General features: G+C 38.1%; 1 long non-coding RNA gene and 1 other non-coding gene across 2 annotated transcripts; both read right to left on the minus strand.

The window, feature by feature from the left end:
* Positions 1 to 13,863: 13,863 nt before the first annotated feature.
* On the minus strand, positions 13,864 to 50,225 carry Gm32623. Its single transcript, XR_379052.3, has 5 exons — positions 50,072 to 50,225; positions 48,799 to 48,914; positions 24,015 to 24,292; positions 14,160 to 14,325; positions 13,864 to 14,061 (listed from the first exon to the last, which is right to left on the minus strand). It is a non-coding gene; the product is annotated as a predicted gene, 32623 (long non-coding RNA).
* On the minus strand, positions 28,214 to 28,337 carry Gm24274. The gene has a single exon (XR_003947725.1). It is a non-coding gene; the product is annotated as a U6atac minor spliceosomal RNA (small nuclear RNA).
* Positions 50,226 to 72,089: the final 21,864 nt, after the last annotated feature.

The raw sequence follows: 72,089 nt of genomic DNA on the forward strand, positions 1-72,089 counted from the left end.
ACACAGAAAATTCAACTATCAATTACCCTTCTTCAACTCCGTGTTCTTTGGGCTTGATTTCTCCCCCCAAAAGTTTGTTTTTTCATAAGAACATCCCTTATTAAACTTACCACATATGCTGCTCTTTATTCCAGCAACCTGCCTTGCACAGATAACCCCTCACAGTTTTTATCTCCTATTAAATACTCACAAATAGCCACTACATATTGGCTATTGTTATTGCACTAAAATGCCACCGAAATGGCCTCAGTAGAAAAGACATGACCAGCTGCTATTGGTTTTCCATTTTCGTGTAGGCTTGATCTTTCTGTGGCCTCTGATACCTTCTCAGCAGCCTATTTACTTGCCTCCCACACTGTTCAATGGCCTTTTCTTTTTCAGGCTTTTTTCTTTTTTCCTATAAAAATTATTAAACATTGAAGTTTTTAGAACTCAACTTAATTTCACATTCTCTCTATCTAGGATGATGACCAATACTTGTTTTGTTAGTCAATAGTATTCACGAATACTAGAATACTAATATTTTGTATATTTTAAGTAATCAAGCCCTTCCAATATCTCACTAGCATATACCCTCTATCATCATCTCCACTCTCAAAATGAGGTCACGGAAGCAAAGAATGGGTCAAAAATTCAGAACAATGTAATTGATAAGTGTCAAGACCGAGATGCATGTACAGTCTGCCTCATGCCAAAATTCACATTCTAAATAACTGATTATAATGCTGATGTTTAAGCTTAGCATTCATCCAGTCTGAGTTTCTAGTTATATCTAAATTTTGATGGTTCTTGTGTTTCAGTCTTCGAAACAGACATTACCGTTAAGCACTCTGGAGTATCACGTGCACACCTCAATGACATATATTCAGGCTTAGTTCATTGTCTTCATCCACGGCTGCTTGACATTTATTTTTTGTCTCTACTGCTTCAAATAAGTCAACAACGTGACATTTACTTCTACCTAGAAGTTCAAGTGAACATACTTGAAGAGTTATTTTTGACTTTTCCTTTACTTTTAGTATCTCACAAATCAGCATGTACACTCAATTCTAAGTGTTTATCAAGTATGTCCTCCCATTCTTGATATCACATACCCAATCCAGGCAGTTTCATGTCTCAGATGTAATTATATTTTAATTTCAAAAAAATTTAAACACTAGGGCACAAGTCCCTTCCGCTCGACTCGAGCCCCGGGCTACCTTGCCAGCAGAGTCTTGCCCAACACCCGCAAGGGCCCACATGGGACTCCCCACGGGATCCTAAGACCTCTGGTGAGTGGAACACAGTGCCTGCCCCAATCCAATCTCGCGGAACCTGAGACTGCAGTACATAGGGAAGCAGGCTACCTGGGCCTGATCTGGGGCACAAGTCCCTTCCGCTCGACTCGAGCCCCGGGCTACCTTGCCAGCAGAGTCTTGCCCAACACCCGCAAGGGCCCACACGGGACTCCCCACGGGATCCTAAGACCTCTGGTGAGTGGAACACAACTTCTGCCAGGAGTCTGGTTCGAACACCAGATATCTGGGTACCTGCCGTGCAAGAAGAGAGCTTGCCTGCAGAGAATACTCTGCCCACTGAAACTAAGGAGAGTGCTACCCTCCAGGTCTGCTTATAGAGGCTAACAGAGTCACCTGAAGAACAAGCTCTTAACAGTGACAACTAAAACAGCTAGCTTCAGAGATTACCAGATGACGAAAGGCAAACATAAGAATCCTACTAACAGAAATCAAGACCACTCACCATCATCAGAACGCAGCACTCCCACCCCACCTAGTCCTGGGCACCCCAACACAACCGAAAATCTAGACCCAGATTTAAAAACATTTCTCATGATGATGATAGAGGACATCAAGAAGGACTTTCATAAGTCACTTAAAGAATTACAGGAGAGCACTGCTAAAGAGTTACAGGCCCTTAAAGAGAAGCAGGAAAACACAGCCAAACAGGTAGAAATCATTAAAGAAAAACAGGAAAACACATCCAAACAGGTGATGGAAATGAACAAAACCATACTAGAACTAAAAGGGGAAGTAGACACAATAAAGAAAACCCAAAGCGAGGCAACGCTGGAGATAGAAACCCTAGGAAAGAGATCTGGAACCATAGATGCGAGCATCAGCAACAGAATACAAGAAATGGAAGAGAGAATCTCAGGTGCAGAAGATTCCATAGAGAACATCGACACAACAGTCAAAGAAAATACAAAATGCAAAAGGATCCTAACTCAAAACATCCAGGTAATGCAGGATACAATGAGAAGACCAAACCTACGGATAATAGGAATTGATGAGAATGAAGATTTTCAACTTAAAGGGCCAGCTAATATCTTCAACAAAATAATAGAAGAAAACTTCCCAAACATAAAAAAAGAGATGCCCATGATCATACAAGAAGCCTACAGAACTCCAAATAGACTGGACCAGAAAAGAAATTCCTCCCGACACATAATAATCAGAACAACAAATGCACTAAATAAAGATAGAATATTAAAAGCAGTAAGGGAGAAAGGTCAAGTAACATATAAAGGAAGGCCTATCAGAATTACACCAGACTTTTCACCAGAGACTATGAAAGCCAGAAGAGCCTGGACAGATGTTATACAGACACTAAGGGAACACAAATGCCAGCCCAGGCTACTATACCCGGCCAAACTCTCAATTACCATAGATGGAGAAACCAAAGTATTCCACGACAAAACCAAATTCACACAATATTTTTCCACGAATCCAGCCCTTCAAAGGATAATAACAGAAAAGAAGGAATACAAGGACGGAAATCACGCCCTAGAACAACCAAGAAAGTAATCATTCAACAAACCAAAAAGAAGACAGCCACAAGAACAGAATGCCAACTCTAACAACAAAAATAAAAGGAAGCAACAATTACTTTTCTTTAATATCTCTTAATATCAATGGGCTCAATTCCCCAATAAAAAGACATAGACTAACAGACTGGCTACACAAACAGGACCCAACATTCTGCTGCTTACAGGAAACCCATCTCAGGGAAAAAGACAGACACTACCTCAGAGTGAAAGGCTGGAAAACAATTTTCCAAGCAAATGGACTGAAGAAACAAGCTGGAGTAGCCATTTTAATATCGGATAAAATCGACTTCCAACCCAAAGTTATCAAAAAAGACAAGGAGGGACACTTCATACTCATCAAAGGTAAAATCCTCCAAGAGGAACTCTCAATGCTGAATATCTACGCACCAAATGCAAGGGCAGCCACATTCATTAGAGACACTTTAGTAAAGCTCAAAGCATACATTGCACCTCACACAATAATAGTGGGAGACTTCAACACACCACTTTCTTCAAAGGACAGATCGTGGAAACAGAAACTAAACAGGGACACAGTGAAACTAGCAGAAGTTATGAAACAAATGGACCTGACAGATATCTACAGAACATTTTATCCTAAAACAAAAGGATATACCTTCTTCTCAGCACCTCACGGGACCTTCTCCAAAATTGACCATATAATTGGTCACAAAAAAGGCCTCAATAGATACAAAAATATTGAAATTGTCCCATGTATCCTATCAGACCACCATGGCCTAAGACTGATCTTCAATAACAACATAAATAATGGAAAGCCAACATTCACGTGGAAACTGAATAACACTCTTCTCAATGATACCTTGGTCAAGGAAGGAATAAAGAAAGAAATTAAAGACTTTTTAGAGTTTAATGAAAATGAAGCCACAATGTTCCCAAACCTATGGGACACAATGAAAGCATTTCTAAGAGGGAAACTCATAGCTCTGAGTGCCTCCAAGAAGAAACGGGAGACAGCACATACTAGCAGCTTGACAACACATCTAAAAGCCCTAGAAAAAAAGGAAGCAAATTCACCCAAGAGGAGTAGACGGCAGGAAATAATCAAACTCAGGGATGAAATCAACCAAGTGGAAACAAGAAGAACTATTCAAAGAATTAACCAAACGAGGAGTTGGTTCTTTGAGAAAATCAACAAGATAGATAAACCCTTAGCTAGACTCACTAAAGGGCACAGGGACAAAATCCTAATTAACAAAATCAGAAATGAAAAGGGAGACATAACAACAGATCCTGAAGAAATCCAAAACACCATCAGATCCTTCTACAAAAGGCTATACTCAACAAAACTGGAAAACCTGGACGAAATGGACAAATTTCTGGACAGATACCAGATACCAAAGTTGAATCAGGATCATGTTGACTTTCTAAACAGTCCCATATCACCTAAAGAAATAGAAGCAGTTATTAATAGTCTCCCAACCAAAAAAAGGCCAGGACCAGATGGGTTTAGTGCAGAGTTCTATCAGACCTTCAAAGAAGATCTAATTCCAGTTCTGCACAAACTATTTCACAAAATAGAAGTAGAAGGTACTCTACCCAACTCATTTTATGAAGCCACTATTACTCTGATACCTAAACCACAGAAAGACCCAACAAAGATAGAGAACTTCAGACCAATTTCTCTTATGAATATCGATGCAAAAATCCTCAATAAAATTCTCGCTAACCGAATCCAAGAACACATTAAAGCAATCATCCATCCTGACCAAGTAGGTTTTATTCCAGGGATGCAGGGATGGTTTAATATACGAAAATCCATCAATGTAATCCATTATATAAACAAACTCAAAGACAAAAACCACATGATCATCTCCTTAGATGCAGAAAAAGCATTTGACAAGATCCAACACCCATTCATGATAAAAGTTTTGGAAAGATCAGGAATTCAAGGCCCATACCTAAACATAATAAAAGCAATCTACAGCAAACCAGTAGCCAACATCAAAGTAAATGGAGAGAAGCTGGAAGCAATCCCACTAAAATCAGGGACTAGACAAGGCTGCCCACTTTCTCCCTACCTTTTCAACATAGTACTTGAAGTATTAGCCAGAGCAATTTGACAACAAAAGGAGATCAAGGGGATACAAATAGGAAAAGAGGAAGTCAAAATATCACTTTTTGCAGATGATATGATAGTATATATAAGTGACCCTAAAAATTCTACCAGAGAACTCCTAAACCTGATAAACAGCTTCGGTGAAGTAGCTGGATATAAAATAAACTCAAACAAGTCAATGGCCTTTCTCTATACAAAGAATAAACAGGCTGAGAAAGAAATTAGGGAAACAACACCCTTCTCAATAGTCACAAATAATATAAAATATCTTGGCGTGACTCTAACTAAGGAAGTGAAAGATCTGTATAATAAAAACTTCAAATCTCTGAAGAAAGAAATTAAGGAAGATCTCAGAAGATGGAAAGATCTCCCATGCTCATGGATTGGCAGGATCAACATTGTAAAAATGGCTATCTTGCCAAAAGCAATCTACAGATTCAATGCAATCCCCATCAAAATTCCAACTCAATTCTTCAACGAATTGGAAGGAGCAATTTGCAAATTTGTCTGGAATAACAAAAAACCTAGGATAGCAAAAAGTCTTCTCAAGGATAAAAGAACTTCTGGCGGAATCACCATGCCAGACCTAAAGCTTTACTACAGAGCAATTGTGATAAAAACTGCATGGTACTGGTATAGAGACAGACAAGTAGACCAATGGAATAGAATTGAAGACCCAGAAATGAACCCACACACCTATGGTCACTTGATCTTCAACAAGGGAGCTAAAACCATCCAGTGGAAGAAAGACAGCATTTTCAACAATTGGTGCTGGCACAACTGGTTGTTATCATGTAGAAGAATGCGAATAGATCCATACTTATCTCCTTGTACTAAGGTCAAATCTAAGTGGATCAAGGAACTTCACATAAAACCAGAGACACTGAAACTTATAGAGGAGAAAGTGGGGAAAAGCCTTGAAGATATGGGCACAGGGGAAAAATTCCTGAACAGAACAGCAATGGCTTGTGCTGTAAGATCGAGAATTGACAAATGGGACCTAATGAAACTCCAAAGTTTCTGCAAGGCAAAAGACACCGTCAATAAGACAAAAAGACCACCAACAGATTGGGAAAGGATGTTTACCTATCCTAAATCAGATAGGGGACTAATATCCAACATATATAAAGAACTCAAGAAGGTGGACTTCAGAAAATCAAATAACCCCATTTAAAAATGGGGCTCAGAACTGAACAAAGAATTCTCACCTGAGGAATACCGAATGGCAGAGTAGCACCTGAAAAAATGTTCAACATCCTTAATCATCAGGGAAATGCAAATCAAAACAACCCTGAGATTCTACCTCACACCAGTCAGAATGGCTAAGATCAAAAATTCAGGTGACAGCAGATGCTGGCGTGGATGTGGAGAAAGAGGAACACTCCTCCATTGTTGGTGGGATTGCAGGCTTGTACAACCATTCTGGAAATCAGTCTGGCGGTTCCTCAGAAAACTGGATATAGTACTACTGGAGGATCCAGCAATACCTTTCCTGGGCATATATCCAGAAGATGCCCCAACTGGTAAGAAGGATACATGCTCCACTATGTTCATAGCAGCCTTATTTATAATAGCCAGAAGCTGGAAAGAACCCAGATGCCCCTCAACAGAGGAATGGATACAGAAAATGTGGTACATCTACACAATGGAGTACAACTCAGCTATTAAAAAGAATGAATTTATGAAATTCCTAGCCAAATGGATGGACCTGGAGGGCATCATCCTGAGTGATGTAACACATTCACAAAGGAACTCACACAATATGTACTCACTGATAAGTGGATATTAGCCCAAAACCTAGGATACCCAAGATATAAGATACAATTTCCTAAACACATGAAACTCAAGAAGAATGAAGACTGAAGTGTGGACACAATGCTCCTCCTTAGAAGTGGGAACAAAACACCCTTGGAAGGAGTTACAGAGACAAAGTTTAGAGCTGAGATGAAAGGATGTACCATGTAGAGACTGCCATATCCAGGGATCCACCCCATAATCAGCATCCAAACGCTGACACCATTGCATACACTAGCAAGATTTTATTGAAAGGACCCAGATGTAGCTGTCTCTTGTGAGACTATGCCGGGGCCTAGCAAACACAGAAGTGGATGCTCACAGTCAGCTAATGGATGGATCATAGGGCTCCCAATGGAGGAGCTAGAGAAAGTAGCCAAGGAGCTAAAGGGATCTGCAACCACATAGGTGGAACAACATTATGAACTAACCAGTACCCCGGAGCTCTTGACTCTAGCTGCATATATATCAAAAGATGGCCTAGTCGGCCATCACTGGAAAGAGAGGCCCATTGGACTTGCAAACTTTATATGCCCCAGTACAGGGGAACACCAGGGCCAAAAAGGGGGAGTGGGTGGGCAGGGGAGTGGGGGTGGGTGGATATTGGGGACTTTTGGTATAGCATTGGAAATGTAAATGAGCTAAATACCTAATAAAAAACGGAAAAAAAAATGTTGTTTTTAAAAAAAAAAAAATTTAAACACTAAAGTAGACTCCCAAGATCTAATAGTTTTTAATTTTCATTTCTTAAGAGGATTTATTTTCAAGGAAGCTAGAATGATATTTTTACGATTTAAATACAGTCATGTTATTGTTTGTTGACGTTTGTTAATGAATCCCATGTTTACACCACGTATTGTGGCTTAGAGACTTAATCTTAGCACTCAAGAGGTAGAGGCAGGTAGATCTTTGTGAATATGAAGCAAACCAGATCTCTTTAATGAGTTCTAGATTAGGCAAGGCTACATAATGAGACCTGAGTTTAAAAAGTCAGAATATAATTTTTATTTATTTATATATTTATTTCTCCAGATTTTATTCCCTTCCCAGTCCATCCTTCTACTGTTCCACATCCCATACTTCTTCTTCACCTCCGATCCTCTCCGCAAGGATTTCCTCACTCCCCCTCCCTCTCCCCAACAGACCACTAAATTCCCTGGGGCCTCCATTCTCTTGAGGGTTAGCTGAATCTTCTCTGACTAAATGCAGACCCAACTGTCCTCTGCTGTATATATATATATATATATATATATATATATACACACATATATATTAGGAGTCTCATATCAGCTGTGTATGCTGCCTGGTTGGTGGTCCAGTGTTTGAGAGATCTCACGGTTCCAGATTAATTGAGACTGCTGGTCGTCCTACAGAGTGGCTCTCCTCCTTTTTCCAGCTTTTTCCTAATTTAACCACAGGGGCCAGCAGCAGTTCATTGATTGGGTGCAAATAGCTGCATCTGACTCTTTCAACTGCTTGTTGGTTCTTTCGGGGACAGTCATGCTAGGTCCCTTTTTGTGAGTGCTCCATAGTCTCAGTAATAGTGTCAGACCTTGGGCCTCCCTTGAGCTGGATCCCACCTTGGGTCTGTCACTGGACTTTGTTTTCCTCTCCATTTCCATCCCTGCAGTTCTTTTAGACAGAAACAATTATGGGTCAGAGTTTTGACTGTGGGATGGCAACCCATCCCTCACTTGAAAGCCCTGACTTTCTGCTGGAGGTGGACTCTACCAGTTTCCTCTCTCCACTGTAGGGCATCTCATCTAAGGTCCCTCCTTTTGATTTCTAAGAGTCTCTCACCTCCCAGGTCTCTGGTACATTCTGGAGGGTCCCCTCCAACTTCCTACCTCTCGAAGTTGCCTGTTTCCTTTTTTTCTGCTGGCCCTTTTGACTTCAGTCCTTTCCCCCATTCCACACCACCCCCCCCACATCCACTTTCCCTCCTTGGTCCCTGGACTGAAGTGTCCACACTTGGGTCCTCGAGCTTGTTGACCTTTTTTGAGTCCTGTGAACTTTATCTTGGGTATTCTGTACATTTTTTCCCCCTACTATCAACTTTTTAGTGTGTACATACCATGTATGTCCTTTTGGGTCTGAGTTACCTCACTCAGGATGTTATTTTCTAGTTAAAGATTTATTTCTTTAATATATATGGGTGCTTTGATGGCATTTCCATCTGCATGTATACCAGAAAAGGACATTGGATCCTGTTATATTGTGATCTGACATGTAGGTTCTGAGGGTTGAACTTAGGACCCCTCTTAAGCACTGAACCATCTCTCCAGCACCTGTGGAAGCTTGTTGAATCTTCAGGAGTCAGGTCTAGCTGGAGGTAGTAGGTTACTAGGTCCCTTCCTCCCTCTCTGCTTCCTCAAGCTCCTCATGTCCCCACTGGCATTATCGTCTACTTTACCATATTCCCAAATCAAAACAAGCCAGAGTAAATCTGTCCTTCCTCAAGCAGTTCCCATCAGGGAATTTCTCCCAGCAATAGGAGAGAAACTGAGACACTGGCTAAGTATAAAGTTTTTAATATCCTCCTCAGCCGGAAATGAATAAGTTTTCTTGTGTAATTTTATTGTCCCTTTTCAGGGCATTTTTTTTTCTTATTTCCTAGACCTCATGTTGGGCCTTACTCAGTGTATTCATATGTCATATTTCCTAATGGCTAACCTAGTAATTTGTCTACTTAAAAGCACAATCAGAGCATATGATAACCGAACCCATGGGTTTTTTAATTAGTTACCTTTAGTTTTAGTAGCAGGACTGAAGACGAGTACAGAGGATTCCCATATAGTCCCTGCCCTTGGTCTTTCATAACTGCTGATCTGCACTACCCTTCACCACGGTTGTAATCTGCCATAACTGTTGACTACACTGACACACCATTATCATCAAGACTTCACTCTTGATTTTTAGTACCGTACAGTTGGCATGCGATACCATTTCACTTCCTGAAACCCCTGTGGTCCTCCTACTCATTCCCAGGCTGGTTTCTAGTTTGATGTATTTTGTTTGTTAATTACTATGTTTCTTGTGCTTGGTGAAGTCTGTGGCCTGAACTAATCATTATCTGACTGAGTGATCACTGACTTCTATCTAAGGTAACTGTGTAAGTGATTTATAAAGAGGCTGCATAAAGTGCCTTAGGTATTGGGATTTAAAGACTGACAAAAGTACACAGCATAACACTTTTATATCCTCATCAGATGTGATACATATTTGAACATATAATGCTAGAGAGATGAGGGCAGGGTGTGGTGCTTTATACTCATACACATATACATATTTTATATCATCTTGAAAATGCACTGCATACAAACACCGGGAGACATATATTATGAAGCCACATTCTTCATTTATTTCCATTATTCTGTAAAGATGGTGTGGCACATCAGAATGAACAAATGTGCTCTTTCCAATGTCATTTTTTACTTTCCAATTTGATTCCGGGTTATTCTTTCTGCTCACATTTTCTTCCAGGCATAAAAGCCACACCTGGGCTTTATTATAGAGCTTGGCTTAATCTGTTTCTCAGTACATAAAATCTTTCAAAAAGTATTTAAGTAGAGAAGAAAAAATTGTTAACTTCTATCTCAGTGAGAAGTAGGTAGCTCAAACAAATATCATCTTATACAATCTAATATAGTTATGTTGATATGTGTTTACTTGAGGTGTTAATAGTTTTTTAAATAAATGTATCATTCAGCCCAGTGAAAATATTGAGTGAAAATTTCTGACCTTCTGACCAGTTTTGCTATTAAGATGTAATGCTATAGTAGAATAAGAAGACAAGACAATCCAATGTACATTCTCAACTTACATTACTAACATAAATTTAAAAAGGATGGCTGTTTCATATTCATGGATTTTAACCCATGAAAGCACTCAGATCTATACAATAATTGGAATAGTTGCAGCAGAGTTACCATGGTGTAAGAGAAAGACTAGACATAGGCCTGAGACAGCTGTCCTCAATAAGACTTTGTTTTTAAGATTGTCTCCTCTACTGTGACCAGTAATTCGGGTTTATGGGTGTCCTCATGATTCCCAGGTCTCCTGAGGGTGGATAACGGTGGTTTCTACTCAGTGACAGTGGTGTGCATTGTTTCAAACACTTACTTTCCTTGATAATTTAGCTCCTAGTAGAAGCCCTGGGAGCTGAGTCCTTAATAAACTCCCCTGGTGGATACCAGCTATCACTGTCACCACTGACTGCTGGAGGACTTAAATGGATCCTTTGAGATTCCTCTGACAAAGTTCTCTTGGAAGTTGCTGCCTCACCTCTTCTGCATACCCAGTGAGCTATTTCCTGTTCTAATTTTGCTTTTGTAATGTTATATTTTATAATGTCATATTGAATCATGAGTTGAGAATTCTCTTAATAAATCATCAAAATGGAGCAGTTTTGAGCTCTCTGGAGTATGTGATTAACAATAAAACTTTTATTAACTGTGAAATCACTGAAGTAGCAGTGTATTCTTAACCCTTAAGAATACACACACACACACACACACACACACACACACACACACACACACACACAGAGAGAGAGAGAGAGAGAGAGAGAGAGAGAGAGAGAGATACACATTTGAAGACAAAATTAACAGAATATTTAGAGAACCATTCTCCATACTAAATTTTAAATCTCTTATATGTTATGTTATTGTCTCATGGTAGATAAAGCTGGGATTCAAGCTTAGACTTATGAAGACATCAAATGGAACAAATTATACTCTGTCTTACCAGAACTCTTATGCTAATGGAGGATTAGTGGACCCAAGATTACTAGATAAGAGTATGTGGACAGACTTTAGACTGAGAAACTTGGATGTCTGAATTATCATTAATTGTTCACGTTACAGTTGACTTGCTTTCCCCATCCCTGAGGCTGTCTAGTGCACCTTTGTATGAAACCTTTCCTGGGTCAGTTGATTGCTTTCTAATCTGATGTCAGTTCTCATGGAACTGCCCTTCATTTCATCTCTGTTCCTATAGGATTTCACCTGAATTTGATCCTGCTTTGATCTACTGCAATGGAAAGGTTTCAACCTGGCACAAAATGAGACAAGCTGCATGCACTCTACGGCAATGCAAATATCAGATTCCTCTCCCCTGTATCTGAAACATTTTCAGAGAGCATGTGTGACTGAAGGATGCATGGGTATTTGACAAAAAGAAGAGTAATAAAAGTTTCAAATAACTCAAATTTGGGGACAATGTTCAATCCAGTCAGGATTTGGCATACAGTATATTCCCTTGGGTACCTAAGAGTGATAAGAATATACCAAATGAAAGTTGAGTCAACAACAGCCTATGTTAATGAAATCAATATGGTAGCGATGCTGGAGTACTGTAAGGAGAAAGCCTAACAATTCAGGAAACTAGGAATATGGGAATACAGTTCGATTATACAATACCATATTATTCCCAAAGTCCTGGAAGATACACTTGAAATGCATATAGTCAGAATTTTAAAAACTGATTTTATGAATAATTAAAGACAATGTAGCACATATTATAGCCAATTTATAGCTTCCAGACTTTCACCTCCATCACTAATGTACCAAAAAATGTTTCATTGCAGTATATTTTTAAAATAGTCATTGTCAATAGGAATACTGTTAAAAACTAAAGATTTAAACATGGTGATCAGTTACCAATATTTATGTCTGTTTATCAAACAAAAAATATGGATGCATAATAGACATTTAGTATATTTATCATGAGCTAAACCAGCTTATGACTATTTGCATACTATATGTCACAGGCTATATATATACCCCATTTTTTGATAGGTGTTATCATTTTTACTGGTACAATTCATTATCAACCCCACTTCCTGGTGCTCAGCATTGGTTTGTCACATGTACTCCACATTACCTGTCAGTGATCACAGTCAGAAATCTTCTGTCCGTACACAGCTTTAATAATACTGCAATTCTTTATCTAGCTGTGGAGCTGTTATTCTACTGTGTTCTCTCTCTGTCTCTGTCTCTCTCTCTCTCTGTCTCTCCCTCTCTCTCTCCCTCTCTCTCTCTTTGTCTCTTTTTTGTATATCTGTCTCTTTCTCTTTGCTTGTCTGTATCTCTCTCTAACTCTCTGTGTCTCTATCTTACTGTTTCTCTGTCTCTGTTTCAGTCTCTCTCTTCTCTCTCTGTCTCCTTCTATGTATGTGTGTGTGGAGAGACGACAGAGTCAGAGAGAAAGAGAAACAGAGGAAAACACAGAGAGATGAAACACATTTCTTGGGCCTGTCTCTTGCTTAACAAGAGCCACATTTTCTTTCTTTCAAGCTCCCAACTCTGAATGTACCATGAAACTTTTTTCTAAACTTACTCACCCATTACCTGTTGAAGTAGAAATTTCTAGTTTCTCTGGAGTCTCAGTTGTGTCATTTGATGTTTTTTTCTGGAAGCTGTCTTATGTTGTGCTGAAGCAGATATGTGAGAGACAGACACTTGAGAGGATATGTGATATTTGGAAAGAGTTAGTTAAGAGACATCGTTAGTTAGCACTGCTGGCCTTTGCTGATCTTCATTTGTCATGAGTTTGTAGAAAGAAAAGAGTCAAATAACTTCTCATGGTATTCCAGCTGCTTCTTGGTGCTTCTGTAGATTTGTGCCAATTCAGCAAACCATTGCAGTTTCTTCTGGATCCAGCCACTGCTAATGATTAGTATTTGGCATTTGCTGATTGGACTGGACTACCATTACTGATTCATATTTGAAACTGCACCAAAGAACTGCTTCTAAAGAGGTTCACATCCTCCTTGTCCTATTAACCTTCTTATTCCCATACCTTTGGTTGGGCTAGAAGGGAGATTGAAGCATTTGGAAACCCTTATTAAAATAGGTTTTGAAAAACATAAGCCTACAGTGTGTGGTCATTGAATCAGTGGGAGTTTTATATAACTGTGAGTATCAGTAAGTCCCCTAACTCTTGAGTTAAAGCCAACCTGAGGCTCAAAAGTCTCAGCTTCTGTTAGGACTCCCTTTCTCTGTGATTTCAACTTTGTGGATTCCGACATGACAGGAAGATCCAAACTGCCCTATAGTTTCATAAGAAATATGCTATTTGATATATTTTTCAATACTTTTATTGGGTGACCTCTAAGTTTACAATTATACATGGATCTCTAGGCAAGAAAGGACCCTGTAACAGGTTGAGGCTGGAATACAAGCCTATTGCTCTTTTGGACTTGTGACTCAGGAGGACAAGAGATGATAATGGATACCAGGTACAGAGATGGGAAATGGTACTTGATGCTTATACTGAGTATACAGTCTCTTCTCTTCTTTAGCTGCTATGTCCTCCAGAAGCTCATACTGATTACAACCAAGAGCACCTCTTCAGTCTTGATTTCCTTTGGAAAGAAAGAGTGAGGTACACCACAAGAGTAAGAAGAAAATGTATGGAAGAGAATTAAGTGTGCATTACACAGATCCCTTCCATTTGGCTTACCTTGGCCTAGTGGTAGCTCTCAATGGAAGGTCTCTGTTCTCTGTGGTGCCAGCTGCCCCTCTCCTCTGCCTTAGTGCTTAGCAATGTGATAGTTCTTCCACTGTCAGCCTCTGCTTACTTCTTTAGCTCTGTGCTTCCTTGTCCTTGCTCATTTTATGGTGAGTCTCTGTAAATACACACACAGCTAAAATCATCTTGATCTTAGTGTGCCATCTGTTCCATGTTATGACAGACTGAAGGAAAAATTAAAGAAAGTAAGTAGTTCCCACTCATCTGGAAGTAAGGAGGAAGAGTATGACAGCATATCTACTGGGGGACAGAAGCAAAAGGCACAAGACTTGTGAATAGTAAACAATTTCAGAAAAAGTGACTTCCATATGTTGATGTGGAAGAATGTAAAGTATTGTAGATAGTAAGCAGGCTCGGACCTTAATGAAGATGCAGAGAAACATCTATCAAAGTAGCGAAGGATGTGTGATGGATTAGGTTAAGGAATATGTGATACTACAAATATCATCATCATCATCCCTTACCATCATCATCACTATCACTACTGTATTAGAATTTATATCATTATGATAAAATATCATGACCAAAAGCAACTCAGAGAAAACTGAGCTTGTTTGGCTTGTACTTCCAGAACACAGGCCATCATCTCGGGAAGTCAAAGAAAGAACTCGAGGAACCTGGAAGCAGAAACTGAAATAGAAACCATAGAGGAATGTTTAATGCTGGCTTCCTCATCATGACTTGTTCAAATGACTTTTTCATACAACCCAAGACTACTTGATCAGGGTTAGCACAACTCCAAGTAAATGAGACCCTCCCACTTTCATCATCAAGAAAATGTGTCACAACTTTCTGTACAGACTGATTTTTTTGAAGACGTTTTTCTCAGCTGAGGTTCTTTCCTCTCAGATGATTCTAGCTATATCAATTTGACCAAAAACTAGCCAATACAATGACATTAATCCTCACTATTATCAAACTCTAGCAGCACCAATCACCACCTTCATCTTCATCACCATCTCATCACCATAATCAATTCTCATCACCATAATCATTAGCAGTAGCAGTGAGTACCTTCAGTAACATAGAAATGACAATAATAGTACTATTATTAAGAATGCTGTAAGAGACAGGAGTATGCTATATTTGCAGATAGGAGCCTAGCATTATCATCATCATAAAGGCTTCACCCAGCAACTGATGTAAACTGATGCAGAGACTCACAGCCAGACATTAGAAGGAGCTTGGGGAATCCTGTGGAAGAAGAGGAGGTATAGGAGCCACAGGGGTTAATGATACAACACTAATCTTGGCTCACAGAGGCTCAGACTGAACTGCCAACCAGGGAGTACACATGGAACTGATATAGGCCCTTTGCACATATATAAACATTTTTTACAGCTGGGTCTTCATATGGAACTCCTGACAGTAGTAGCAGTGGCTTTCTCTGGCTCTGTTTCCTGCCTTTGGGACCTCTTCCATCTACTAGGCTTCCTTGTCTAGCCTCAATAGGAGAAGATGTGGCTAGTCTTACTGCAACTTGCTATTCCAAGGCTGTTTGATACCCATGGGAGGCCTCCCCTCTCCTGAGAAGAAAGGGAGAAGAGTGGATGAGGAGGGGTGGAAGGGAAAGACTGGGAGGAGAGGTAGGAGGGGAAACTGCTGTTAATTAATTCATTCATTAATTTAAAAAGGAAGTAATCCTCCATTTTGGACAAAGCCAAAGTTGCAAGACTTGTTTGGGAAAATGGGTGTTTGACTATATAGAAAAACAATAAATTGAAATTGACAGAAAATGGAGATAATATAATATAGAATCCTCAGATGACAGTAAAGGTTTTGAGAAGTAGAAAAACATGTCCTCACTCAACTACAAATATTTATTTGCTTTCTTTTATATGTCAGGCACTCAGATAGATACAGAGGCTGTGTCAGTGAGCAAAAACAACAAAGTCTCATTTTTAAACTACCTTTATTCATGGCTGTATGAACAGCTTGTGAATAGGATTATTGTTCTTATAATTTTATCTCTTCTTGGCTGTTCAGCAAATTAAACTAAGCAATACTTTAAAATGTCAGTGTTCTCGGCTACATTATCCCACTTTTCAATCTGTATTTAATCATCAAAGAAGTATGTTTCATTAATATGAGCACATAAACTTAAAAAGCAGGACCAAAAAAGGGAAAAATATTGCTACTTATCAAGGGGACAGATGATATTGGAACTGAAATGATTAAAGCTGACGGCAGTAAGGGACAGGACTTTTAGTTCACCAAAGCTCTTATTTCTCCACAAGTCTGGTCTTACTGGGCAAGTAGAAATCAAGATTATAATGGTTTAAATTAAAGGGCACTCTCCTTTGTAAGTGATCAGTCCAGTGTGATTTCTTACTCCTCCAAAACTCCAGTCCCCTGTTCCCTTAAATATTAACCCACTTTATATATGAATCTCAGGGTAAAACAATAGTGTATTTAAAATTTTTTCTTATTTAAAAATAAAAAAAACTATTTTTATTTGTATTTCTAGTGTTTTTAAACTGTGAACAAAGACGGGGTCCTTTACTAATTATTATAAGTTTCTCTAAGTTACTTTACTAACTATAGTACCCTATACTATTCTATTACTATACTAAGTATAGTACAATAAGTTACTCCATATAACTATACTAGGTAAGTATGGTATGTTAAGGTACCTTAGTTTTATTTTTGATTTTTATATTCAGTTCTTAAAAACACATTTAAAACAGTACGAAGAGTTAAACAGGACCTGATCGGGTTTCCATTTATGTCCATTTACTAACTAACCAGAAGAATGAAATACTAGGCCAATCAAAATGTTGTGTGCTAAAAATGTAAGGGGAAGACACATTGATGGGATGTCAGATGCTAGGCAACATAGATGGAGTGCATCCCCTATGGACTTGTAGATATGGGTTAAGTCCTGCGTATTAGCAGAGATAGATTATGATGTGCTGAGTCCTACTTCTCTGTTGTAACATTTGTCTCTCCCAAAGAGGTGAATCAACTTGTATTTTTCCATCACCCTTAGAGATAGTAGATATTTAATTTGAATATAATTTTTCTTTCATTTTGCTTTACTTTAACAAACTGGATGGCAAATCTTCTTGAGATGTTAAGGTTTATTTAAATGCATGAAATTTTACATTCATATTTATGGAAATTATAAAATCTGTATCCCTACAGAAGATAGAAATGTAGGCTGACTTAAATTATGTTTTCATTTTGATGGTTGTTTGGGGCCAAGATTGTAGGTACACATTTTGATATGCTGATTTAAAATTTACTCTAGCATATATTAAAAATTTTGGATAATAAATCCCTTTCATCTTGGGCTTTTTCCCCCAGCCAAAAGAATAAAAATATTAACCCTGCTTTTATAACTAGTGTAAAAAATTTTTAATCTTTTTTATCCATTCTATTAGCTTCTGCCCAGAGTTATCTGAGGGCATCCAAATTAAGGGATTGCCAGGGTCAGACTATCCTGTGGTAATATCTTCTGTGGGATTGTAGGGAATTACATTAGTTGTTGGTTGAAATTGGAGAGTGCAGTCCACTGTGGGTGGTGACAGTGTTCCTAGGTTGTATGAGAAGGCTGGCTGAGCAGAGACCAGAGAGAGAAATCCAGTGAGCAGGTTTCCTCTATGGCTCTTGTTTCTGCGCTTGCTTGAGTTCCAGCCCTGACTTCTGTGAAGACAGACTATAACTTGGAAGTATAAACCAAATGAACATAGAAACAGAGAGCAAACTGAATGTGCTTCCATTGTCTGAGTTAAAATAAAGTTGAGGAAAAAAACCATAGAATTATTTACTTTGCATACAAAACATTATTGGTGGCTTTACTCCACAGCATTAAATGAATGTTAACATGGCTCTATCTCATGGTGAGAATCCTACTCTAATCAAACTCTCCAAGAGGCCTTTCTTACCCTAACTTAGAAGTATGCAAGCTTCTCTTGAAATGCAAATGCCTAATTATCTGTAAGGATTATTTATTGCAACGAGTTCTAAATAATTATTGGCTTTTAAATACATATCTAAAATATCATACATTATTTGTAAAATCATCAGAATTAACATAGATTATCTGGCATACTTTCAATGTGAGCTTTGTTGGCTCCTTGATTAACTTTGAAGACAAATGTAGACATTTAAAAAACATTTTTAATATTTGTTTTATATAATATTTATAATTTGTAATATTTTTTAAGAAAATAATTATTTTATTGTTTAATTTTATGAAAGCAACACTTGTAAGAACAGGCCATGCTAATTTACATGTGTCTTATCGCACTTAATATCATTGATAGTTAATTTTTTTATTAATCTGTCTTTCATTGAAACTTCAGATTTCCATTGTTCTTTTCTGAAGGCCGATATTTCGTACTTTTGCTTATCCTCCTCTTTCTCTACTTCCCTTCCTTCAGCCGCTCTTCTTATCCCCCTTCCCTTTTTCCTCCTCCAACTGCTCTTCTGCTGTGCTGGGAACCAATCCTGGAGCTTGCATATGCTAAACAAGTGCTCTTTCTCTTAGCTGTATCCCCAGCTCTCACTGCCAGTATCCTAAAGATCTCCCAAAGGATACTGTGCCTACAACAGAAAAATAAATACATGCAATTCCAAGATACTACATCTAGCTTTCAATGATACATGCATATGTATAATATATGTATATATGGCCTAACAACTGTAAAAATATGTCATTAATCAAAGTATTGACTTATTAATGATTTAAACATATCAGACTCTTAGGTATTCTGATGAAAATTGCTGAAAACATTTGAGAAGAATTTCAATTAGCACAGCCAGTTTCAGTCCCAGCTCCTTCTGCACCCATGACAGCCATGCTGGATGACTACTCTGCATGGAAAAGTCTGTAAGCAGAAGATGGATTTACATGAATTGGGGGACTAAAGTAAACTCGCTTAGACAGCAAAGCTGCACTTCATGGAGAGATAAAAAGCTAAATCCTATCCATTCATTTCTAAGAAGAATTTTGTTAAATGTCGGCCAAAGAGGCATTAAACAACAGAACATGAAATTGGAACACAAAGGTCAGCATGTACCTCAGGATAAAGTGACATGGACACATTGGGATGACATAGCTGCTATCATTAGGACCAGCTGATGGGGGACCTGCTAAACTAAGTGCATACATTTAGATTTGCTTTTAACATTGTATTCAATTTCAGGGTACTTGCACCACTTCATTGCCAGTAGACCCCATCCATAGCATCAGGCTGGCTGTTTCTGGCTATGAAGTCTTGGAAAACAATTATGATTGTATTTGAGATATGATGAATTTTGAGAATTTCTACCAGAGATAATAGAAAGCAAAAGAAAACCAGTTCTGGACTCCATTTTTCCCAGGAAGAATTGACCTTTGCTGAAGGAAAGGAGACATTGTAGTGGGAATCATCATAGCTGTGGAGAAAGCAACAGCAGCAACACATTCTGCACAAAACTCTGTGAACAAGAAGTCAGGGGTGGCCTTTAGAGCCTTCAGAGTGGATAATTAAGCCAGAAATCACAGCACACATACACGAAAATGCACAACTGCGTATCGTCTATACATACATGTCTGTGAATGCATACACAAATGGAGAGACTCTGTATGGGAAGAGCAAGGAAGTATGCAGCTATATTAAAGAGATGAACTTTATTTTTATCCTAAGTTAAACTTTGGAAATTGTATCCTAAAAAAATTGTACTTTATAAGATGGAATGGGTTTATACTAAGCCTTAACTCACTTCCTGAAACTTTCCACTCCATAAATAATGTCAGTAGTAGAAGCATTTAGCTAGCAAAAAAAAAATGAGATGAAAGATTTTGACAGGAAATATTATATGACTCATTGGACATTCAGAGAAAATTAGTAAGACACTAATTCATCATGGTGCCATTTCAGATAATGCAAAGAACAGTACATTTTTAACCATGATGACAATGCTGACAGAGCCTAAATTAAAAGTCTGAAGACATAATAAATATGACAGATTATAGTTAATATATATGTATATATATATACTTTAGAGTTTTAGAGAATGGCTACCTAGCTACAGTACAAGCACATAAAAAGGTTTTAGTATCATAATTTGCTTACTAATGGAATACAAGCTCATCCAAATAATTGATAGCCACTGTGTCAAACTGTATTAGCTAATTGATTACCTAGGAGATCTTTGACTTGTGCTACATACCAGAGTTAAAACAAGGAACAAGAGAGAGACACTGTACCTGTCCTCAAGTTATTTATGTTAGAGTTGATACTAGTGGTGAGTAAATAGGCAGCCCTAAAGAAGTGTAGTGGGCACAGCCGTCACTGGTGTGCTTCTCTGTTGGAGAACAATGGAAACTTCACACATGGTTATAAAGAACTATCATCCATGTGAAATCTAGATGAGAAGATACATTGAATCAAACAAAGAGGTGCATAAGATCCACACATATGCTGTCCTGAGAATTATGGATGTTCCAGGGTTCCATAGGAGGTTTCTACCACACCAACAGGACTCTGGAAATTATGAAACATTTACAACAGTGTTGAGAAATATAGGATGGGGTGTGGACACTGTTATGGAGAAGAGAAACCTGAGTAGTGGAGCTAGAATAAATAAGTCCTACAGACAGCCTAAGCCTTGTTTCTTATTCATGCCGTTTACCAGTTTGTTATAAAACCATGGTCCCAGCTTTTATGATAAAATACTTCTTTAAAATCTAGCAGAATAGCTTAACTTCATGACAAATAAAAAATGTCTTAACCAACAGTCAGTTGTGAGGTCAATCATGGGACTTTAGGCAATCTCAAACAGGCTTTGGATGTGTTATGTCCCAGGGGCTGCAACTGTCTCTCCTGAGAATCAGAATGTCTTTTGTGGCTAATATCCATGATGTGCAAATATGTTAATTGTGATATATCAAAAGTGAGGCACAAGGGCACTTCCCACACATGCACACTCCCCAAGGGTCTGTGTCACTCTACTTCTGGGCTTTTCTAAAGGGAATGGAACAAAATACCCCAAATAGAGATCCAGTCAATTATAATTGGGAGGATTAAGGGATCACCTTACTCCATGAATAGTCTATCACCTCATAAATATTCATAAAATGACTTTGAAATCCTCAATTTAAAAGCTACTCTGTTGATGCCTTTCACTTGGGCATATCGCTCCAGTCTCCTTTAGGAATGCCTTATTTGCTGTGCTGAATAAACTTCTGTTTCAACTATCTGACTCTTGATTGAACTCTTTTTTTATCAGAAGGCAAGAACTAGGAGATGCTTACAGAATTGTAACTATAAATACAATGGGTCATGTGCTTATTATTCTGCTTAATGGGTATTCTGACAAAAATATAATTAGAGAGTTTGGACATGATATCTATTCTTGAGTATCAGTTTGATTGAACTGGGAATAACTGATATTCTTGGGAAGGGTATTTTCTAGAAGGATCAACTGAAGTGGGCAGTGTATTCTACCAGCACCTCAGATATACAGAGATCTGGACAGAGGCAAGAACACCTCTGCCTGACAACTTTGGCTTCTTGTCACTTAGCACTTAGCTCTATACTGTCATTGCTGCAGCTCTGGAACTGGCACCAGAGTCTCGTTTCTTTGTTTTTCCACCATGGACAGAGGAGTGAACACTCTCACAGTGGCCCTGGCCCTCTTCATTCTTGTATCAGCACTGCTGAGATGTTCAGGTTATGGATGGAGCATCTACTGTTTCTCATTCAACCTCTCCATCATGCAGATAACTTATTGGATTTCCAAAAGAATATCATGTAAACCAATATAATAAATCCTGCTCATAATACATACCCATTCTGCTGACTCTGTTCCACTATAGAACCCTGTGCAACTAATACAGTGACATAAACAGTGACATAAAAGTGAATTATAACTGGTAAAAGCTTTCTTCGGAGCAAACAATAAAAGTATTATGTCCTACAACAGAAGTATAGAGAAAAGTCCAACAAAGGTTTAACCCTCAACCAAATTAGATCTCCTACATAGAGGTCAAAACCCTGCTTGTGAAAAAATAGAAAAATGACTTATGTTTTGATTAACTAAAGTTCTTGAATCTACAGATTTTCCTGACCTTGTGAACCTGCAGAAATTGATGTTTTTTTAATATGATCAGCTGGTGTGTTGCCATTATTGGCAGATGATACAGACAGCTCTGTCCCACAGAGTAGCATGCATTCCTTTAATAATTGTCCACAGAAGGACAGTGATCATGTTAGTTGATCGCATAACCTGTCTACATCTTTAAAATAAGGCAGAGATGGCAGCCATGATGAATTACTAGACCTAGACAATAGGTACTAACAGAAGTTATGGAGGAAAGTTCGGGATCATAGAGTTTGTACATGAATAGGGTTTTCACAAGCTAAGAAACAGAATATTGGTATAAAAGCATGCTTTCTCGATACATGAATTAATGCCACAAGAAAGACCCATTAAACTCTCTGAACCGAGCTCATAGTAAAGTTGGAGCTCAGACTAGATAACATTAAAAACATGAGATCTCAAGTGAAAAACTGTAGAAGCTGAAGACTAAAAGACAAACGTAGATAGGTAGGTCGGCATATATGTTATATGCGTGTGTGTGTGTGATAAATAGATATAGATGATACAGATTATATATATATAATATATATAATCTCTCTCTCTCTCTCTCTCTCTCTCTATATATATATATATATAGAGAGAGAGAGAGAGAGAGATTGAATGAATCTATAAACTCTGTTGTACACTTTTAATAGCACATAATTTACAAGCAATGTGATGTTAACTCTAAGAGAGTTAGCTACATTCAGTGGTGCCTTTGCTGTTTGGGACAGGCTGACGAAAGACGTTTTTGAAATCCTGTGAAAGAAAGAAAGAAAGAAAGAAAGAAAGAAAGAAAGAAAGAAAGAAAGAAAGAAAGAAAGAAAGAAATAAGGAAGGAAGGAAGGAAGGAAGGAAGGAAGGAAGGAAGGAAGAAAGGAAGGAAGGAAAGAAGGAAGAAGTCCTGGGTTTGAACAAGGCAATAGGGTTAATAGAATGCCCTCTTTCCAATAGAGGCTGGACTGCAATATTTAACTCTGTAAGCAATTATTGTATTAAGTAGTAGGTCATTGTGGCTATCAAGTACATTTGACCTTCAGAGAATTATGAAGCTACAGCAGTTGGCTAACATTTCAAAGTGTCTCTTCAGCCAAAAACAAGGGCACTGTTCAAACTGCACATTCAAAATTAAGGAAAGATCATTGGTTGTTAAGAAAAGTCACATCTATAATTTTAAAAAAGCAGCAAATAAGAGAAGAGGAAAGAAAAGGAGAAACAGGAAAAGAAAGAAGATATATTTATGAACTCTGTGCTGTTTCTGGACTTCCATCATGACATTGACTTTCTGTTTTATAGCAGACCATACAGGAGCTAACTTACTGATTCTCCTGAGGGACTGTTAGCTTAAAGGCTGAAATTAGGGATGCAAAGACAGATATATATTTCATTTTCAAATGGGACATAGGAACACATTCCTGGAGCTGGAGAAATGGCCTAGTGGTTAAGGGCACTGACTGCTCTTCCTGAGGATCCACGTTCAATTTCCAGCATTCACATTCCAGCTCACACCTGTCTGTAACTCTAAGATGTGACACCCTCACACAGACATAATACATGCAGACAAAACACCAATGTGCATAAAATAAATAAATAATTATAAAAAGAAACACATATTCTTGTGAGGCAAGACTGGGAGCTGGAAGCAACCAATTCGGTGTCTAGCTAGTATATTTTTAGAGACGTAAGAAAAGCTTCTTTTCTTCTATTTTAACTTACTCTTTCTGCCATTTGTTGGGAGATGCTTCTATGGGAGTGTCTCATCGTTCTTCTAATCTAGGCAGAAGACATTCATAGCTTTGTTCATGTTGTCATGGAATTTTTGTCAAGGGTAGTTGTCGTAGTGAAGAGCTATCCAGCTCAGACATCCAATTTGTTTCTTGATCAAAATAATAAAAATGACATCTTCAGTATTGCCCAAGTTTCTTTGATTTGCTTGCAGTTTCTCATTAATTTAGGGTTTTTCTCAGCTGGATGCAACCCGGTGGGCAGGAAACCTGATTGAAGAGAGATCAGTAGTAAACATGGATAAATCTCTCTACACCTTTATGTTAATGAACTCTCCATCTTGGTGACAAAGTATCTGATCAAAAAAACTTAAGGAAGAAAGATTTTGCTCAGGGTTTCAGAGGTTTTAGTCCATGGGTACAGAAAATCTCGTTAGGAAAGTAGAGGCAATTGCTCATTTTGTGCTGTCAGAAAGCCAATCAAAATGAGCAAGACGTTTGAGAGAAGATGTGTCCTCAAAGACACAGCTCTGTTTACCTAGTTGCTCTACTTAGGCCTTTACTCAATAGTCTAATCTTCTATGAATTCATGAATGGCTCAATCCTCTAATGACATTAGCACCTCAAGGCCCCACCTCAAAGCCTTGCTACATTGAAGACCAAGCCATCAATTCATGAGTCCTTGGAGTATTCTATGTATAAACCTCAACACCTTTTGACCTTGCAATTCCCTGACAGCTCTTCCAAGAAGTCTCTAGGACTGAGTATATTCCACTGCTCAGATGTCTACTCTACAATGAAGCTTGTTATGAAGCAGCAGCTGGTCCACCAGTGCCTCAGTTCTGTGGATTTACATTGTCAATTACAGCTCTCAACTTGTGATTCCAAAACAAAGCATCATTAACATTTAATTCATTCTTAGGCACTTTTGTAGAGAAAACTAAGGTATTTTACAGGTTATTTAACTTCCAAGGACATATGCTTCAGAAAGTGAGAATCAAAAATATAATAAAGAGGAAAAAATGTTAAGCTACATTGCTTCTTACCACCTAAATTCTTATTCCATATCTAAGGATCTCTGGCTTATGGATCCAACTGGAAATGACTGCTCCCTTTAGATGAAGGTAAGTCAACATTCTCCCAGAAATGGGAAGGTAAAATGTTCCTTGGAGGTCATAATTAGGTAGTGATATGGTTATAGATATGAAGTGCTTCATCTCAAGGCACTTACGTGTTGTAAGCTTAGTACCCTGTTGGAAGAACTAAGACATAATGATGATGAAGGAGGTAACATAGTCAATGTACTAATCCACTAATGAGTTTTTACTGTGTGACTATAAATATGGTGTAGTTGGAGCAAGAAAATCATTGGAGTATAACCATGAAGGGAATATCTTGCCTGTGACCTGATTCCTCCCCCCTCTTCTCTCTCTCATTCATGATTACCATTATGTGAGCATATTTCTTTTTCTATGGTGTTCTTCTATAATGTATTTTCTCTTTCCATGACATAGTTTCTCATCACTGAACCAGAAGCCAGTGATCTAAGTGAATGTTGAAACTTCTGAAGCCATGAGCTCAAATCAATCTTTCTTCCTATGAGATTGATTTTTCTCAAATATTTTGTCACAGGGATGATATACCCTAACACAGGTGCATCATTTAAAATATTAAATATACTATATATAATATAGTATATGTGTATGCATGCATGTTTGTATATATGTTCATTAATATATGTGTATATGTCATATATTTATATATATTATATATTGCATTGTAATTACAAACACACACATATATATACATACATATATACATGATATATATGATATGTACACATAATATATAATAGTTCATGAAATAACATATATACTATATATATTATATATTAAACACCTGATTTTTTATGAAGAAGCCATAAATACACGCTTGAAGAAAGAAAACATCTTCAATAAATGGTGTAAGTCAAATTTCATGCCTTCAAGTAGAAGAATTCAAGTAGTTTATTATGCCAGACAAAATTAAACTCCAAATAGATTATCAAGTCAGATACAATGAAACTGATAGAAGGGAAATTGGAGAATTGCCTTGAACACATTGGCACAGAAGACTACCTGAACAGAACACTGATAACATAGGCAATAAGATCAACAACTGATAAATGAAACTGCAAAGCTTCTGTAAGACAAAGGACATCAACCATCGAACAAAGTTGGCAATATACTGAATGGGAAAAGATTTTTTTATCCACTACACATCCATATTTTACATATATTTTAACTGATATCTAAAATATATAAAGAACTACACAGAATGAATATCAAGGAAACAACTAAAAGTTTAATATGTAGTACAAAATGAAACAGAATTCTCAAAGGAGGAAAATCTATCGACTAAGGAGCACTTAAAAATGTTCAACATTCTTAGTCATCAGGAAAATTCAAATTAAAGCTACTCTAAAATTTCATCTAACACTAGTCAGAATGGCCAAAATCAATCAAGCAAACAACAGCTTATGCTGGCAAGAGAATGGAGTATATGGAAAACTCATCCATTGCTGTTGCGAGTGCAAACTTGTACAGCCACTATACACATCAGTTTGTTGGTGCCTCAAGAAAATGGAAATATATATTCCTCAAGCTCTAGCTATAGCACTCTTTAGCATATAACCAAAGAACACTTTTTCCTACCACTGAGACACTTGATTAACCACTGTTATTACTTTAATTATAAAAGCCAGAAATTGGAAAACAGCCTAGATGTCAGTCAGGGGATGAATAAATTAATTTTTAGATTTACATAACAGAATATTATATTGCAACCTTTAAAAAAGTAAAATAATGAAACTTGCAAGTAAATGAATAGACTTGAAGAAAATCAACCTAAATGAGGTAACCAAGAACCAGAAAGACAATCATGGTATTTGCTTGTATGTAGATATTAGATGTTAAGTTTTTGATAAGCAGGCTATAATCCATATATCCACAGAAGTTAGTTATAGAATAAAGGACTAGGGAAGGATAAGATCACCCTAAGAAAAGAGAAATAGAATAGATAGTTATGGATGGATGGGAGAAAGGGGACTGGAATGGGACGGTTAAATGGGGATGGGGGGAACACAGGAAAGCGGGTTGTATGGAAACTTAATGCAGTAGCAGCTTCCTAAAATGTAGACAGATATGAAGATGACCTAAATGAAATTGCAAATAACAGAGGAGATGGAGCCCCATATGGCCATCTCTTGCCACCAAATGAAATTTCCAGTGCTAGGAATGGGTTATATATAATTGAGTTGTTGGCCAAAGGAGTTCCACGGAAACCCCCAAATAATCCAGGCTATTGCCAACGCTATTGGTTACTCTCCACAAACTGATGGTAAGGCCTCATTGCTGAGGACAATTCCTATACTACTCACTGAACACAGAGAAGTAGAGCTGATAGCTACCTAGAGTCTTCACCCCTATGGACTGATGTTCATGGCACTGGAAGATACTCTGGATGCTACCAATGAAAAAATCTAAACACCAACCAATCTGCAATGGTGTCTAGCCTACAAGATGCACCAGTACAATAGTGACACAAAGCTTCTGGGAGTGACAAAGCACTATACAATTGTATTTAAGTCCCACTTCATGAGATGGGACCCATATCCAACAGTTCTTGGGTAGCCAAGAGCCTGAAACTAGATAAGCCAAGGGCCTATGGGAAAACTAAATTCTACTGTTATGCTAAAAGAATATGTCAATAAAGTACTCCTAATGACATTCTGTGATAACTATAAACCAACATCTTGCTCAGCCATCATCAAAGATGCTTCCTCCTGCAACATATGGGAACAAACACAGAGACGACAACCAGGCATTCTGCACAGAGAGAGAGAGACACATTGGAACACTCAATCCTAAATAGGATTTCTCCATCAAATTCTTCCCTTTACAGCTCAGTGAACCCCATGTGAGAGGAGGTATAAAAGAGTGTAAGAGCCGGAGGGAATGATGGATACAGAAGAAACAAAACATTCCAACCCCAGCAGGACTGACATACGTCTGAACTCACTGTGACTGTGGCAGCATGCACCAAGACTTCACAGTTCTGTGTCTGATGGTGTCACAGCACTGAAAGAAGTGAACTCAAACGGCAGTTCCTAACCCAAAATGTGTCAGTATTCTGTGTTAGGTGGAATGAGAGAAGAAAGGGAGACACTCAAGGATGAAATAAGGCTTTGCCTTAATCACATGTGTGTTCTTAGGCCCAAGGGCCTCTTCCATCCTTGTGAGGGGGCTTTCTAAGCTTCTCTCCTTTACTTGGAGGAGCATACATACATACATACATACATACATACATACATACATACATAAAGCAAGGTAGCAAGCAAGCAAGCAACAAAAAAAAAAAGAAGAAGAAGAAATAAGGTTTTGGAGCAGGAAGGAATAACTTCTGTGGACTGAACCTTGCAAAAGTGCTTTTTTTATTGATTGTTACACAAAAAACATCATTAAAAATCTATTTCCACATTCCAGAAGCTTTTATCTGACCAAGGAATTGTCCGAAGGAACCACTACCTAAGCAATTCTCAGCCTTTACAAGACTTTCTGGTTTTCCAAGTGTCTTAGTTAGGGTTTTACTGCTGTTAACAGACAACATGACCAAGGCAACTCTTATAAAAGACAACATTTAATTGGGGCTGGCTTACAGGTTTAGAGGATCAGTCCACAAACATCAAAGCAGGAAGCATGGCAGCATCCAGGCAAGCATGGTACAGGAGGAACTGAGAGTTCTACATCTTCATCTGAAGGCTGTTAGCAGAATACTGACTTCCAGGCAGCTAAGATGAGGGTATTAAACCCCACACCCACAGTGAGACACCTACTGCAACAAAGCCACACCTTCTAATAGTGCCACTCACTGGACCGAGCTTATGCAAACCATCAAACTAGGAGTATCTTAGGACTGAAGTCATGCAAAGGCTCAGACGTTCCCATAGGAAGAGCAATCCCATGAATCTCAGATAACAATCACTGATTATTTATAAAAGATTACTTCAAAACCTACGTTTGCCATTACATCTGGCATTACACATGGATGCCATATACAAGAGATGCTCTACTAAATTTTCCATTATAAGAAGCTATCTTCAATTAATAACCACTCACAGTCAGTGGGCTGCTGAATTGTCCTGTTGACTGTGTCCTTTGCCTTACAGAAGCTTTCCAGTTTCATGAGGTCCCATTTATCACTTGTTGATCTTAGAACTTGAGCCATTGGTGTTCTCTTCAGGAAATTTCCCCCAGTGCTAATGAGTTTAAGGCTGTTCCCTGTCTTCTCTTCTATCTGACTCAGTTGCATCTGGTTTTATGTGGAGGTCCTTGATCCACTTGGACTTGAGTTTTGTACGTTGATAAAAATGGATCTATTTTCATTTTTCTACATATCTCTGCCAGTTAGACCAGCACTGTTTATTGAAGATGCTTTCTTTTTTTCTATTGTATATTTTGGCTTCTTTGTCAAAGATCAAATGTCCATAAGTGTGCAGGCTTTCTGGGTCTTCAATTCTATTCCATTGGTCAACATGTCTGTCTATGTACAAATACCATGCAGTTTTTATCACTATTGCTTTCTAGTATAGCTTGAGGTCAGGGATGGTAATTCCCCTAGAAGTTCTTTTATTGTTCAGAATTGTTTTTACTATCCTGGAGTTTTTGTTTTACCATATGAAATTGAGAATTGCTTTTTCCATGTATGTGAAGAACTGTGTTGGAATCATGATGGAGACTGCACTGAATTTGTAGATCGATTTTAGTAGGATGGCCATATTTCCTATGTTAATCCTACCAATCCATGAGCATGGAAGATATCTTCACCAACCTCACATTCGATAGAAGGTTAAAAACAAAACAAAACAAAACAAAACAAAAACAAAAAACAAATAACCCACTTAAAAATAGGATACAAAGCTAAACAGAGAATTCTCAACTGAGAAATCTTGAATGTCAGAGAAAGCAACTAAAGAAATGTTCAACATCCTTAGTCATCAGGGAAATGCAAATGAAAACGACCCTGAGATTCCACCTTACACCAATCAGAATGGCTAAGATTAAAAACTCAGATACAGAAGTGGAAGCTCACAGTCATCTATTGGGCAGAGCACAGGGTCCCCAGTGAAGGAGCTAGAGAAAGTACCCAAGGAGCTGAAGGGGTTTGCAGCCCTATAGGAGGAACAACAATATGAATTAACCAGTACCCCCAGAGCTCCCTGGTACTAAACCACCAACCAAAAAAACACATGGTGGGACTCATGGCTCTAGCTGCATATGCAGCAAAGGATGACCTAGTCAGTCATCAATGGGAGGAGACGCCCTTGGTCCTGTGAACATTATATGCCCCAGTATAGAGGACTTCCAGGGCCAGGAAGCAGGAGTGGGTGGGTAGGTGTGCAAGGGGAGGGAGGAAGGGATAGGGGGTTTGTGTAGAGGAAACGAGGAGAGGGCATAACATTTGAAATGGAAATAAAGAAAATATCTAATAAAAAAAAACCTCACAAGACAGCAGATGCTGTTGAGGATGTGGAGAAAGAACACTCCTCCATTGTTGGTGGGATTGCAAGCTGGTACAACCACTCTGGAAATCAGTCTGGTGCTTCCTCAGAAAATTAGAAATAGTTCTACCTGAAGACCCTACTATTCCACTACTGGGCATATACCCAAAAGATGCTCTAATATATAATAAGGACATGTACTCCACTATGTTCATAGCAGATTTATTTATACTAGTCAGAAGCTAGAAACAACCCATATGTCCCTCAACAGAAGAATAGATACAGAAAATGTGGTACACTTACACAATGCAATACTACTCGTGTACTAAAAAACAACAACTATACAAATTTAGCAGGCAAATGGATGGAAATAGAAAATATCAACCTGAGTGAGGTAACCAAGACCCAAAAGCACATACACCACATGCACACATGCATGTATCTTAGACCAAAAGCTCAAGATACAACTCACAGACCATGTGAAGCTTAACAAGAAGGAACGGCAAAATGTGGATGTTTCAATCCCACTTAGAAGGGGGACAAAATAATCATGGCAGGTAGATGAAGGGAGGGAACTGTGTGGAAGAGGGAAGGGGAAGGGATAAGGGGGTCAGGTTCATGTATGGGAAGAGACAGGAGAGAAGTCCAGAGGGCCAGAAGAATAAATATAAACAAGTAGCAGTGGGGAGTAGGGAATAGGGAATGGGGAACATTAGAAAGTCCCAGACACTAGGGATGTGAGAGGCTCCCAGGATCCAATGTAGATGACATTAGCTAAAATACCCAACAGAGGGGAGAAAGAACCTGAAGAAACTACCTCCAGTAGATAGGCATGGCCCCTAGTTGTGGGAACACTCACCCATCTCAAAATTTTTAACCTGTTCCTGTCTAGAGGAAACACAGGGACAAAACAAACAAACAAACAAAAACAAAAACAAAAAACAGAGCAGAGACTGGAGAAAAGGCCATCCAGAGACTACCCACCTTGGGATCCATCCCAGCTGCAGACACCAAGCCTGACACTATTGCTGATGCCAAGAAGTGCTTGCCAACGAAAGCCTGGTAGGGCTGTCCTCTTAGAGGTTCTATGAGCACCTGACTAAGGCAGATGCAGATACTCACAGCCAACCATTGGACTGAGCCCGGGGACCCCAATGGAAGAGTTAGGGAAGGACTGAATGACCCGAAGGTGACTGCAACCCCATAGGAAAAACAACAGTATCAACTAACCAGCCCCTCAGAGCTTCCAGGGACTAAACCACCAACCAAAGAGTATAAATGGGTAAGTCCATGGCTCCTGCTTCATATGTAGCAGAGGATTGCCTTGTCTGGTATCAGTGGTGGTGGTGGTGGGGGAAGGCGCTTGGTCCTGTGGAGGTTTGTTTCTCCAGGGAAGAGGGATGCTAAAGGGGTGAAGCAGGATTGGGTGGGTAGGTGAGGGAGGACCCTTTTAGATGCAAAGGGAAGTGGAGTGGCATGGTGGAGGGATGGTTCAGAGGGGAGACTGGGCAGGAGGACAATATATGATACGTAATTAGATAAAATAATCAATTAAAAATTAAATTAAAAAAACACTCACAAATGAAAACTTAGTTCTCTCCAATGGAGTCTTACTGAGTATACAAACTATTCTTATGGGAAGGCCCCATGCCCAGCATTGGATGGACAACACAATAAATAAATAAAAAACCTCTGGAGGTTCTTCATCTCATAACATTTTGTCAGTCCTTTGTGCATATTTATGGCTTCTAGTTTTGTGTTTTTATAGGATTCCTGTGTGTAAAAATGTATGTGTGTCTGCACATATATGTGTTTCTTGCATTTTTTGGCTCCTTTTTTTTAGTTTGTTTCATCCTATTCCAATTTATTTTATTATTTTTAGATGTTTGTTTGATTTCTAAAGCAAGAAGAAAGTGTGTGGATACATACAGGAATTTGTAGAAGGAAAACTATTATCAGAACATATTGTATGAAAAAAATCTATTTTAATAAGAGAAAAAAATTTAAATGCATTTTAATACATTCAAAAAGTATGAAAATGAGTATACGCTTATTTGGAGAAGTTTTCTGGAAAACAATAATAAATTTAGCTTCTCAGAGATTTTCATCATTTCAGGAACATTGTCAGCACGTATCTAGTAAAGTATATTACAAGCAAACATTAATCAGTATGTTTTAGAGAAAATTGCCATGGTAGGGGAAGATTTTTCTGAAAGCAGTGACAATTTGAGCAGCTGTGCTTTATCATCTGCAATGGACACAACCAGAAATAAATACTTGCTGCACTAGACTATCGGCCTGGGTGATTTTAGTTACAGCAATGTGGAAGTTGTTCTTTTCTATCCTTCCTTAGCATTGACATAAATATTATCACTGGAGGCAGTTGCTGAGGTAAGAAATTGACTTAGTTAATTTTGTGACAAAACAACATGACCCAGGCAAGTTATAAAATAAAGTATTTAATTTAGGATTCAGGTTCCAAAATTAAAAGGGTTAGGGTTAGAGTCCATCATCATCATAGTGGGTAGCATGGCATCAGGCATGGTGCTGGAGAAGTAGATTTGAGCTCACGTCTTCATCCACAAGCATGAGACAGCAAGAAGTAAGTGGGAATGGCTTGGGGTTTTGAAACCTCAAAGCCCACCTCCAGTGATGTACCTCCTCCAACAAAGCCAATTCCTACTATCCTTCCCAAATAGTTCTATCAGCTGGACTCAACTACCTGAGAACCATTCTCATTAACACTATCACAGCAATCAAATCTACTGCATGTCACCACTTAGTAGAAATGGATTTTCTACTACGTGTGGCCTCAGAATAGGCATGAAAACCCTGAACTTAGCATGCAAACATTTCCCCAAGCCATGATGGGTGCCCATATCCCAAGCTAGTTCTCATATTCAAGGCAAGCTTCCTAGTGTCTTCTGATTCAGTATCTAGAATGGATTTTCTTGTCTTTAATGTGATCTACCTCCCAAATACATTTGAAGTTTTAGCTTAGTAAGAATTACATACAGAGAAGAAGAAAACAAACAAACAAACAAACAAAATAAAAAGTCCAATGCTGACTTCTCTGTCTTCCTTGCATAGCCCTACAATTTTAGATGTATCTCTGCTAGAGAGTGTATATAGTGCTTGTCCTAGGCAGCATAATTAGACATGTGAAAGGGTTGAGTGCTGACTATTTTTCTGTCAGAAAATGTGATGTCAGTTACTAAGAAATAGCCTGTGAGAAATAGAGGTTATTATCATGGTGGCTTGAAGATAGAAAGCCTGGGAAGTTTTCCTGGCTGTTTTTTTGTCAATGTGACACCCTCTAGATATATCAGGAAAGAGGGGCTCTTAATTGAGTAAATGCCTCCAGTAGCTTGGCCTATAAACAACTCTGTGAGGCATTTTCTTTAATAATGATTGATGTGGCCTCCCAGCTGACAGGGGATAGTACCACCTCTGGACAGGTGGATTTAAGGTATACAAGAAACAAACTGAGAAAGCCAAGAGGAGCAAGTCAGTAAGCAGCATTCCCCCATGATTTCTGCTATAGTTCCTTCTTCCAACTCATGCCCTCACTTCCTCAGATGATGGACTCTGATGTGGACATGTAAGCCAAATAAACATTTTCTCTCCAGGTTGCTTTTGGGTCATGGTCTTTATCATAATAATAGACACTAGCGGGACGTGGTGGTCCACACTTTAATCCCAGCACTTGGGAGGCAGAGGCAGGTGAATTTCTGAGTTCGAGGCCAGCCTGGTCTACAAAGTGAGTTCCAGGACAGCCAGTGCTATACAGAGAAACCCTATCTCGAAAAAACCAAAACCAAAACAAAAACAAACAAACAAACAAAAAATAATAATAGACACTCTATCAAAGCCAGGAGTAGTGTGAGATAGCTGCTCATTACTGTCCATCATCATTGCCCCTCACCTGATATCCAGCTCATCTTTGTGTGTGTATGTTTTTTTTAAATAGAAGCTCTAGATGAACCCTGTGTAGAGAAGAGTATACCATCTTGAAAGAAAATGAACTGCTTAATACACTTGGCAATGAGAACATTTTATTAGTAGAAAAAGAAAATAGTCAATTTTAGAAAATGTTTTAGACATTAGGTGTCAGGAAAATTTTGTGTTCAAGCTCCCATGGGAAAACATTCCCAGGAAGGATAGAATTTTAAAGAGTTAGAGTGCAGAATTTACAAGGAGTGTTGCCATTGGTTACAAATTATAATCCCTTTTATATCTTTCAGAAATCTCTAGCAAAGAAAAAATTCCTATTAATATTTTTCATTTTTCCAATCTTATATTTTAAAAATGTATAGAGGCTATAGTTGAGAGAAGTAATTCCTTAATTGTTAAATTTTAAGGTAGATTAATTCAGTTGTTTTGAAAATTATTTTCCCTAAGCTGTCTAAATAATCATGTCTTTTCATCTTTACTTTTTTTGTTTTGTTTTGTTTTGGTTTGGTTTTGGTTTTTGGTTTTTCGAGACAGGGTTTCTCTGTGTATCCCTTGTTGTCCTGGAACTCACTGTGTAGACCAGGCTGGCCTCAAACTCAGAAATCTACCTGCCTCTGCCTCCCAAGAGCTGGGATTAAAGGCGTGCTCCACTACTGTCCGGCATCTTTTCGTATTTAAATGGAAGACCCTATTAAAGATGTGACAAATCATAAATTTTCTTTTGTGTGCATTTCATAAGGAGGCATGGAAGAGGGACAATCTTGACAACTTAATTCACTTTCCTGGTTGCTGTTTCAAACTCTTTTTAAAATAGATTTGTCTCCCTTTCCTATCTACAGTCTTTTTTCCTTGAGTAGAAGAGGAAGAATCTAAAATGCGTCTTTGTCACATAATTGTCAATTGAAAGTTATATTTATGATGAGTTTTAAATAAAGCTTAATTTAATATTATATCATAGGTTGGTTAACTTTCAGATGTTAAATGTAAAAATTTTATGACAATCAAATATGTTAGGGGAAAAATTATGAAATAAGGCAAGGCAATCTTTGTTGTATCTTGCAGTTTAAATGGTGAAACTACAAGGAATATGGCTAAAGCAATTAGTGAAATTTTATGGATACAGAAAATGTGGTCCATTTATACAATGGAGTACTACTTGTCACGGCACTCTGGTGGAGTCAGCTTGACAAAGCGAAAGCTGGGAAGCTGGTTCATGAAGCAAAGAGTTTCAAGGAAACTCCCTTCCCGGGGGCCTGGCATTTTCTCCCTAATCTATATAAACCATAAAATTAATTTTTCCATTTCTGCATTAGTCTAGTGTATAGATTCACGTGCACTCTATTAAGCATTACCTTATAGTAAATGCCTTTTAAGATTGTATTCTAACATAGCTAAAGCCTTTTCCCAGTGTTCTTAGACTCCAGATAGCAGCAAGGAGCTTAACCCATTCAGTAGCTAATTAAGCACTAGCCATTAATTTAGTGTCTGAAAATAGAGACTAAAATTCTCACTGAGATAGAAATTCGTATTATAGACTACATTCCATGCCAAGAGCAAATTTGTATACTATACTGAAAATGGATAGTCTTCAGATATAGATAAGAATTAACGAGGCCTAGAGAATTTTGGGGTCAGTGACACTACATCATTCTTGAGGCGTGTCAAGAGTTAACTACCCTGGGGCTATTAACTCCAAGTGTAAAACTCTTGCCTGGCAGAAAGTGCTAATCTCTAATGTAAACATTTATCTGGTCCCTACAAATTCCCTTTGTAGTAACTCCCCTTGCATCTGTGCTAATCTCTAGTGTTATACATTTATCTGGTTCCTTTTGAAGTCACTCCTTTTGCACCTGGAAAAATTCAATGTGCCTTGTTCTGCAATTTATTCTGTATTATAAAAGTCTGATGCTCGACTGGAAAATTACATTCAGATCCAACACCTTTCTTGTGTGTTTGACTGATTGTCATTTTCATCCTAATCTCTTGCCCATCTACTCTAGAGACTCTTTCCTATGCAGGCACAGGGGACCAGAGAGCCTGCGGCAACTACCCAGCTATGAAAAAACAATGAATTTATGAAATTCTTGGGCAAATGGATGTATCTGGAGGATATCATCCTGAGTGAGGTAACCCAATCACAAAAGAAGTCACTTGACATGCACTCACTGATAAGTGGATATTAGCCCAGAAACTTAGAATACCCAAGTACAATCTGCAAAACACAAGAAAATCAAGAAGAAGGAAGACAAACGTGTGGATACTTCATTCCTCCTTAGAATAGGGAACAAAATACCCATGGAAGGAGCTACAGAGACAAAGTTTGGAGCTAAGACAAAAGGATGGACCATCCAGAGATTGTCCCACCTGGGGATCCATCCCATAATCAGCCACCAAACCCAGACACTATTGCATATGCCAGCAAGATTTTGCTGAAAGAACCCTGATATAGCTGTCTCTTGTGAGGCTATGCCAGTGCCTGGCAAATACAGAAGTGGATGCTCACAGTCATCTGTTGGATGGAACACAGGTCCCCCAATGGAGGAGTTAGAGAAAGTACCTACGGAGCTGAAGGGGTCTGCAACCCTATAGGTGGAACAACAATATGAACTAACCAGTACCCCCCGAGCTTGTGTCTCTAACTGCATATGTAGCAGAAGATGACCTAGTCGGCCATCATTGGGAAGAGAGGCCCCTTGGTCTTGCAAACATTATATGCCTCAGTAAAGGGAAATGCCAGGGTCAAGAAGTGGGAGTGGGTGGGTAGGGGAGCAGGGCTGGTGGGAGGGTATAGGGGACTTTTGGGATAGCATTTGAAATGTAAATGAAGAAAATATCTAATAAAAATTTAAAAAAATAACCAAGTTTTGTTTTTAATAATAAGCATTACATTAGTGTTTAAACCCACTAAAGTGGTATACATTGTCCTGTTATATAAGAGAACTCTCTGGTAAAGTGTCATCAAGGATCCTAAGTATATCACATATGTCATAATACAGGGTTTATTTCTTAGCTTGGGGGTAAATGAGAAGCTTTGTATTTGGAGGGAAAATGTCACGTACAGTAGTGGTTGCCCAGATGCCCACCCACAGCTAACATTTGTGTGCCCCACGAAGTTATATTGTGACAAACTTACTGACTACCTCTGCAGTTATGAAGCAGAGAATTGTACATGGAATTGCTTTGTAAAGAGGAAATTATACAGAGTTTGGAGAGATGGCTCAGCTCTCAAAGAGGACCCGAGTTTAGTTCCCAGGAGCCTTGTTGAATAGTTCACAACTAATTGCAATTCCGGCTCCAAGGGACCCAGATATCTGCCTTCCATGGGCACCTACACTCACATGCACATACCCATATGAGAACACACACACACACACACACACACACACAAACACACAATTAAAATAATGTGTGTGTTCTCATTAATATTATGTTAATAATATATAATATAATATATATATATATAATATATTAATATAATGTTAATAAAGGAAATTGAATAATGCTAATTCTTTGTCTCCTTTTTCTTCTTTTGTACACTTTACATTGTCTTTGTTTGGAATTTGTTCTGATTGACCTTATTTGAGACCAAATCAGTCAAGAAAGTGTCTGGAAGAAATGGTTTGAATAAATATGGAAGTGCCTGTGGATACTTCTGACTGTGTTAAACACAGTAGTAATATTCATTAGTCAAAACACTATGTGTCATGAATCCTTCTTGTCAAATGTCATTTTATTGCCTAATAGCTTATAATTCTATGTGTTTGGTGAATACTAATTAAGCTTATCAAAGAACCACAAGGGTGGTCCTGAAATGTGATGGGAGTAAGAAACGCTGGCTATTGTATCCAAGTAGGAGATGAGACTTTCTTGATAACAAATGAAATTTGCTACACTTACAGAAAAGAAGCAAAAAGAATTGAATAAAAATCATTTTTGAAGATCACTTGAGAAGCTCTTTTCTAAATTTGTAAAAGGTCGACATAGTCATTAGCTACACAATCTATAGTTCAGTCTGATGGAGAAGATATGACATTTTCTTCAATTAGAGGAGAGTGGTACGTTCAGTATAGACCGGCTATAGACTCAATATGACATTTACAAAGCAAACTAGGGGATGTAGTTTGTTACTGGCTAAAGTGGTAGCCGGGGTAGACAGATCAATGTGTAAATGTGCTTTGTGGTGCTGACTGAAAAGCAAGTATGACCCTATAATAACATTCCAGCATGAGTCGTCTGTGTAGCTTTATAACTGATCTGATTGATAAAGTGAAAATACTTAGATAAAGATATATGAAAAAGCATACATCCAAGAAAGAAAATATATTAAACAAGTCATAATAAATGTAAGACAGGAGCAAGAATTAAAAAAAAAAAAAAAGAACTTCTGCTTTCTTTCTGGCCTCCCAACCTACCCCTAAAGCCTGGAATGAGAGAGGAGCATGGAACATTCAGAAAAAAAAAATAACCCTACAGACTGCACATAGAATTAGCCAGCTCTTATCAAGGTAAGGTGATTGTCTACCATATTTAGAGAACTAAATTATTTCCTAACTTTGTTTTTTACTTAAGAAACAGTTATTTTAGGCAAGAAAGAGATGGAAAAGATGCAAGTTCAATGGAACATTGTTATATGTGTGTATACAATCTGCTGTCCAATGGCACGTATCACAGTGGCTCCATATAATGCTATTGGAGAGAGTGTTCTTCTTTCCTGGTGACATCATGGCCATTTTAATGCCACACAGTACAATGCTTTGCTCTCATACAGGTGGAAAAGTGTATTGATATAGTTATGTACAACACAGAACACTTGATAATGATGACATTACTAAATGGTGTATTTTATTATACTATATTTCTTTTGTTACACTAGATAATATTTCTTATTAAAAAAGAAAAGTTCACTGTCTTTACCACATGCCAGTTATGGATTTCTAGACAAAGGCAATTCGGGAATTCCGGAAGGGCCTGCTTGTGTGTGTGTGTGTGTGTGTGTGTGTGTGTGTGTGTGTGTGTGTTAAGAGAGATGCAGTTCAATACAACTTGAGCCAACTCATTTATCAGGAAGTTTATCTGAAACTTCTTAATTATGTTAAGTTTTTAAAAAATAGGGAATATGTTGTCTAAAGATTGAATGAAACCAAAAAGTAAAATCTGTATTGTTTAAAATATAAATATCATTTTGTTTTATATTTGAGAAACAAATAAAACTGTAGTGTCAAAACACAATTAATGTTTTGTTAATTAATCAGCTTGTTATCAATACTGTGATGCTTGCAGAGAGCTAAGCAAAAATGAAAAGAGTAAATAAGTATTATGTAACACATAAAGCAGAAAGTGAATTCTAGCTCTCTAGCAGCTGATCAATATGAAAGAGACAACTAGATAAATAACTATGCCATTCCTCAAGGAGCCACAAAATAATGCTACAAAAAGAAAACAGGAACATAAAGTGATCTAAGTACAGGTTCTGAGGTAATTCTGTAATTTAATGCAGCTTCTATCTTATTCATGATCTTAAAACTAGAAGATCTTAAAGTACATCTTATCTTGAGGGTAGGGGAAACTATACTAAAATTAAAGCATAATGCCCAATATTGGGTAGAAATCACAAATGGTTGGTGCCACATATGTAGAATTCAGAGAGAATAAAAATAGGTCACCAGGACTCTCTTATGACCCATAAATTGTATTAATCTGTAGCTTCTTAATAATATAGCTATATATTATATGTTGTATTGTATATATTATCATATTATTATAGCTATATGTTCTGTCATCAAATGTGATTTAAAGTATGATGTAGAAATTTATGTTTTGGCAATATAGTTGACATCAATAACCAAACTGATATCTTCAAACTCAGTTTATAAAACTGTATTAGTTTATTTTCTCATTGCTAAGATAAAACATCTGATAAAAGTAACAAAGGATCAGTAACCTATTTTGGCTAAAGAGGACTAGTCTGTAATAGCAGGGAGGTATGAGCATGAGATCTTGAGAAGCTGAGCTCTGTAGGAGACAGAGCCATGGATGCTCATGAGCATCTACTCCTTCCATATATCTACCCTGAATAACTTCCTGGTGAATACACATATCTGAAACATTCCAGGCATTTCAAACACATCTCAGACCAAATCATTCAACATTGACAATTAAATTCTGTCTGTGTGTGTTTCTGTTTGGGGTTCCAGTCTACATTTTTATATGTTTAACCCAGTAGAGCCTCAAGTGTATATGGGCACATACAGTATTGCAAATGTAAGCATATTTTCATAGCTCTTTTTTCCCATCAAACATTAAATAGCAGGTATTTAAAAGCTAGCGGAAGAGGGGGAGGAAGGATTGTAGGTGACAGAAGGGTCAAGGACACCACAAGAGCATGGCTCACAAAAAATCAACTAACTAGGGCTCATAGAAACTGAATTCACAATCAAGGACGCAGCATAGGTCTGACCCAGGTCCTCTCCATTTATGTTATGGTTGTGAAGCTTTGTGTTCTCGTGGGACTCCTAACAGTGGGAGAAGGGTGTTGTCCCTGACTCTTTTGCCTGCCTTTGGGATATCTTTCCTCCTAATGGAGTACCCTATCCAGCTTTGATATGAGGATATATATCTAGTCATATTGTCACTTTTTATTCCATGTTTGGTTGATAACCTTGAGAGACCTGCTCTTTTCTGAAGGGAGACAGAGGAGGAGTGGATCTGGGGGAGTGAGGAGGTAAAGAAAGACTGAGAATAGAGGAGGGAGAAAAAATTGTGATCAGGGTTTAATATATGAGAGAAGAATAAATAAAAAAATAAATAAGCCAGGCAGTGGTGGCTCACACCTTTAATCCCAGTACTTGGGAGGCAGAGGCAAGCAGATTTCTGAGTTTGAGGTCAGCCTGGTCTACAAAGTGAGTTCCAGGACATCCAGGGCTACACAGAGAAACCCTGTCTCGAAAAACCAAATAAATAAATAAATAAATAAATAAATAAAGTAAAATAAAATTCTAAAAAGAAATAAACAAGGAGAACTCAGACACTAAAAGATAAACATTAATTACAAAAGAGGTTTTATAGAGCTTAAGCTATAAAATATATTGTTTATGTTTAACTACTGGTTATAAAGCTGAAATGATCTTTATTTTTAATTAATACTTTTTACATTTTTGAAATTAAAATATAGTTATATCATTTTCCTCTTTTTCTCCCTCTAACCTCTCCCATGAACCCCAAATTGTATGAAAGTCTTTATCCATAAATGTTTAAAAGATGAAAACATGTAACTAAAGAACATTGGAATAATGGAAGAACTGAAACATACATCAGAAGACTTGATGTTTTAGATCTAAAACATGACCCAAGTATGGTGCTCTATCCCTCTAGCCCTAGCGGTAGGAGAGCCAAAATGGAAGGGTCAGGAATGCAAGGACAAACAATTGAAAAGTAGGTCCTCATAAAACTAAAACACTTCTCTTAGGGTTTTGCTGCTATGAACAGACACTACAACCAAGGAAAGTCTTATAAAGGACAACATTTAATTGGGGCTGGCCTACAGGTTCAGAGGTTCAGTCCATTATCATCAAGGCAGAAGCATGGCAGCATCTAGGCAGACTTGGGGCTGGAGGAGCTGTGAGTTCCACTTCTTGTTCCAAAGGCAGCTAGGAGAAGACTTGCTTCCAGCTTCCAAGCAACTAGAAATAGGGTCTTAAAGGCCATGCCCACAATGACACACCTACTCCAATAAGGTCATACATCCTAATAGTGCCACTCCCTGTGCCAAGTGTATATGAACCATCAGAACACTTCTGTTAAAAAACAATCAATCAGTAAGTAGGAAGTCCTCCTCCACAGAAGAGGAAGTCAGGATAAAAGAGAATCCTTGCCAGCTATACATCTTAAAGACAGTTAATATACAGAATACATAAAGAACCCTCCAAAAAAAATCCCACCAAGAACAAAATCAAAGATTCTTCAAGAAATGGACTACAGAGGAGAGCAGAATTCTCAAAAGACAAATAAAAGTGGTTAAGAAATTTCTCAAAAAATGTTAATAGTTTCATTCCTCTTTGCAATTAGGGAAATGCAAACCAAAATAACTTTTAAACTTCAGTGTGCCTAGGTCACAGTAGTTAACAACAGAATAAAAAGACAACAAATACTGGAAGAGGTGCTGAGAAAGAGAACTCTCACTCACTGTTGGTGGGACTGCAAATGAGAGCAGCTACTTTATTATACAAGCATAGTTCCCAGTTCCATAACAAATATCTACCCTTATATCCAAAGATGGGTAGCTCTCACTCATCAAAGAAACTTCTCTTGGATAGACAGAAAACATTCAGATGGGTACCAAACTGGTCAAAATATAGAGAATAAGTAAACAGGGCATACCTAGTCCCAATTTTTACATTTAAAACATTATTCCTACATCTAAGGCTCAGGGAATATTATAGAAGTAAAAGCAGAAAGATTATAAAATAAGGGGACCAGAGACTGCATCTCCTAAAAATGATAGAGAAACTTTATTCAAAATATCTCAAAAATATGGCTGCCTAAACAAAACTTGAAATAAGTACAACACCAATAGATATGCATAATGAAAGTATGATTCCCCTAATTAGTTATCCAATGCCACATGGTCATCCCTGAAATCATATATATATACAAACAATACTAAATGTATCACCACACACAAAGGCTAGTCTTCAATAACAACAACAACAACAAAAATAGAAAACTCACATACACTTGAAAGTTGAACAAGTCTCTACTCAATGATAAGTTGGTCAGGGAAGGAAGAAAGGAAGAAAGGAAGAAAGAAAGAAAGAAAGAAAGAAAGAAAGAAAGAAAGAGAGAGAAAGAAAAAAGAAAGAAAGAGAGAGAGGAAGGAAGGAAGGAGTGAGAGAGAGAGAGAAAGAAAGAAAGAAGGAAAGAAAGAAAGAAAGAAAGAAAGAAAGAAAGAAAGAAAGAAAGAAAGAAGGAAGGAAGGAAATTAAAGACATTACAATTCAATGAAAATTAAGGCACAACATACACAAACTTATGGACACAATAAAGGGAGTGCTAAGAGTACCTCCATAAAGAAACTAGAGAGATCATATACTAACAGCTTAAGAGCACATCTGATAACTCTAGAACAAAAAAGAGAAAATACACCCAGGAGGACTAGACTACAGGAAATAATCAGACTCAGGACTGAAATCAACCAAGAACAAAGAGAACTATACGAAGAATAAACAAAACCAAGAGTTGGTTCTTTGAGAAAATCAATAAGATAGACAAATCCTTTGCCAAACTGAAGGCCACAGAAACAGTATCCAGATTAACAAAATCAGGTATAAAATGGGAGATATAACAACAGAAACCAAGGAAATTAAAATCATTAGATCCTATTACAAAAGTCTATATTCAACAAAACTGGAAAATCTAGAAAAAATGGGTGATTTTCTAGACAGATACCAGGTACCAAGTTAAATCAGGATCAGATAAACCATCTATACAGTCCCATAACTTCTAACGAAATAGAAGCAGTCATTAGAAAAAGAAGGAACACTACTTAATTCTTTCTATGAAGCCACAGCTACCCTGATACCTAAACCACACAAAGACCCAACAAAGAAGTACTTCAGACCAATTTCCCTTATGAATATCGATGCAAAGATACTCTATAAAGTTCTGGCAAACCGAATCCGAGAACACATCAAAATGATCATTTACCATGATCAAGTAGGCCTCATCCCAGGAACACAGGGATAATTCAATAAACAGAAATCCATCAGTGTAATTCACTATATAAACAAACTCAAAGAAAAAACTACATGGTCATCTCATTAGATACTGAAGCAATGTAATTTTTAAAAAATAAAAATTAAAAAACCACAAATATAAATTAAAAAGAAAAGTAATCTAAGGCAAGACTGGGCTATGTGGTAAACTGTCTTCAAAGACAATCACAGATTTAATTAATTGAAGAACACTAATAAAATATATCTCAATATCTTTATCAGATAGATAGATAGATAGATAGATAGATAGATAGATAGATAGATAGATAGATAGATAGATAGATAAGACAAATGTTTCTTAAAATGTTTTACAGTTTATAGTGATTTTTTTAAATGCACAGGGAATTGTCTTTGCATACACATTACAGCAATAAAATACATTAACAAGTAAGAGTGATCAAGTGCTTGGAAATATGGAGGAAAGCTACTTTAAAAGAAATGGGGTGAGCCGAGCAGTGGTGGTGCATGCCTGTAATCCCAGCACTTGGGAGGCAGAGGCAGGTAGATTTCTGAGCTCGAGGCCAACCTGGTCAACAGAGTGAGTTCCAGGACAGTCAGGACTACACAGAGAAATCCTGTCTCAAAAAACAAAAAGAAGAAGAAAGAAAGAAAAAGAGAGGAAGAGAGGAAGAAAGAAAGAGAGAAAGGAAGGAAGGAAGGAATAGAGAGAGAGAGAGAGAGAGAGAGAGAGAGAGAGAGAGAAAGAAATGGGGTGGAAAAACAGGGAAACCTGCTGTGGAATGAACTGGAAGTGATAGAGGTGAATTTCTGAAAATACCAAAAGACCCAAAGAAAAGAAGAGACAAGAAGCGGTTTGCTTGTTTATAATCAACTCCAAATTCTATCAGAGCAAATGAGTTATAGTTAAATGTTCCAGTCTGATCAAAATCGTAAGTCCTATGCCACTGCAAGGTTGGAATCCAAGTCCTGTTGTACCAGAGGAGTCTAGACCACAGACAGAAAGAATACCTTGGCTGTGACTCTAAGCTCCAGTCTACTAGTGAGGATGTTGACCCTTCAACACATGACACCTGAGATGATATGAAAGGGAGAAACCAAAGATATCCTTCCATAGACAGCCTTTGTATATCTACTCAATGTTACCAGTGGAAGAGGTACAAGTTCTTTACTTTTGTGCTTTAAAAATCCAATAGTGAAGAGTCAGGGTTTTATTATAGTTTGATGCTCTGCACGGCTTGCCACATATTTGCACTGGTGCAGATTGCACCTTGTGTACCATTATTTCTGTCTCCTCTTCTTCTCTAATAATGTTGTGGCCAAAGGAATTCTATATTAAAAATTAGGAAAGATTGAGAAGCAGTCCACCAAACCATAGAATAAGAGCTGAAGGATAGCATTAAACCCTGAGTATGTTCCCTAGCACAGGTAAGAGGGGAAGGAGAGAAATGGCAGCAGACCACAGGAGAGCTTGGTGCTTCTGATGAATCTCTACTGTCAAGTTCCTCTCCACAGGTGTTTATTCCCTTCTGTGGTTTCCCAATCTCTCCTACATCCTTATTTTTTTGTGTGTGTGTTTTCCATTCTCTTCTTCTTTAAGGCTTTTCTATTTCCTCTAAATGAGCACAAATCACATTTGACACACAAAAAGATTTTGTATTAAATTTATTTATTCCTTTTACAACCCAATATCAGCCCTTCCTCTCCTCCCAGTACTCCCCCACAAAAGTCCCTCCCCCCCGCCCGCCCCATTCTCTTTTGAGAAGTGGAAGCTACCCTCTGGCTGTCAACCCCCCACACACTCCCCCCCCATCCCCCCACACACAAACACACATCAAGTCACTGCAGGACTAGGTACATCCTCTCCCACTGACACCAAACAAGGTTGTCCATTTAGGGGCACCGTATCTACAGGCAGGTAGGCAGGCAGGCAGGCAACAGGCTCAGGGACAGCCCCTGCTCCAGTTATTTGGAGGACCCACAAATTGAGACCTGTCCCAATAGCAGGAACCAATATCCCCAACACTACTAATGATACTCTGCTATGCTTTCAGACAGGAACCTAGCATAACTGTTCTGAGAGGCTCCACTCAACAGCCAATGAAAAGAGATGCAGAGACTCACATCCAAACATTAGATGGAACTCAAAGAATCTTATTGAAGAGTTGAGGGGAGGACTGGTGGCCCAAAGAAGATAGGGACTCCACAGGAAGACCAACAGAGTCAACTAACCTGGACCCTCAGGAGCTACAAGAGACTGAATCTTCAACCAAAGAGTGAGTACAGGCTGGAACCCTGGCATATATGTAGCATGTGAGCAATTTGGTCTTCATACAAGACACTCACAAGTTTTAAATTGTTCAGTGGTAAATTTATTGTGTTACTCAATTTTTTATTTTCAAATTTCTAGTAAAGAAACATCAGTTGATTTTTATGACCTTCTTAAGAGGAATTTAACTGTGAACAATATTAGACCATAATATTACAACTTAAAATCATATATAGCCAGTCATTTAGCAACTTGCTTTTCTCTACTTTTGCTCCTCAAATCAATATGAAATATTTTATTTCAGATGTTTCAGAAACAGCTAACTGTGAGACCACATAAAATCTCAAGCCACATGCCACTTCTATCCTCATTTGGGGACAGTTTGAGGATCCTTTTTCTAGGCAATGAACTGAGAGTTAAGAAGAAGGGATGATGAAGTTCGAATGAGAATAAGGTGGGCAGGATTAAGTTGATATCAAATAGAGGCAGGATCAGGATTGTAGAGCTAGCTGGAGACTACGAAAGACACAGTTGAGAAAACATGTGGGCTTATGCAGAGAACAGATAAGGCTAATCACTAAATGACAAAATTTAACCTCCTCTCAAGAGGGAATTTACTACCCAAGAAAGACTGTAGATATTTCAGAGAAAAGAAAACAATTTTGATAAGACAGTTTTCTCCATGTGGAATTTGCAGAAACAAATACAAAAGTGTGTGTGTGTGTTTATGTGTGTGTGTGTCTGTGTGTGTGTGTCTGTGTGTGTGTTTGTGTGTCTGTGTGTGTGTGTCCTTGTGTGTCTGTGTGTGTGTCTGTATGTGTGTGTGTGTGTGTGTGTGTGTGTCTGTGTGTCTGTGTGTGCGTGGAGTGTGGAGCAGCTTGTTCTCTTCTACCATGTGAGTTCTAGGGATCAAACTCAGGTCGTCCGGCTTGGCAGCAAGTGCCCTTCTCTGCTGAGTCATTTGGCTAGCCTGATAATTTAGAAACTGATTTCAATAGATGACAAAATGACTGTGAACTGGTGAAAATGTATTTGCGGAGGTCTCAAGAAAGGTAGTAGAGCTGGAAGGAACGTTACCATATAAATAACCATGCATACATATATTTAATTAGACTGTCTTCCTCCACAACTCAGCATTAATTTTCTTCTCAGTCCTCAATGTATTGCTGTTATCTTTTGGAGACAATCTATAAGCAAGCTACATAGTATGTTGTATGAGCCAATTGAAGGTTATTTAAAAAAAAAAACATAGATGAGGAGGTCACTTGGGAAAGGATAGACAATTGATTTGCCAGAAGCTTATTTAAACAATAACTTAAATACATTTTAGAACATAATTCTTGTTGTTAAAAGTCAGGTTGCCCTGAGAAGATAAGTGCATAATTATTCCTACACTGAATATTCATTGCATGTGTTCAAATCCAGGTCATTCTGTGAATTAGCTCAATGACGTTTAGGAGAATGATAAAATGTCTCTGTGCTTGCCAATTCTAGATGAATAGTGCTTGAATTAGAGCTCATTTTTAGATTAAAATAAAGTTATCTATAAAAATATATAACAACTTTAACAGAGCATTCTACAGTTACTACTGCTTATAATAATATTATTATGTTATAAATACTGGATAGAATTTTTATAGCATGCATCTTAGTTATGAGATAGACTTTACCCCTCTTTGTCTTATGCACTGTTTTCATTTATTGAGGGCTGAAAGAATTCTCTGCAAAGAAAATTGCTTAAGCTTCCTTGGGAATTTGAGAGCAATGACCAAAGTAATTTTATTGGGACAAATCTTACAAAATGTCAGGCAGATTTAGGATAAGATATTCCTTAGTTTAAAAACCCAGATTTGGATTCAAGATATAGTTCAGAGGAACAGTGTTTTTCTTAAATGGGAGAGCTCAGTTCAAAGCCCAGCACTACAAATAAATAATGAACAACAACAATAAAAAATCCTCTAGAGCAATACGTTATGGCTGCAATTCCATGTTTAACCTATATGGATTGTATGTCACCAGTCTATTTCAACAAAGTAATGTTCAGAAATGTTAATACCCATTTACTTTAAACATTTATTTAAGTCTCTCACATTCAGTTTTCTGTTGTCACAGAGCATTTCTTCAATATGACTGAAAACAAGCTTGCATAGCACACTGATTATTTTGAGCTGTCACTTGACACAAACTAGAATCACTTGAGAGTGAAAAGCTGTTTGATCCCTGGAGCCCACATACATGGTAGGAGGGCAATTCAGACTAGGTTTCAGACTTGCCTGCAGGGAATTACCTTGACTGTGAATTGACTCAGTCACTGAAGACAACACCATCCCGTGGAAGTGAGTCCATGTTTGAGGACAAACAAGCAAACAAGAATCCATGAATTTATTCTCTGTCGACTCTTGCCTGTGGATATGATGCATCAAGTTTGAGCCTTGACTTTCCATAATAATGTGTTGTAACCTTGATCTGTAAATGGAATAAATCCTTTCTCCTCTAAATTGATTTTGTTTAGAAATAGTTTAAAAATCATTATAACAGTTTTTAAAAATCAGGACATGCAGTGTGAATAAAATTTTGAATAACATATTAAATAGAATAGAAGTTTCTATTTCTGTCTTTCAAGAGAAGCTCAAGAAACAATAAGAATTAGTGTGGCTATTTGGTAGGACATTAAGATTACAAGATCTTTCCTACAATTGAGTTATCCTTTCCTTTTATGTTATTTCTGTCCTCAACATGAACTCTGAAGTCATTGTGCAAACTCTCATCATAATATCCAAGAATATAAAAGATAAAGCCAAAGAGATACATTTGCATCCCTGGAAGAGCTTTCTGCAATACCACCACCTTATTCCTGTTTATACTGAACAAGCTTCCTCCTTGCCACGTAAGCTAGGAAACATACTTTTCCTGAGACTACTTGTGATCCTAACAAGGGAATTGCTATATAAGGGATATGGCAATAAATGTCCATTTCCCATGCAACTAGATTCTATCAAAAAATGTTTGTTCCTGTGAGTGACATCTGTTGCATAAGGAGTTAAAAGGCAAACTAAACATGCTTATTAGTACTTAGAGTTAGTACAATGGCCATGAGAGTGGTTGAACTACATAAATCTAAACATTTTACATGTAAACCATACAATATGGGTGCATTACTTTTTGCAGATGACCATAAGTGAATTTAAAATAATCAAAATTGAAATCAAGACAGCAATTGAAGCAAGGTACTAATGATACAAAAAGACTCAAAAGAAGAATTTAAGGTAGTTAAAGTAGGGAAAAATAGTTTCCCTGGAGGAAGTCTCTCTTCTGGGAAATGTGAGTTAGGGAATTATTTTTCTATAAATCTTACCTTTTAGGTACTGACTTTTGGCTCTTTTGTACTATACTTTGTTGGTTCCTTAATTCAGTTGGTACTATTTTGTTAGTTCTTTTTGTTTTAAATATGTTTAGCAATTACATTCTTAACTTAATTTTTAAAATCTGCATAGTTTGCCAAGATTGTTAGCTCAAATCCCATGAATTCTTCAGCTTAAATATTCAGTTGAGATACTCACTGTGGGAGATGGCTTATATGTAAAGGCACTTGGTGTGTGAGCATGAGGAGTTGAGTTCATATCCACTTGAGTAGTGTAAAAGCCAGTCAGGTCACAGGTACCTGTAACCCCAGCACTTGTGGAAAGCAGTCAGGAAGGTCACTGGGGCTTGCTGGCCAGCCAACCTGCTTCAAAACAAAACAAATCAAAGGAAAGCAAAGCAAAATAAAACAAAAAAGACCCAAGTTCTAGTGAGAGATTCTGTCACAGAAAAAGATACCCAAACCTCATTGTCTCCTCTGGATTATGAACAGGAGTACATATACCTGCATACACATGCACACATCACACACTCAGACACAGGAAAACAAGAGAGTATTAAAATTAATAAGATGTTATATTACATCAAATTATTAGGTATCCGTTACTGTCCTTTGGTTTAATGAAGAGATGCCTTTCTCCACCATCTCTTCCTCTTTCTTTATTTCCACTTCCTCTTCCTCTTTCTGTCCTCTTCCTTCTTTTGCTCCTTCCTATCTTTTCTTTTGTACTGTAATGTAGGCTGGTGTAAACTTTCCTAATGAACACATTGCTCTTTCATCTTTAACAGGAGCAGAGGATGTAGTTTTTAGAAAAGCTGACAGACACAGCCCTACTGATTTCATTAAGTTTGTGGTGATTCATTGAATAATCAAGATGCCCTGAAAGGAAACAGGCCAGGAAGTAGGTGTTAACTGTGCAAAAATATGAGGCTAGTCTTTAAGGGATTTAACAGAATAGAATATTCTCTAAAGCAGTATGTGTTTTCTATGAAGCAGAATGTAGAACTAGAGGCAGTCTACTGTCATTTCTCTGCTGGGATTCTATTTTGACAGCCTTAACTAATACCCTTTGTAATTTCCTGTATATGCTGAACACTCAATGGTGACTCCAATATAAAATGAAAAGCATTCTTTTTACATCAGTGTTCACACCACTACCACAAACATTCCTTATGTATGTTGCAGAAAGCAACAATAAAAACAAAGTTCAGGAGACAAAAAAAAAAAAAATACCTTTGCTGAGAGTTTCCCCCAGTCAGGACTCATCCTTTATTCTTGATAGAGGAAAGTGGAATGTCATCTCTCACAAACAGTGACTCAGAGAAAATTCTCTCTGGCAGGTCTTAGAGGGCACTAGGAATAAAGCTATCCATTTAAAAATGTATTTCTTAGTGTGAATTTCCCTGAAATTGGGGTAAGGCTGACCTCTGTTAGTATATCTAAATATTTATTTTATAAATTCCAACTGGTTGGTCCCCTCCCAGGACAAGAGCTTACCATCATTTTCATTATTTCTAACGGTTATTACCGTCCCTTGGCCTTTGCCAAGACAGATGAGGTCAGTTTCTAGTTAACATCATGAGTGCTAATCCCATGAAAAAGATCTGTGCAAAAATGTTCCTCATCATCACCTTAAGTAGATGGAAGAGTCTCCTTTTGTCTTTTTATACAGCTAAGGGGAACAGAATTGGGAGCATAAGGATGCCAGACAGAGGACAGCTTTGAGATCTCCTAAAGTACATCTATTTAGTCTTTTCAGAAAATTATCCTATTCACCTACAATCTCATTCCTTGAATTAGACTTATGTGTCTTCACATGATATTCTTTTAAAGATACCAGTCATTCGGTTGTAGGTAATCCAGTTTAGTAAAACTAAATTTTAAATAATGATAGATGTGATCATCTCTGTGTCTTAGGGTTTCTATTGCTGCAATGATGAAACACCATGACCATAAAACAAGTTGGGAAGGAAGGAAAGGGTCTATTTGCCTTACACTGCTCATCCTGCTTTATACACACACACACACACACACACACACACACACACACACACACACACACACACACACCAGGATGACTAGTGCAAGAATAACACCACCCACAATGTGCAGGGTTCTCCCATATCAATAAGTAATCAAGAAAATATCCTACAGATAGATTTTATGGAGTAATTAAGAAAATATCCTACAGATAGATTTTATGGAGGCATGTTTTTCAATTGTTCTGTCCTTTCTGATACCTCTGGTTAGTGTCAACTTGATACAAAACTAGCCAATACATTGTGATTTCTGAGCTTCCAGTATACTTTGGAGGATGTGACTAAACCCACTACAAGGTCTTGGCATGTTCTTGCTAGATCTGTTCAGCTTGAAATCTGGTCATCACTCCCATTGGTCTTCAATTAGTTTCCTCACAGAAGCAACCATTCTGGTAAGTGTTTCAGATTGGTTTAGCTCATCTTTGCATCGCTCTTTATTGGACTTTTCTACTTTGTATTCTTATTAGCTACAAATAAGAAATTCCATGAGCACAGAGAACATAGCCTGATAGCCAGTGTTCTCTGTTCACTAAGAGCAGTGCCGTCTGAGATGTTGTTGTGAGGATTTGATAATATAGACAGAAATCAAGATACATTTCATACAAAAAAAAAAAAAACCCTACCGAACAGAAGACTCTCCACGTTCCTACCTTTCTACACAAGATCCCATTCTTAGCAGAACATTCTTGTACTTAACAGCCCTAAGAGGAAGAGATAACTTGAGTAAATTAGGGAAGAAATTCTGGAATGGTAATTGCTGTCACTTTAAAGTGAAATATAAAGAAATTTACAGATGTCCTTCTTTCCAAACTTACCTTGGCACTTGTTTTCCAGTTATTTTAGCAAACTGAATTTTTCTGCCAGGTTACAACCCGGAAATAGGTGGGTACCCAAGACTAGCTAGCCAGTGTACATATAATGCAAAGATTAAATACATTGATAAATATCACGTGTTACAAGTATCCAGTCTTAAATTTTAAGCAATATTAACCAAGTGTGTAAATACTGTGAAGAGAGGGTGTGGCAGCAGTCCCAAGATGGCGCCCAGGACTGCAGCCAAGTCTTATGACTTGCACCTGACTTCCTCATACACCTGAAAATAAGCCACATCTATCATGAGAACTGTGCAGGTGCACCATGATGCAAGATCGGACCATATGACGAGTGATGATTCTGGCCAATGGACTGTTGTTATGTGGATTGGGCTAATGGGGCATGGTTGAGAGGATATATAAGGGATTGCAATTGGGGGCTGGTTGTTGTTTTTTCCTGGAGAGATTGATTTCTGGAGAGAGATTCATGCATGATATTGAAAGGTTCCTGAATAAACTGCTTTGAAAAGAATGTAGTGTTGTCACTCTTTTCTGCTGGTCGGAATAGGAGGTGACAAAATACCAGGCAATAAGTGTATACAATACTTCACATTATAATATTCATTTTAATAATTCATAACATACTAAATATCCTGGTACCAATTACTTTCAGTGCTTCCTGGCTATCACAGAATTTCCTTACATTTTTTTCTATTTGCAGTACATAATTTGAAGAATTACAGACCTTAGCTTTAGTTGTAAGTATTGTGGTTAGGCAGGAGAAAAGTCATGTAACTATTACAAGAGAAAAATCATGAAAATCTCTGCTTTGGAAACCAACTTAATTATTTTTACAGATATCTAGTGAAAGAAAATGTAATTCCGCCTTTAAAGGCAGTCTTATCTTAGACATTTCATAGAATTGAAGCCTTGGTTTTCTCATGTGTATCTTAAGCAAAAAAAAAGTTTGTGAGTTGACTTCTGCTGTATGAAGTTTGTAAAAAAGTTACTTAAAGGTTTTGTGAAAATTACACTGAAATATAATCAGAGTTTTCTGTTTACAAGAGCCTGATATTTTGTGCTTTTCTTCAGAGTGCTGAAAGACATGGTAACATTCATTTCTGTTTCTTTATTAATACAATCCTCCCCTACCAGAGCTGTTTACAGAAAATAACATATTTCTCAGATTATATGTAGCTGGAGGTAACAAGTCAGCTAACATCTGATCTATGAGATATGTAGGAAGTTGTGTGGGTAATTCTGGAAACATCTCTTAAAGGACTGCTAGTGTTCATCATTCCCCACCCACCCTCTTCCCTTCTTTGGTTTTACTGCTGGAGAGGAAGCGGTGATGAACTACAGCAGGCAGATGGCACAGTCAGGTGACCTTGAACAGCAGGCATATAGCCAGTTGGATGACCTTGAAGCAGAAAACATACATTTTGCTGTTGAGCAATAAAATGGAAAAGCTCAGGACTCTGGCTTTTGCTATACACTGCCTCTCTGAGCTGATTAGATCCAGGCTTGTTTTACAAGAGACAACTATTTAAACAATAATTTTACAATATATCAGTATATGCTTGTGGCTGAACATATTGATAATTATTAAACATTATCTCTAACATTAAAATAGCTATTACTAAGACAAAAGTTTTGGTTTATTTCATTAGATCTTCAGAATGTTCTGTGAGAAATGCATAAAAATGTTTTATTCCTCTATAAATATGAAGTTCTATATGAATTATTTATTTCTAACCTGTTACTTCAATTCCCATGTATTTGATTGATATATAATATATACATCCTCACTATATCTATTTTAATGAAAGAATCTGATAATACAGAGAATATTAAAAATATCTCTTCTTGTGATGTTAGCAAGAGGGAATAATTTCCATCTTTAGCTTTAACTTCTTTCTTTGGAACAAAGTTTCATTTTGTAGGCCCGGCTGGCCTGAAATTTGTCACATACACCAGAGTATCCTTAAACTTGCAGTGATCCATCTGCCTCTGCCTCCCAAGTACTGGACTTATAGGCATGTTGCACCAGGCTGGGAAGTTGTGTGAGAACAACAGTACATATCAGAGCAATCCACAAATAAAATGGGGAAAGGTCAAAGAGAGGAGACACCATGCCTGAGAATGTGTGAGACAGAGAGCATAGCTGCAATGTAGGAGCCAGGGTAGAGCAGCCCCAAAAGGGCTGCCTGACTAGTTCTAGGGCAGCAAAGATGGAATACAGGTTTTAGTATGAATTAGCTCAGAAATATCGGAGAAGGGTGGATTAACCATGTGGAGGTTAGGAAGTGACTCAGCCATTGAGCTGTTTAAGGCATATCAAAATATAAAGGCTGTGTGTGTGTGTGTGTGTGTGTGTGTGTGTGTGTGTGTGTGTGTGTGTCTGTATGTCTGTGTGAGTGTTTTCACTCAGGAACCCAGAACTTTGGGTCAGGTAGTAAGGAACACTGCTGCAGCTGGGACCAACTTGAGTAATTAATTGGGTAATACTACAGCAGTCAAGCATAAAGGCTAAAGAGTTAATATACATTGGGCTAAAATTGATGAAGATAAAGGAGACCGTTTAACCTTTATAAAGAATAAGTTGCTAAATCTAAAGACAAATATCAACTTATACATCTGTAATTAGATGTGATAGCCAAGTCTTACATCTTTATCAAAAATAAAGTTTCAAATTATAATCTTTTAGAATTTCTATAGGAATGAAAAGAAGTCGGTTCAAGTAACGATGGCAAAGTATGAGGAAAAGATGATCAGGAGAGTCAATCGTAAGTGGGACTGAGCTATAAATTGTTTCCCATGGTACACCAATCATCCACGCTCATTGAAACATTCACTCATCAGGGTATTTTGATATCTTGAAAATGTAAGGGAAACATTATAGATAATTTGATTTTTAAAAATAGTTTGTGATTGTTAGCCTTGTTATTTTGACAAGATTTGGAATGACCTAAAGGGTGCCTCTGGGCATTTCTGTGAGGGTGTTTCCATTAATTGAGTGTGAAGGTTGTAAAATGAGAGCCTCCATCCAATAGGCAGCCTGCTTACAAAGAGGTCTGAAGGGCTTGGGGTGATAGTTCACCACATATGTGTGCCTACTGTGCAAAGATGACAACAGTTCAGATTCCAGGACCCATGTAACAAGCCAGACTTCACACATGTGCCTATAAGCCAGCTCTGAGCAAAGTGGAGACAGCATTACTGGGGCTTGCTATCTTTCAGTATAGCTGAGAAAATTTGAGTGTTCAAGGAGTGACTCTGCCTCAAAGACAAAGGTGGAGAGAGATAAAGGAAGAAGCCCAGTGTCCTCTTTCAGTCTCTGTGTACATTCATAGGTGCATATACTGCACACACACACACACACACTCACACGCACGTACAAATAAATAAATAAATAAATAAATAAATAAATAAATAAATAGAATAAACAAATAGATAAATAGAATCAATTTAGAATACAAGAGGTCTGTCCTTACATAAAGTGCCATCCCTCTTGCTGAACAAGTATGTCTACTACTACTGCTGACAAGCTGGCATCTTCTGCAGACATCACACTTAATAGATTCTTTGTGATTGCAGTGTGTGGTCATACAACTGACTCTCCAGGCAGAAGCTAGGCAGGCACTACTGAGGCCCACAGCTCTCTGGACTGAACATCTACAGGTCTCTCAACCTCCTGAGAATACAGACAGCCATTATTATGAAAGCCTGTAGAGAGTTTTTGGTACTGCTTATAGAAATCTGGCAAGTACTTGTCACTGGCTTCAAGGAAGTAGGCTCAGATAAAAATATTCACATTTGGGCTAAGGCAAGGATTAAGGTGAACACAGCCAAGAAATGTGGACTTCCCTTTTGTCTTGGTAATCCTGGTAAGGCCCAGATCCAGAGACTTGGAGACTTTGTTGATAGCTTTGTTTGATTGCTACCTGGTGTGATCTCTTTGTTCTTTGCCTTGTTTGATCACTTTGTCTTTGATCTAAGAACTCATCCTATTCTCTGCAAGCAGCTAGAATGATATAAAAGCAGACAGTGAAAAAATAAAGCTGCTTCAGCCTCAGCGCTGGCTGGAGTCAGGTTATAATGTTGTCTAATTGTCTTTTTCTATTCAATCCTCACTCCTGCCGTTAAGACCCTGTTGACTGACGGAGCTGCCTTATAGGAAACAAAGAGAACCACTATCTAGTTAAGGATATTCATAATTTGCATATTCATGATTCCCACAGATTATGTTCAACCAAACATCAACTCTAAATGAACACGAATAATATTATTATTCGTATTAATATTGGCAAATATTAATAAAAGTTATGAATAGTATGAAACACTGTAAGCAAAACAGGTAATGACATTTAGAGACAAAAAAAAATCAATACAGCAAGTACTTATAACATAAATTTAGAGGACCAAAGCAACTTTATTCTGCTGTGGTTTCCAATGTGAAGTGTCACCCAAACACTCAAGGATAACATTTCACCAATGCTTGGTCACCAGCTACTGGTGCTATTTGAGAAGGTTGTGGAACCTTTGGGAGGTAGAACCTTAATGGAGGAAGTGAGTCACTGGACGTAGATCTTGAAGGAGGAAGGGGGACATATGAGAGGATGTCCAGGAAGACTGGGAGGGGAGATTGGGAATGGATAGGACCAAGATACATTGTATATATGTACAAAATGATCAAAGATCAAATAAAAGCTTAAAAATACCAACAGTTTTAGGAAAGCAAATGGGAAAGGAGCTTATTTAGATGCCCACGTTATGATGTGCACATTTGGGCATCCTCCAGGTTCATATACCACACTCCCATTCCCCCTAATCATCATATTAGAATAGGCTGCCTTGGAGGGTTATCAAGCCTTGATTCTAGAATAGGACTAGTGGCTTTATCAAAAGTGCTACAGAAGTTTGTCCAGTCACATATTCTGTTAATTACACAGAGAAGACAGTTATCTTTGAGGAGTCTTCAGCAGAGCTTAAGCCTGTTTGCTCCTTGACTATAGACCTAGCAGCCACTCCAGGGAACCAGCCTACTGCTTGTCATGTGCCATCTTTCGTGGGATTTTTTAACAGCATCCGAGCTGGAAAAAGACTGCTTTTCTCTGCCCTTCAGTTTCTTTCTGCTTAGTGATTTTGTGTTAGTGTTTTTCTGCATGCCATTCCCAAAGGGTTGCATGTGTAATGCCTCAGTTTACCTGCTATAACAGGGCTTAAATTGGGTCTTCCCATGTTTAATCAAATATCAAAGTAAACTTGTTCCTTTGGGGGCGATTTCTATAATATGCCAATATGCCTTATACCTAGGACAACCTGTGGATACTTAACAGGTTTGCTGAAGATTGAGTGGCTTTTCAAGCTGAAACATTAACAAAAACTCTATCTTATGGCTACAATTAGATAAATTTTTAAAAAATGATGGCATCTAGTCTATTTAAAAATCTATCTTCTATTTCAGCCTTTATATATCTATCTTTCTGGTAATACAAAGATTTTCTTTTCAATGGGAAGGCAATATATTTCTATTTAATTCTTGGTATGTGTAAGGATAATGTGGCTCTCCATAGCTATGTGACCTTCAAAGTGAGGGTGGCCTTGAACTCCTCATAAATTCTTTCACCCTGATGAGAAAAGGCATGGCATTGTCCATGGGACCTTGGAGGAACAATAGCTCTGAATGTTGAATTTCATTTAATAAATAAATAAATAAATAAATAAATAAATAAATACAACCAAGAAAAATGCTGAGGAAAGAATTGCAACAAGACAGATGATTAGGGTGGTACATGTCCCCATCCCCTTTTAGAGATCACCTGAACTGTATTTAGGGATTTCAGGATGTGAATCTTTTGATAACTTCAAGGCTGACAGAATAGTGAATAGAGGGGCACTCCTTTTAAGTTTTTTTAAAATTTATCACTTTACATACCCTCCCTCCTGGTCCCCTCCTCACACAGTAATTCTCCCCAAGTCCCCTCCTCTTCTCCTCTGAGAGGGTGGAGACTCCCCTGAGTATTTCCCCATCATAGTACATCGAATTGCTGCAAGACTAGATGCATTCTCTCCCACTGAGACCAGACAAGGTAGCCCAATTGGGAGAATGTATTCCCCAGACAGGCAACACCTTTGGAGACAACCCCTGCTCCAGTTGATGGGTGACCACATAAAGACCAAGTTGTACACCTGCTCATAGGTGTGCAGCAATGGTAGGGGGAATTGGTTCAGCTCCTGTATGGTCTTTGGTTTTGTCTTTGAGAACAGGTCCAGGTTCCTGTAAAGTTCATATCTCCTTAGGGGCCCTCAATTCTTCTCCCAAAAGATTCCCCAGAGCTCTATCCAATGTTTGGCTGTGGGTCTCTACATCTGTTTTAGTCAGCTACTTGGTAGAGCCTCTCAGAGGAGAGTTAAGCTAGGCTCCTGTCTGTAAGAGTAAGAGTATTATTGTGTCAGGGATTGGTGCTTGGCCATGGGATGAGTCTCATGTTGGGCCAGTTATTGGTTGGCCATTCCCTCAGTCTCTGTTTCATCTCTCATCCCTGCATTTCTTGTAGACAGGATAAATTTGGAGTTTAAAATTTGGGGAGTAGGTTGCTGTCACTATTGCTCCAATGAGATTCTTGCCTGGCTGAAGACGGTGGCTTCTTCAGGTTCCATAGTTCCACTGCTTTGAGTCCCAGCTAAGGTCAGCCCCATAGATCTCTGGGAACCTCCCCTATCCCAGGATGGGATTCTTTAGATGCTTCCTACCCTCCCACCCCTCCTGTGGGGCAGTGGACCTTTCTAGGAAACTTGGTAAGGTTGAGTGGGTTCAGAGACCCCCAACACTCTGAGGATGGTATACATCTCTCTGCTCCCTACCAAGATTCCTGGCCCAAAATATGTGACCACACTTGAGACAAGTGGATGTAACCAATGATCACATAGTCCAGAACAGAGTTCTCCATACTAATGTAGTGTCTAAAGACCCTAAGGGTTTAGCCAATTAGCTTCCCTTCCTGGGAATTTCATGCTACAAATGGTATTAAATCTCTGGTTCACCCTCAGGAGGTGGTATGCACCCATTTTCCATGATGAACAATCAATAAACTGTTTAGAAACAAAGACTGTCTCTTTCATCAAGAACCACTATGGGGTGCGTGGAAAAAACCTTCCCCTAAAGAGCTATGCTGCCTAAGTCTCCCACAGAGGACCCTCTGTGCTCCCGGATAATTACCCACTAAGTAAAGACAATCCCCAATGAGCAAGTTGGGGTTCCCCATCACCACTTGCACCAGTCCCTCGCCCTGGACCCATCCTCAACCCATGGGCCCCCTCCATTCACAACACCCACAACTTCCAGTGGCATCTGAATATCCAGGAGTTTGAGTAACCCTGGTCTTGGGCTCATCCTGGCAGGTCCGTGGGCCCCCTCTCTTCCTGCCTCTATGTGTTTTCCAATGGTAACTGGAAACCTTGGAGTCAGGGAACCCCAGCTTTGTCCTCCACCTATGTCATTTCTCACTCCAGCTGAGGTATCCAGCCCAGGCTGCATTCTCCAATCCCTGAGCAGAGCATTGGTGCTTTCCACAAGCCCAGCACCTAATGGCAATGTAGGGTAAAACGTGGTCTAGCATTCTGTGTTTCTTCTGCCCAGCAGAGTTCCCAGACCCCACAAGATGGAATGCAGGACCACAATTCCCATGGCCCTCTGGCCCATTTTCCTATCTCTTCCCACACCTTACACCCAAAACCCTCATCCCCCTTCCCACCAAGTTCCTTCCCTAGACTACTCTCCATTCCAAATGAGATCCAAACATTCTCACTTGTGCCTTCCTTCTTTTTTAGCATCTTTGGGTCTGTGGAGTGTAATATGAGTATCCTATATTTTATGGCAAATATACACTTATAGATGAGTACATACCATGTACATCCTTTTTGATCTGGGTTACCTCACCCAGAATGATATTCTCAAGTTCCATCCATTCACCTTTAAAGTGATGTTTTTGTTTTTAATTGTAGATGTAATTTATCCATTCTTCAGGACATCTGGCTATTACTGAGAGACACTAAGGACTTTTCCAGTCCCACACCTTTCTTACAGCTTTCCCCTCCCACCTGGGGTCAAGGCTAGACCAAGTTCCATTCTCCACCCACAGGAACATTTTTAAGTACAAATTTCTCAGAAAAAACTGCAGAATGTACTGACTGATAGGCACCTGACCCTCTGAAAAGTCCCTGGTAGACTTCAAATGCATGTCATGATCTGCCCATGCTTACTAGCCAATAGATTTAAAGGTCAATATGCTTAGCCAGTAAGTTTAAACTGTAACCTTGCTAATGTAACACATGCCCCTAAAAAGTATAAAACTTCTTGTAATAGCCATTTGAAGTCATCTTCTAGTCACTTGCCTTGAGGGACTAATTGAAGGTCATCCCCAAAATAAACCTCTTGCTTTTGCATCGATCTGCAACTCAGTGTCTCACTCGGGGGTATCTTGAAATAAATACCACTGACCAAGGATCGGAGGGCTTACATTATGAATAAAACTGCCATGAACATAGTTGAGCAAATGTTCCTGTACTATTTTGTAGGCCATCTTTTGGGTTTATGCCCAGGAGTGTTATAGCTAGTTCTAGAGGTACAAGTATTCCTAGTTTTCTGAGAAACCACCAAATTGATTTCTAAAGTGGTTACACAAGTTTATATGACTGTCAGCAATGGAGGAGTATTCCCCTTGCTCCACCTCCTCACTAACATGTGCTATTGGCAGGACAGACTTGGTATGGATAGACTGACATGGTTCCTGCCCCTGGGACATGGCCAGCACCATGAGCCGCCACAATTTCAAAGGCTGCTATGGGCATTATGCTTATTTATATAATAACATACTTATTTTCACACTCTTCCCTGGAATGCCCTTCCTGCTGATGACTTCAAGATAATCAGAAACAGCAGGAGTTTAGGAGGGTGTGTCTTTTTCTTAAGAAAAATGGTAAACCCTGGGACCTTCAGGACAGCCCTTAAGGCTGTAGAAAAGAACTCTAAAAACATGAGTTTGCAAATATAAAATTTCTAAACTACATAAAAATATAAAAATGCAATGTAAATTGTATAAGGAGTTTCACAGATCTAAAGGAACAGAGGAAGCTACACTATAAGCCAGCTTTTCAGAAAGATACAAAGATAGAGAGAAGCAAGACCATGCAGATTCCTAAATTCAAGGTCAGCTTGGGGCACAGTGAGTCCAGGTGTGGAAGAAATGGTAATTTCAGGGTAAGTCCCAATCAGCTAGTTTATAGCCCATGATTAACAGAGGCAGGCAGATCTCTGAATTTGTGGTCACCTAAGAACCAAGGGGCTAGGGTCTTGGGATGCTGGTTCCTATGATAATCAAAAAGGATCGTGGAGTAAACATAAAAAACATAAATTGATACATAAAATAAAAAAACTGACCTTTTGGTCTGCCTGAGATGAACTAGCAGAGAACAATAGCAATTCCTTTTTTTGAACTTTTTTTGTAGCAAGAGATCTCTTAAGATCTAACAGTTCTTTTTTTTTATTCGATATTTTCTTTATATACATCTTAAATGCTATCCCAAAATCCCTATACCCTCCCTCCACCCTGCTCCCCTACCCATCCACTCCTGCTTCTTGGCCCTGGGATTCCCCTGTACTGGGGCATATAAAGTTTACAATACCAAGGGGCCTCTCTTCCCTGTGATGGCCAACTAGGTCATCTTCTGCTACACATGCAGCTAGAGATATGAGCTCTGGGGGTACTGGTTAGTTCATATTGTTGTTCCACCTATAGGGTTACAGACCCCTTCAGCTCCTTGAGTGCTTTCTCTAGCTTCTCCATTCGGGGCCCTGTGTTCCATAGATGACTGTGAGCATCTACTTCTGTATTTGCAAGGCACTGTCATAGCCTCATACGAGACAGCTATAACAGGGTCCTTTCAGCAAAATCTTTCTGGGATATGTGACAGTGTCTGGGTTTGGTGGCTGATTATGGAATGGGTCCCCCGGTGGTGTAGTCTCTGGATAGTCCATCCTTTCATCTTAGCTCCAAACTTTGTCTCTGTAACTCCTTTCATGGGTATTTTGTTCCCTATTCTAAGGAGGAATGAAGTATACACCCATTGGTCTTCCCTCTTCTTGATTTTCTTGTGTTTTGCAAATTGTATCTTGGGTGTTCTATGTTTCTGGGCTAATATCCACTTATCAGTGAGTGCATATCTAATGAGTTCTTTTGTGATTGGGTTACCTCACTAAGGATGATATCCTCCAGATACATCCATTTGTCCAAGAATTTCATAAATCCATTGTTTTTAATAGCTGAGTAGTACTCCATTGTGTAAATGTACCACATTTTCTGTATCCATTCCTCTGTTGAGGGACATCTGGGTTCTTTCCAGCTTCTGGCTATTATAAATAAGGCTGCTAGGAACATAGTGGAGCATGTGTTCTTATTACCAGTTGGAACTTCTTCTGGGTATATGCCCAGGAGAAGTATTGCTGGATCTTCCGGTAGTATTATGTCCATTTTCTGAGGAACCTCTAGACGGACTTCCAGCGTGGTTGTACAAGCTTGCAATCCCACCAGCAGTGGAGGAGTGTTCCTCTTTCTCCACATCCTCGCCAGCATCTGCTGTCACCTAAATTTTTGATCTTAGCCATTCTGACTGGTGTGAGGTGGAATCTCAAAGTCTAACACAGTTCTTAAAGAATTTTTTTCTATCAGTATTTTTTATTTTAGTCAGAAAATCCACAGACAGCAAACTCTTTTAGAATTTTCCATATCTCTTTTAGAATTTTTTCTAACAAGATTTCTGACCAAGATTTGAAATCCCAAGAACTGCTCAGAGAGCTGACATAGCTCTTTTAGAGTGTTTTCTAGCAGCTATCCAGAGAAGGCTGTCTAAAGAGTGAGCACAGCTCTTTTAGAATTTTTTTCTGGCTTTCTTTTTTTTTTTATCAGAAAACTGAAAATTACTTTTAGAATTTTTCTAACAAGATTTTTGACTTGGTCAGAAGATCCAGGAATTTTTTTTATAGCAGTATTTCTGACTTTTGTCAAAAAAACTCATGAGCGACTCAGAGAGCTTTTAGAATTTTTACTAGGATAGAGAGTTGTTGAAGGGGACCTATTCATTCCATTTTTGTCTCCACACAGAAACTAGGCTATAAGTCGTCTGTGCCAGAAGCAGACTATGGAATTAGGCCATAGGTCATATGTTCCAGGAACATACCATGAAACTAATCTGTAAGCCATCTGTTCTAGGAGCAGACCCCAAAGTTCAGGAACATGACAGTAAAATTACCAACCGGAGGAACAGCCTAAAGAGACCCACATAAATAGGAGATATCTTATCTCAGGATAGGCCACCTGTGCTGGGCAACCCATCTGGTGGTTAATCATTCATGATGCAGGAATGCCATCTATCTGGGGCATCCATCTAGGGGCATCCTGGCACCTCATGGTTTTAGATTACCTAACCCTAAAATAATAGCCAATCAAAATTGTACTAATGTCAACGCTTTGGCCCCTACTAATCACATTAGACATTACCTAATCCTTCTAGAGAATTCCTCTGGTTCCTGATAAGAAGGCCTGCATACCTTTGTCTGGGATCATCACCATTTGGATGCAGTGGTGACTCCAGCATGCCGGTTGTTTCTGCAGAATAAATGCTCTGTTTTCTTGCATATTATTTGACTCTGGGGTCTTTCTTCAGCAGTTCCCCAACCCTAACATTATCTTGAGTAGAAAGTTGGCTGTCTCAGAGAATATTTAGAATAGCAAGAAAAAGCTGTCTAAAGGAGAACAGAGAGGGAGAGAGAAAGGGAGAGAGAGAGAGCAGGAGAGCAGTCTGTAAAGCCAGCACAGCAGAACATAGGCTTCCAGCTTAGACCCATTATTTGACTTTGAGTCTTTTGATTCACTGCTCTCAAATACCCCTTCCTCAGAACCTCTCTCCAAGCCCAGGCTGGTCCTTGGCATGCAATCACTTCAGTTTTTATCTTACCCATTCTGTAAGATGGAATCTCAGGGTTGCTTTGTTTTGCATTTCCCTGATAACTAAAAATTTTGAACATATCTTTAAGTGCTTCTTGGGCATTCGAGATTCCTCGGCTGGGAATTCTCTGTTTAGGTCTGTACCCCATTTTTTCCTCAAGAAAAAGATGGGTTGCTGGTGTCTAACTTTTTGAGTTCTTTATATACATATACATATACATATATATATATATATATATTTTTTTGGTATGATCCCTCTATCAAATGTAGGAATGGTAAATATCCTTTCTGGTCCACAGGCTATCATTTTGTCCTATTAACAGCATCTTTTGACTTACAAAAGATGTTCAGATTCATTCATACCCATTCCCTTATGGAAGTTGTCTCCTCTACCAAATAATCCTGTACCTACTTGACACTTTCTGTTCTATTACATCTGGTGTATTGGGGTTTATATTGGAACCTTTGATCCACTTGGACTTGAGTTTTGTGCAGTGTGATAGAATCGATCTATTTGCATTCTTCTACATACAGACATCCACTTAAACCAGCACCATATGTTAAAGATGCTTTCTCTTTTCCACTGCATGTTTTACCTTCTTTGTTAAAACTCAAGTGTCCACAGGTGTGTGGGTTTATTTCAGGGTCTTACATTTCACTCCATTGATCAATTTGTCTGTTCTTATACCAATACTATGCAGTTTTTATTACTATTGCTCTGTAGTACAGCTTGAGGTCAGGGATGGTCATTCCTCCAGAAATTCTGTTTATTGTTCAAGATTGTTTTAGATATCTGAGGTAGTGGGGAGGGAGGTTTGTTTGTTTGTTTGTTTGTTTGTTTTTCCATGTGAAGTTGGTAATTACTCTTTCAATATCTGTAAAGAATTGTGTTGGAATTTTGATGGGAATTGCATTGAATCTGGAGATTGCTTTTGGTAAACTGGGCATTTTCACTATGTTAATACTACCAATCCATGAGCATGGGAAATCTATCCATCTTTTGATATCTCCCTCAATTTCTTTCTTCAGTTATTTGAAGTTCTTGTCATACACATCTTTCACTTGCTTGGTTAGTTACACTAAGACATTTTATATGATTCGTGTCTATCGTAAATGTCGCTTCCCTAATTTCTTTCTCGGCTGGATTATCACTTGTATAAAAGAGGGCTACTGATTTATTTGAGTTAATTTTTATTCAGCCATTTTGTTGAAGGCGTATGTCATCTGTAGGAGTTCTCTGGTAGAAATTTTGTGGTCACTCATGTACAGTATTATATCATCCAAGAACAACAATATTTTACTACTTTTTAAAAAATCTTTTTTTTTTTTTGGTTATCATATTACTCTCAATAGAACTTCTAGAACTATATTGAACAGATAGAAGGTGGGCAGCCTTGTCTTTTCCCAAATTTTGGTGAAATTGCTGTAAAGTTTCTCTCCATTTAATTTGTTGTTGGTTATTGGCTTGCCACACATTGTTTTTATTATGTTTAGATTTATGCCTTGTATCCTTGATCTCTTCAAGGCTTTTAACATGAAAAGGTGTTGGATTTTGCCAAAGGCTTTTACACATCTAATTAGATGATCATGTTATTTTTTTCTATCCAGTTTGTTTATACAGTGGGTTATGTTGATAGATGTTCATACATTGGACCATCATTGTATCCCTGGGTTGAAACCTACTTGATTGTAGTGGATGATGTTTTTTGTTATGTTCCTCAGTTAGGTTTTCAAGTAATTTATTGAGTATTTTTGGATCAATGTTCATAAGAGAAAATTGGATTGATATTATTTTCTATGTTCAGTCTTTGTGGTTTAGATTTTAGGGTGACTGACCTTATAGAGTGACTATTTCTATTTTGTAGAATAGTTTGAGGAGTATTGGTTTTATTTCTTTTTTGAATGTCTGGTAGAATTCTGGGCCAAAACCACTTGGTCTTGGGCTTTTATTGCTTGGGCGATTTTAATGATTGCTTCTCTTTCCTTAGGAATTATAGGGCTGCATAAATAGTCCAGATTAACTTTATCTTGACTTAACTTTTGTAAGTGGTATCTGGCTAGGAAGTCATCCACTTTGTTAAGGTTTTCCAATTTAGAGGAGTACTGGGTTTTGAAGTAAGACCTAATAATTCTTTGAAATTCCTCAGTGTCTGTTATTATACTTCCATTTTCATTTTTGATTTTGCTTATTTGGATACTGTCTGTCTTTTAGTTAGTTTGGGTAAGTGTTTGTCTATCTTGTCGATTTTCTCAAAGAACCAGCCATTCTTGGTTCTTTGTGTTGTTGTTTCTAATTGATTGATTTCAGACCCGATTTTGATTATTCCTGCCTTCTATTCTTCTTTGGTGTGTTTGCTTCCTTTTCTTCTAGAGTTTTCAGATGTACTTTTAAATTGCTTGTATGAGATGAGAACTTCCTAATTTCTTTATGGGGGCACATAGTGCTATGAACTTTTCTCTTAGCACTCCTTTCATTGTGTCCCATAAATTTAGGTATGCTGTGCCTTCATTTTCATTGAATTCAAGAAAGTCTTTAATTTCTTCCATAATTTCTTCCCTGACCCAGAGATCACTGAGTAGAGAGTTGTTCAGTTTCCATGAGGATGTAGACTTTCTAGTGTTTCTGTTATTGTTAAAGTCCAGCTTTAATCCATGGTCATATTATAAGTTTTGACGCATTATTTGAGTTTTCTCTTTCTGACTGACTATGTGGTCATTTTGGAAAAGGGTTCTTGAGAAGAATGCATATTATTTTGTGTTTGTATAAAATAGCAAACATGTGTATATGTCTGTTAAGTACATTTGGTTCATAATGTCAGTTTCATTATTTCTCTGTTTAGTTTTTGTCTAGATGACCTGGTGATTGGTAAGAGTTGGGTATATCTGGGTGGTGGTGGTACATGCCTTTAATCCCTACACTTTGGAGGCAAAGGCAGGCAGATTTCTGAGTTTGAGGCCAGCCTGGTCTACAAAGTGAGTTCCAGGACAACCAGAACTACACAGAGAAACCCTGTCTTGAAAACAAACAAACAAACAAAAAAAAACCCAAAATAAAAAACAACAACAAAAAACCCAAAAAACAACAACAACAACAAAAGAGTTGGGTATTGAAATCTCCCACTATTAATGTGTGGGGTTCTATGTACATTTTAAGCTTTAACAATATTTTCTTTACAAATGTAGAGGCCCTTTGTTTGGGACATATATGTTCAGAATTAAGATATCATCTTTTTTCCTTTGATGAATACAAAATGTCCTTCCCTGGCTCATTTGATTAATTTTGGTTAAAAGTCTATTTTATTAAATAATAGAATTGCTACTCTAGCTTGTCTCTTAGGTCCATTTGTTTAGATTTTTTTTTCTAGCTTTTTACTCTGAGGTAGTGTCTATCTTTATTTCTGAGATGAGTTTCTTGTATACAGCAGAGTGATAGGTTATGTTTTCAGATCCATTCTGTTAACCCGTTTCTATTTCTTTTTTTAAGGCATTTTTTATTAGATAATTTCTTCATTTACATTTCAAATGCTATCCCCAAAGCCCCCTATACCCTCCCCCTGCCCTGCTCCCCAGCCCACCAACTCCTACTTCCTGGACCTGACATTCCTCTGTACTGGGACTTATGATCTTTGCAATTACCAAGGGCCTCTCCTCCCATTGATGTCCGACTAGTCCATCCTCTCTACTTGTTGGGGAATTGAGCCCATTGATATTGAGAGATATTTATGACAAGTTATTGGTAATTCCTGTTATTTTGATGGTGGTGGTGTGTGAGTGTGTGCATGTGTGCTTCTCTTGTTTTTACTGGTATGAAATTACTTGTTTTCTGTGTTTTCTTGGATGTAGTTATCCTCTTTGAATTGGATTTTCATTTTGGTATTTTCTGTAGGGCTGGATTTATGGATAGATATTATTTCTACTTGATTTTCTCTTGAAATACCTTGTTTTCTCCATCTATGCTGATTAAGTGCTTTTTCAGGTTGTCATATGTAGTTTATTTATTTATTTTCTTCTTTTTAGAAGTATCAAGAGAAGGTCCAGGCATAGGTTTTTGGTTCTCTGTTGAGAAGTTGGGTGTAATTCTAATAAGTGTGCCTTTTTATATTACCTGGCTATTTTCCCTTATACTCCAACCAAGAACACTACTTGGGCTTGGGTTTTCCTGCCATGTAAGTGTATTTTTTAATTTAATGCATTTTACTCAAGCATTCAATCTTTTCAACTAATTTTTTTATATACCTGCTGTTCAATTTTACTTTGCACCAAACAGGCTTTAAGTTAACATAATCTTGTTTTAGCTTACTTGCTTTCAGTTTAATTTTGAGAGCACATGCAGAATACTATATGATTGAAGATACAGAAGACTATATCATGAAAAATAAAAACTGGTCTCACCCTGCAAGTTTTTTTCTATGATTAAATTACATTTGTACTTAACATGACTGACCATTGACTTGTATATATTAATTATCTTTAACAGTTTATGACAAATTGGTACCTTTTGTAAGTTAAGATTTTATAGGTAATCCTTCTCTATTGAGAAGTTGGTCATAATTTTGAAAAGTCTGCCTTTTTATATTACCTGGCTATTTTCCCTTGCCACCATTAATATTCTTTCTTTGTTCTGTAGATTTTGTGTCCTGCTTATTATGTCTCAGCAGGATTTTCTTTCCTGTCCAGTTTAATTGGTATTCTATAAGTTTCTTGTATGTGTATATGCATCACTTTCTTTAGGTTCTGAAAGTTTTCTTCTGTGATTTTGTTGAAAATATTTCTGGTTCTTGGAGCTGCAACTCTTCTACTTCTATTCTTCTTACTTTTAGGTTAGGTCTTCTCATACTTTGTGGATTTCCTGGATGTTTCATATCAGGAATATTTTAGATTTAATATTTTCTTTGAATGATGCATTAATTTCTTCTATTGTACCTTCTATGCTTGAGATTTTCTCTTCCATCTCTTGTATTCTGTTGATGATGCTTGTGTCTGTAGTTCCTGTTCTCTTCCCTAGGTTTTCTATCTCCAGAATTTCCTTCATTGGTATTTTCTTTACATCTACTATATCCACTTTCAGGTCTTAAACAGTTTAATTTAGCTTCTTCACCTGTTTAATTGCATTTTCTTGTATTTCTTTTAGGGATTTATTTATTTCGTATTTAAAGGACTCTATCATCTTTATAAGATTGGATTTACAGTCATTTTCTTGTGCTTCAGTACTGTTAGGATATCTGGGACTTGCTATAATAGGATAGCTGTGTTCTGATGGTGTCATATTGCCCTGGCTTTTGTTGTTTGTGTTCTTTCTTGAGCCTTTAGTCATCTAGATGGTCTTTAGTCCCTGAATACTCCTGTTCAAGTAGATAAATGGAGGGAGCCTAATCTTACAATAAAAAGTAAAAGAATAACACATGATCACCTTATCTAAGATGGTGACAAAGTCACAGGGCATGCTTTCATTCTGATGAGGTCATCAGCCAAGATGCCAGGATCCACATGGTTGTAATTTACTCCAAGGAGAGCCTTGGTCATCAGTAAAGATGGCAGTAAGTGACATTCACATGGTAGCTCAAGGTAGGCCTATCAGGAACACACCCTTTCCCTAAACAAGTTTAATCCAACTAACATACATGATATATTATAGAAAGTAAGATTATATGAACATACTTTCTAAATAACACCCAAAAAACTTACACATTTTTAAATTCAGAAGGTTAATATTTCAATGTAAGAGACTAGTCTGCAGAGGTGAGAGTGTGGACTACAGAAGCTAACAGCTTCTGGGACAGGTGGAAGCCACAGAGCTTCTGAGGCAGACACCGTTTTGGGCTCCAGACATCCGGGTACCTTCTCTGCCAGAGGAGAGGTGTCAGCCCCGCCCAGGAGGGCTTTGCTGTAGCACCTGGTGGCGCCACCTTGGTTCCCGGATCCCTCTGAGAGTGTGTACTACGGAAGCTAACAGCTTCAGGGACAGGCCCTATTTTGGGCCTTCATCTTCTGCCTGGAGGCAGGTCCGAACGCCAGATATCTGTGCACCTTCCCTGCAAGAGGAGAGCTTACCTGCAGAGAGTGCTCTAACCCCTGAAACTCAGGAGAGATCTAGTCTCACAGGTCAGCTGATAGAGGCTAACAGAATCACAATAGGAACAGGCTCTAACCAGAGACAACTATAACAACTAACTCCAGAGATTACAAAATGGCAAAAGGCAAATGTCAGAATCTTACTAACAGAAACCAAGACCACTCACAATCATCAGAACCCAGCACTCCCACCTCAGGCAGTCCTGGGCACCTCGACACACCTGAAAAGCTAACCCCGGATTTAAAAGCATATCTCATGATGATGGTAGAGGACATCAAGAAGGACTTTAATAATTCACTTAAAGAAATACAGGAGAACAACACTGCTAAAGAGTTACAAGTCCTTAAAGAAAAACAGGAAAACGCATCCAAACAGATGATGGAAAAGAACAAAACCATACAAGACCTAAAAAGGAAAGTAGACACAATAAAGAAAACCCAAAGTGAGGCAACACTGGAGATAGGAACACTAGGAGAGGAATCTGGAACCATAGATGCAAGCATCAGCAACAGAATACAAGAGATGGGAGAGAGAATCTCAGGTGCAGATGATTCCATAGAGAACATAGGCACAACAATCAAAGAAAATCCAAAATGCAAAAAGATCTTAACTTAAAACATCCAGGAAATCCAGGACACAATGAGAAGAACAAACCTACGAATAATAGGAGTAGATGAGAATGAAGATTTTCAACTTAAAGGGCCAGCAAATAGCATCAACAAAATTATAGAAGAAAACTTCCCAAACCTAAAGAAATAGACGCCCATGAACATACAAAAAGCCTACAGAACTCCAAATAGACTGGAACAGAAAAGAAATTCCTCCTGACACATAATGATCAGAACAACAAATGCACTAAATAAAGATAGAATATTGAAAGCAGTAAGGGAAAAAGGTCAAGTAACATATAAAGGCAAGACAATCAGAATTACACCAGATTTTTCACCAGAGACTATGAAAGCCAGAAAACCCTGAACAGATGTTATACAAACACTAAGAGAACACAAATGCCAGCGCAGGCTACTATACCCAGCCAAACTTTCAATTACCATAGATGGAGAAACCAAAGTATTCCACGACAAAACCAAACTCACACATTATCTTTCCATGAATCTAGAAATTCAAAGGATAATAACAGAAGAAAAAACAATACAAGGATGGAAACCACGTTCTAGAAAAAGCAAGAAAGTAATCCTTCAACAAAGATAAAAGAAGACAGCCACAAGAACAGAATGCCAAATCTAAAAATGAAAATAATAGGAAGTAACAATTACTTTTCCTTAATATC

The sequence above is a fragment of the Mus musculus genome, chromosome 8 (genome assembly GCF_000001635.26).
Source record: "Mus musculus strain C57BL/6J chromosome 8, GRCm38.p6 C57BL/6J".
NCBI classification, from domain to species: Eukaryota; Metazoa; Chordata; class Mammalia; order Rodentia; family Muridae; genus Mus; species Mus musculus.